The sequence below is a fragment of the Bidens hawaiensis genome, unplaced genomic scaffold (genome assembly GCF_021521415.1).
Source record: "Bidens hawaiensis isolate Kalapana, Puna unplaced genomic scaffold, B.hawaiensis_p1.1 tig00005935_1, whole genome shotgun sequence".
Classification (NCBI taxonomy): Eukaryota; Viridiplantae; Streptophyta; class Magnoliopsida; order Asterales; family Asteraceae; genus Bidens; species Bidens hawaiensis.
The window spans coordinates 941,995-1,014,083 of NW_027491390.1; the positions used below are offsets into that span (position 1 = coordinate 941,995).

The 72,089-nt window shown below is 37.2% G+C and overlaps 3 protein-coding genes and 1 pseudogene across 5 annotated transcripts in view; all 4 read left to right on the forward strand.

The window, feature by feature from the left end:
- LOC143631034 (glycosyltransferase BC10-like) overlaps window positions 1-824 on the forward strand; it is a 2,842-nt gene extending 2,018 nt beyond the window's left edge. Inside the window, exon 2 of the mRNA XM_077099897.1 lies at window positions 120-824. Within this exon, the coding sequence (XP_076956012.1) occupies window positions 120-764 (645 nt within the window). The 3' untranslated portion in view covers window positions 765-824. The remainder of the gene's footprint in view (window positions 1-119) is intronic.
- Window positions 825-3,201: 2,377 nt separating this feature from the next.
- On the forward strand, window positions 3,202-7,777 carry LOC143631084 (nicotinamide adenine dinucleotide transporter 1, chloroplastic-like). Its single transcript, XM_077099934.1, has 9 exons — window positions 3,202-3,605; window positions 4,583-4,676; window positions 4,980-5,082; window positions 5,164-5,212; window positions 5,831-5,943; window positions 6,023-6,117; window positions 6,204-6,292; window positions 6,416-6,510; window positions 7,367-7,777. Exons 1-9 carry the CDS (start codon window positions 3,539-3,541, stop codon window positions 7,685-7,687), a joined length of 1,026 nt encoding a protein of 341 aa, XP_076956049.1. The 5' UTR covers window positions 3,202-3,538; the 3' UTR covers window positions 7,688-7,777.
- An 11,601-nt stretch (window positions 7,778-19,378) lies between these two features.
- On the forward strand, window positions 19,379-29,998 carry LOC143631085 (LEAF RUST 10 DISEASE-RESISTANCE LOCUS RECEPTOR-LIKE PROTEIN KINASE-like 1.2; annotated as a pseudogene). Its single transcript, XR_013153289.1, has 4 exons — window positions 19,379-20,220; window positions 28,418-28,450; window positions 28,583-28,810; window positions 28,905-29,998. The product of XR_013153289.1 is annotated as an LEAF RUST 10 DISEASE-RESISTANCE LOCUS RECEPTOR-LIKE PROTEIN KINASE-like 1.2 (transcript).
- Window positions 29,999-60,362: 30,364 nt separating this feature from the next.
- On the forward strand, window positions 60,363-64,122 carry LOC143631035 (uncharacterized). Of its 2 annotated transcripts, none has more exons than XM_077099898.1 (6): window positions 60,363-60,647; window positions 61,596-61,804; window positions 61,887-62,118; window positions 62,191-62,276; window positions 62,367-62,458; window positions 63,302-64,122. In XM_077099898.1, the coding sequence occupies exons 1-6, from the start codon at window positions 60,453-60,455 to the stop codon at window positions 63,508-63,510; spliced, it is 1,023 nt and encodes a 340-aa protein (XP_076956013.1). In that variant the 5' UTR covers window positions 60,363-60,452; the 3' UTR covers window positions 63,511-64,122. The 2 variants fall into 2 exon arrangements, with proteins under 2 accessions (XP_076956013.1, XP_076956014.1); XM_077099899.1 differs by lacking the exon at window positions 63,302-64,122 and adding an exon at window positions 63,176-63,238 and having other exon boundaries at window positions 60,368-60,647; window positions 62,367-62,504.
- The last annotated feature ends 7,967 nt before the right edge of the window (window positions 64,123-72,089 follow it).

Consider the following 72,089-nt stretch of genomic DNA (forward strand, 5'->3'; position numbering starts at 1 on the left):
AACAAAAGTTAGAAGCAAAGAATATATGTGAATTATTCTTTCCCCATCCTACAAGTAACATAAGCTTGTTGAAAATGAAACTATGTCTTACTATTTTTATTTTATTTTTTTGATTTCAGAATGTCCAATGGGGAAAAGTTAGCATGATCGAAGCCGAACGACGCCTGCTAGCCAACGCGCTTCTTGATTTCTCCAACCAACGTTTTGTTCTTCTTTCCGAGTCTTGCATTCCCCTATTCAACTTCTCGAGCATCTACTCTTACCTAATTAACTCCAACAAAAATTTTGTTGAGTCGTATGATTTAATTGGCCCAGTTGGTCGTGGACGTTATAATCGGAGAATGTACCCCACTATTAAGCTTCAAGAATGGAGAAAAGGGTCACAATGGTTTGAATTGGATCGAAACTTAGCCTTGGAGATAATATCTGACACAGCATACTTTCCAGTTTTTCAAAAGTACTGCAACTGTTCATGTTATGCTGATGAGCACTATTTACCAACACTCGTAACCAAGAAATTTGGATCAAGGAACTCAGGACGAACGTTGACTTTCGTCGACTGGTCGAAAGGGGGACCCCACCCGTCACGGTACACCAAGAATGACATTACAATTCAGTTTTTGGATAAACTAAGGAGCGCCGCTTATTGCGAGTACAATGGGAGAAAAAACCAAACATGTCACTTGTTTGCAAGGAAGTTCACTCCTCATGCCTTGGATAGACTTTTGAGACTTGCACCCAAAGTTATGCACTTCAATCCATAGTTCTAAAAAAAACATTTTTTAAAGGGGATTATTTCCTGCAATTTTTCATTTGATTATATATAATGGTATATGATACGAAACGAGTATATTTTTTAGTACAAAAACAAATTCATTTGTGATATATGAATGTATAGTTAGGGAAATAAAATGACGTTTCAACTTGCAAGCCTCCTTATCCCGGTTTTTCAGTAAGGTTATTTTTGTTATAACGTTATGTACTCGAATCATGTATGTGTTGTGTCTTAACATTACGTATTTTGGTTTCCAACTTCATTACAAGTCACATTGGATGCCATAAGCAACCATCTAACTCAATACGTATCACACAAAGGCGCAAGTCGTCTATAATAGCATGTTTTCTTCATTGACATTCTCTCAACTAATTTAAAATATCTTGTTATGTCATTTAGTTTGTAATATATTGGTCTTGTTTATTCTTTGAGTATGATGACCGGGTCTAGAGTAACAATTAAGATTTACGTATTGATCTTAGAGAGTGTTCTCTGATATCTTTTATTTGTATTTCCGCTACAACCGAGCCTCAAGTTATTAACTAGTTTCAATTTCGAATGATCGAATTTTCGTGATTTTATCATCGAATCGAATTAATTTTTTTTCATAACTTAGGAAGATAGAGTTAATAATTCAACCACGCAGCTTATTTGTTTTCATTTCTCATCAAATTATTATAAGTCAAATCTCTAAAATTCTATGGGGTAACTCAAATTTCATTACATAGTGGAAAGTAGATACACTAATTTAATTTCTACGGGCTCACTTGATCCATCGGGCCATCATGGGTCGCCCTAGATGGAGAGAGCATTTATGAGTGGGCCTTTGCTTGGGGTCCAAAAGTTAAAATTTAAGTTCCATGAAGCATTCTAGATAAACCCCATGGTTTAAAATAGAACAATGAATGACTTGAGGGGTGTTTGGCTAAGCTTTTTGTTTTTGTTTTTTGCTTTTTGGAGGGGTAAAATGTTCAAAATGCCCCTGCAAAAAGCAAAAAAAACTTCAATTTGGTGCTTTTGGAGGGGTATTTTGGACATTTAACCCCTCCAAAAAGCAAAGCAAAAACAAAAAGCTTAGCCAAACACCCCAGGGATCACCTGACACCGGCATTATATTAGAGATCATGATTCTAAGATCATGTGCAGTGGTGAGGTTGGGGGCGACATTCTCTCCCCCCCCCACACACCTTCCTTTTGACGTTAAAACCATCTAATTTAAACGAGTGCCAAACATCAAATATGCCCCTTTAGGCAACCGTGTAGTAATGGAAGAAGGGGCTAAAAGCGTGGGGCCAGCTACAAATCTAATCAATCAAATTAACTCATACATATTTTTATGTAAAAAAGATTAAGAAATAACTGTGTTAATAGTTAAACAATTACATGTTTTTGAGGAAAAAGTTAGTGAAATATCATCGGCCTACGTGACAGTGACATGACAATAATATTTTTTTGCTAGTTAAAGGCTTAAACCTCCTCCACAGCACATAACATAGGATCAAAAACTGTTGTAACTTGTAAGGTCACGATCTTAGAAACTATTCACGTTATTGTTATGATTAGCTTTCTATGTAAGTTTTTTTAAGTACCCGTTAATTTACATAGAAAAAGTGAAAAACCCAAACAATAACTTTTGTTATTACAAGTTACAACCATTCGTATATTTGTTGTTGGCTCCCACTTTTACACTAATATTAAATTATTTTATAATAATCTATTTTAGTTTAATGTAATGCAATAAATTATTTTATGAAATTATATATTATTTATTTTTATTTATAATTAACTTTAATTGAAAATGATACCTATATCATCTTTGTGACAACCTTACCAAAGAACAATGCTTATAATGAATGGATATATGAAAGTATGAAACATCAGTGCTTATAGAGAATAAATGCCATTTTTCCGTATTATACATGCTTAAAAAATATATATAATTTACTCTATATGTAGCATCAACTTCCATGCTCGTGAATTGTGACAAACCATACCATAGTGTTATATCACTACAAGCTTCAATAACAACATAGCTGATCAATTTTAACATCAGTAAAATCGATAGTCACAGGACACACACGCCTATTTCATCTATTCAACCAAATAATTAACGCCTCACGTCTCACTTAAAACAAAAACACACGTAACATATATCACAAAACTATCATTTAAAAAAGCATATATTCATCCATACACATCATACAACATTAATAAAACATTTCTTTTGCCTTTGTAAGTTGTAAGCTACTAGATTCATGTAACAAAATATTCACATGTAATCCATGTTTGTTTTCCAGTAACATTAACTTAACAAGATTCTACACATAAAGTAAGTTCATGTAACATTAAAGATTCTTTTTCCCCATGAAAGCTCCACACAATATAGATCTACCCATTTTGGTATCATAATTAGGGTTAATAATAATAATAATAATAATAAATAACCCCCAATTCCCAAAACAGGCAAACAATTTCTTCAATTCTGCAGCAATCAGACGAATTAATAGTCCACAAAACCCCCAATTTCAGATCCAACGAAACTGAAACCAATCTTGACCCGACCCGACCCGACCCGGAAACAGTCGTTAATTCGCGTACTTCTTCAACCAAAAGTGTCAAACACGCTTCAATTCGTACTCGTATACAGGAATCAGAGGTCTATAAATACCGATTGGTTTGAGATTATTGTTCAATTCAATTCAATTCAATTTGAAAACAAAACCCTAATTGAAGATTTGAAATTTGCTGAGTATTATTATTATTATGACGGTTGGAGAGCCAAGGAATGGTAAGGATATCATGTACGACGCCGTTTCAGGTGCTTCTGCAGGTATAGTTTCTTTCAATTTGTGCTCCATTGTTTGAGCCCTAATTTTATTTTATTTTTTGTTTATTATTATTATTATTATTATTATTATTATTATTTTGTTAATAACAAAATTGAGAGCTTGAATTTCAGTGTTGTTGAATCAATTTTATAAAATTTCATCTTTTTATTTTAATTTTTCATTTCAAATAAAAGGATCCAATTACAATAAAGAGGCAGGTAAGCGGGCAACAAGCTGCGCCGCCACCCCCTTTTGAATGGCAAAACCGATCCTACTGAAAATAAAATTATCGTAGGTTTTGATATTGGAGTTTGAAAATCATGTGCAGAATGATCACATAAGAGTGGAAGTGAATTAATATTACTTAATGGAGAAAAAGTTAGTTTTGCTTGTTTTATTAATTTATTATTATTTTATATATTACTTGCTATAGGTGATATTGCTGCTAGAGTCCTGTATTTTGATTTTCAACCTAAAAATGTTTTGAGTTTTTGAATTTGAAGATCTTGTGTAGATGATCACATAAGAGTGGAAGTGACTGTTTCTTGAATTAATATTACATAATGGGGTTGTTTTTTTAGTAATTAGGGATTAACTTTAGGGGATAAAAAGTTAATTTTGCTTGTATAATTATTATTATTATTATTATTTTATTTAGTTATAGGTGCTATTGCTGCTACAATAATTTATTTTGATTTTCAACCGAAAAGTGTTTTGATTTTTGAATTTGAAGAGTTTATTGAAGATCAAGTGAAGAATAGTCACAGTTTTCAACTTTTTCAGTGTATCTTTGTTGTGCATAATAGTGGAAGTGACTCTTGTTTGAATTAATATAACATAATGGGCTTGTTTCTTTTAGTAATTAGGGATTAACTTTAGGGGAGAAAAACTTAGTTTTGCTTGTATCGTTGTTTTTATTATTATTATTATAACTATTATTATTATTAATTATTATTATTCTAAATATTACTTGGTATAGGTGCTATTGCTGCAACAATCATGAGCCCGTTAGACGTGATCAAGACACGATTGCAAGTTTATGGTTTGCCTAATGTTTCCGGGAATAAAGGCGAGTTCAACTTATTCATGCTAAACATATTACTTGTGTTGTGATCATTGTTAACTTATCTATTGTATCAGTACATTCATTGGTAGTTTGCATCATACTGTTTTGCACATTATTGATGGTTGTCTGATATTTAATAAATGTTACCTCAAACACTAAATGTGCACACACCGACACTACACATTTGGAATTTTGTTTGGGACACGGAAACAAGTTACTTTGTCGGCCTCGTTTATATGCTTCTAGAAGATGCATACGTTATTGGCAAAAAAATGAATTAAGGTTTATATTATTTGCATTGATCAGGTAGTGTGATTGTCACGAGCTTACAACAGATTATAAGAAATGAGGGATTGAGGGGATTATATCGGGGGCTTTCACCAACATTAGCAGCATTACTTCCAAATTGGGCGGTGAGTATTTACTTTTATACAATTTGTATTCCTATTTTGTTAGTTACATCATATCTTTATATAATTATTTTGCTTATATAGGTCTATTTTGCGGTTTATGGGCAACTTAAAGAGCTTCTCGAATCGCATGGTTGGTCACTAGTTACTACTTGTATATTTGTCGGCTGTTTAGTGCAAACCGATTTTAAGTAGAGAACTGTGATAACCTTATAAACACTTGTAGCTATTGCTTTAATTGAGGTACAAAAGACGGTTATATAATCGCATAACCACCTCTTTTTCTGTCTGCCACTACTATATCTGACAATTAAGAAGTGTGCATTGGCAGTTTTGGACACAAAATGACCCAAAACCGAATATTCGGGCCTAAATCTTTTTATTAACTAATGACTAACTGGCTATTGTATATTTATACTCAAATATTTGGGTTACATTGTTTAGTAAGTTCTCATAAATTACTTAATATTCAAATTAAAAAATTTGATTTGGTTATTTCGATTTTAATGACATGCCAAATCGTAACCTAAACGAAAGTTTGGTTTTTACAAAAATACAAAATTAAACTGTCGGTTTTATATTGTTTCTGTTATTTTGGTTCGTTTTTCTTTTGTTTCATGCAAAGTTTCGCGATACTCTACTTAAATTAGTTTTGTATTAAATGCGCGCCTAAAATGTATTAAATAAAAACAAGGAACTAACTATATCATTTTAACTTTTTGTTACGTCTTACTTTTAATAAAATCTGCAGGTGACGGTAAAGGACATCTTACTTTCGGGGCGAACATGGTGGCGGCTTCAGGTGCGGGAGCCGCCACTGCAATCACCACAAATCCATTGTGGGTTGTAAAGACAAGACTTCAAGTAAGTATTTCTTGTAAAAAATTTAACGCTGGAACGCATTTGCTAAAGATTAATAATTTATTATCTTTTTCACTTTCAGACACAAGGGATGAGAGTCGGTGTGGTTCCATATACAAGCATATCTTCAGCATTGGCGCGCATTGTTCGTGAAGAAGGCTATAGAGGGTTGTACAGGTATGCTTTATGAGTTGTACTCTTTCAAGATACCTTCTTTTTCGGCTCGGTTGACCGGTTTGACCATTTTGGTTGCATCATTACAGTGGACTGCTGCCTTCACTTGCTGGTATTAGTCATGTTGCTATTCAATTTCCGGCTTATGAAAAGATCAAGCTTTACTTAGCAGAAAGGGGTAGTACTTTTATCTTATTGACAGTTGTACATCATGCATTGGAAGTTGTACATTGTTATCTATTCTTGTTGAGTTCTTTTAAGTAATGCTGAATTGCTGATCATGTGTCTTTCAAGTTACCAGATCATACAAGTACTAACGGTTTAAGCCCCGGGAAGCTTGCAATCGCGTCTTCAATGTCCAAAATACTTGCTTCCTTGCTAACCTACCCGCACGAGGTATGCTTTGCATTTTCAACTTGGGGTGTAAATGAGTCGAGCCATGCTCGGCTCGATTAACATACGAGTGCTCGAGCTCGGCTCATTTCAACCTTTATGTCTGGAGCTCAAGCTCGGCTCCGGCTTGGTTTCTTTATTTGTTAATTGTTTTATTAAATCTATACTCTCTAATAAAAGGTTACAAGTTTTGCCACTTGTCATTTTTACATTAAACCTCACCCTTTTTAGCAAATTTATAATACAAAAATAATACTTACCATTCTTAAAATTTATGATTCAAAATTTGTTAATTTAATATTTACTTCATGTTTTTCAAGCATTTGATATTTATACTTATCTTTTACTTATAAAATTGTTTTAAAAACTTTTGTACAACGACTGTATTAATAGTGTTTAACGGGTTTATTGTTTCTTGTATACCAATTATTTGTTAAATATTGTATTTTCAAGAACTACTCGTGTAATACACGGGCCTCAAACTAGTTATTTATATACGTTTATTTTTCTGAATATCTATCATTAAAATTTTTATAAATAACTAATATATATTATTTAGTCGTCTACCTGTTTGAATAATTATTTATATATGATAATGATTATCATGTAAATATATAAATTTAATATATTAAAAAAAATAAAAATAATCAATAGGCTCGTTTCAAGTTTTTCAAGCTTGAGTTCGGGGCTCATTTAGTAAATGAGCTAGTTTTTAGACTCGGGCTGCAGCTTGTTTGAGCTCGGCTCTGTTCGAGCTTTTAGCAAGCCGATCTGGAGTAGCTCACAAGCGGTTTGGCTCGTTTACACCCTTATTTTCAACATCTCGGTTAAACTTAACTTTTGAACGTGGGTGCAACAGGTTATTCGTTCAAGGCTTCAAGAACAGGGGCACGTGAGAAACCCGGAAAAACAGTATGCGGGTGTTGTTGACTGCGTGAAGAAAGTTTTTCAAAAAGAAGGCGTGACGGGCTTCTACCGAGGGTGTGGGACCAACCTTTTGAGAACAACGCCATCGGCCGTGATTACTTTTACTAGTTACGAGATGATTAACAGATTCTTGCAGCATGTTCTTCCACCTCATGGTAATACACCTTCTAAGCCGGATGATGGTCAGATGAAACCGAATCGGGAAGTGAAATCGAATGATGTCAATGATTTAAGGACTTCCAAAATGATCTAATCATAATGCTACAAAGAAATGCTCAATGAAATTGATGATGATGAATAATTGTAGGTGACACCATTTTAGTTTATATAATTTTGTTTTTTTTAATAAAGAGGGAATTAGTTTACATTTTGTGGTTCTTGGATTTTATTGTTTGAATTAAGTTAAATGTAGCCTCATTTTCAAATTTTTAGAGGAAAAATGACTGATTCAAGAGTACTGTACAATATAAAATGTTGTTGGCTATTTAAGTCTTAAATCATACTACTCTTTTTATTTATTTAACAAATCCATGAATTTCTGTCCATGGGTATAGAGGTGCACAAACCGGGTGCTTTCATGAATCGGGTGTGGTCAACAAAAGTCAAAACCATGTCGGGTAGGAATCAGTTCTGGGGTTAGTTGGGTATTTGACTGGGTTTTCCGGGTTTTTTTTTGAATTTCGGGTAGGGGCAGGTCAGGTTTTGACCGGACATTTTTGGTTTCGGTTCCGGCGGGTCCCTGGTAGGCTGGTACAGATAAGAACCGGTTTTGGGTCAGGTCAACCGGGTCGGGTTGGGTCAGGTTCGGAACCGGGTATTTTGTGCGCCTCTACATGGATACATTAAGTTTTCTTTAGTAAAGTCAGTATCACGTAAATTGAAAATTTAACATATATCATAACTCATAAGGATTATTTGTGTAATTCTTTACTACTTTTATTACTACTTTTATGATCTAACTTGTATTATCAGTGATAAAAGTTTTTGAACAGCAGTAGTAATAATCATATAGTTCTTTTTCAAATGAACAATGTGATCAAAGTTAATCAAATTGTTTCAACTGACAATAAAATATTAACCTCCCGTTAATGAATGCTAATGAATAATATTATGCTAATATTTTCTATGTATGTAGAGATTATCATTTTAACCTACCATTATGTAAACATATATAAAAGATCTAGATTGTTTGTTTTAATTTTACTTCAGACAACATCATATATAAAATCTCTTATAACTAAGTAGAGAAAATAAATTAGAAAGTTTAGGCACTTGCACCAAGGTATTCTTGTGACGACAACTTGTTCGAACATAAATGATAAATCCCAATACTTTTATAGTTAAAGATACATTCGTACTACATATCTTATGTCTACATCCACCATCTAAAATATAAAATTTATTTTTATCAAAAAAAAGGACACTACACCTTCTTGTGAGTGAAAAACATAACATGCGGCCAGCTTGTTGCACGCTTAATCACATCTCTATTTCTCTATTGTAGTTGAATTATTTTAATTAATATATAAATACAAATGATAAATTTTTTGGAAAAAAAAATCTCATATCTTGACTTGATTAAAGTGTAATTACTCATTTGAATATCAATTTAGAAGAATAGATGTATTATTCACTTGATGGCGTGTTCACAGTAAACAAATACAACTTTTCATCTTAAAATGTTGTCTTTTACAAATACAAATATCAATTTTAGAAGGTTAGACCGAATAAGAAACGTCGTGTTTCGGGAGAGATTAGGGATAGCGAACATAGCAGACAAGATAAGAGAGTGGAGATTGAGATGGTTTGGACATGTGAAAAGAAGACAAACGACGAGTCTTGTTAGATTCATAGAAAACATTACAATAGAGGGGAGAAGGGGTAGAGGACGACCTAAATTGACTTGGGATGAGAGGATTAAGCATGATTTGATAGACCTAAATCTCTCCGAGGACATGGTTGAGGATAGGAATTATTGAAGAAGTAGAATTAAAGTTAAGGATTTTTAGGAAGAAAGGAATACCTTAGGGCTTTTATTTACCTAATTTTAGTCACACACCATAATAATATTTTCTATACATAAATAGTATTAATATTATTATTATTATTATTATTATTGTTATTATTATTATTACTACTACTACTACTACTACTACTACTACTGTTGAATTCTGATTTTCTTTGCATTGCTTCATACATATGTACTTTAGAGCTGAGGGTCTCTCTGGAAGCCACCTCTTTATCCATGTGGATAGAGGTACGGTGTGCCTACATCCCACCCTCCCCAGACCCAACTTATAGCTATGCTATTGGTGGGATTTCACTGGGTATGATTGATTGATTTTTTTCATTCCATATCTTCACTAAAAGCTTCATATTATTATATTTATTTTATTTGATCTTTTAATTTCGTTAAAATGGCTTTTTTAATTTCATTATCTCACGGATGGTGTTAATGTTACAAAAACCATGGATCTAGTATCGGGACTTGAGTAGCATTTAGTAGCTCGACTTCGAAGTCTTTACGGTGACGATGCAACCTATTCTTTTATTAACAAAGTTGTGAACATTTTCTCAACAATGTTTATCACTGGTCCAAACCAATAACATGGTGAATCGATATCTACCACTACAAACCGTTCATAGGAATATCACACACAAACTTATAAACTTCTTTTAAAAGAAATTTATACATAAAATAGTTTTTTATAACTAATAATTTTATGAAAAAAAAATTAAATTAAAAAAAAAAGAGAGAGAAAATAATCCAGAAGGAGGTCAACACTCAACACCGACTTTCATTGAATTTAAGCAACCCGTCGACGAGATGGAACTCGTGATTATGTTGAATTTAAAGCCGCCAATTAATAACCACTTAAAAGGCCTTTTGCAAGATTTTTTTTTTTTTTTCAATTATCAACAACGAAATTTGCATTTATCACTTAATAAATGAAAATGATTGTTCCATTTACTTCCACCATGTTGAACCCATATTCAAAATTGGTGACAACCAAGGCCACATCTTTTTGATTCAAGTGGACCAATTATTTCCCGGTTGACATAACTACAACCATATGCAAAAGAGACATGTGTTCCAAATGCCATTTTCAAGTACAATGTCAAAAAGGAGATTTTAGTGGCTGACTGTAATAGGGGTGAGATCGGGACCGTACCGGTATCGACCGGTCCTGGTCCCGAAATCCCGGTCCCGAAAATCGCGGATTCTTGGTACCGGTATCGGTACTGAAATATTCGGTTCGGTACCAGTACCGGTATGAGACCGGGACGGTACCGGTATTTAAGGTAAAATTTCGGGAAATACCGGTCCCGTACCGTACCGGTACCGGTACCGAAACTCAAAACGTTAGTACCGATTTGGTACCGACGGTACCAAATCGGTACCGGTACCGGTCCCGAATTTGCCCATCCCTAGACTATAAAGACTATAAAGATGGAGTATTAATTTAAAGATATGTAATAACTAATAAGGTTTTAAATTTTATTTTTTGTGTTAAGATGAAATTTTTATCTAGATAGGATTAGTTTCTTCATCTATATCTATATCTATTCTATATTATATATAAAGGAAGAGTGATGGACACAAACGTCTTTTCATAATTGTGTGCGAAGGACAAAACCGATATTTCATAATAGGGCAAGAAAAGTAATTTGTCAATGGATCCATCAATTCCTAAAGCTCTTAGTACAACATCATGAAACTTCAATTTTTAAGACATTACTCTTCAATCCTTTAGAAAACAAAAGGTTATGGTTTACATGTGTTATTATTATAGATTATTATTATCATTATTATGGTGACTATCCACATTCTTAACTCCCATGTGTTATTATGTTTCTATTAACTTTGTTAGCCTATATATAGTGCATTCTTGTGCTTCTATTACATAAACATACATACATACATACCAATGAATAACAACCACTCTTTTCTCCACTTATCATACCCTCAACCTCCCTTTTCTCCATTTATCATATCCTCTATACACTATTTCTCAAGGTTCGAAGGATGTAATAAGGAAAAGTTGAGGCGATTTGGGCTAAGGAAAAAGATGATAGTGTAAAGTTCGGACTAAACTAAGCACAATTTTGGTAGTGTTGGAAATTTGTAAAAACACTTTTGGTAGTGTTGGAAATTTGTAAAATCGATGGATAATACAATATGTATGAAAACAATCCATAAATGGTTTTTTTAAGAAACATTAGTGAGCATGTTACCAATATTGAGATTAATAAAGTCTATGGTTTAAATATGTTATTAAGTGATTATCCACATTCTTTACTCCCATGTTTCATTATGTTTCTATTAACTTTGTTAGCTTATATATAGTAGCTTGTTTTTTTTTAACCAAAGTTGGTTACCTATGTATTATCCCAACAACCATATAGACACGAAAGTGAAATACATACCGCCAAACATTTCAAGGCGTGCAAGTGCACAACCCTGTCATCGTCATCGGCTGTCAACAATAAGGTGGGAGGATATTGACGAGAGCGATCATTAGATTACTCCCATGGTCTCCTAACATTATGCATTGGTGAGTACCTAATTAAACAATAACAATTAAAAACCTCCCAAATTTTAAGTTGTATTAAATATATATTACTCATAAATTGCACGAGGATTGATGGTTTACATTGCTCACTTGATTAATCATCAAACCTCTTCCTCCTTTATAGCTATATAAACATAGCATTAATGGCTTCGCCACCTTACTTAACGCCGACGAGGCGTCTCAACTTACCGGTAAATCACCACCACCAACCACTTTGTACCTCATGTGAAGTAGTACCTAATTTGTCACCACTTGCAAAGTTGGCAGTTTTATACCATAGTAAATTACAAAAGATATAAAGAAAGATATGTAGATTTGCTTTATTTGAAAGTCTACCATGTCTCTTTCTTATGAAACAAAAAAATTACCATGTGAATACTGGTTTCTCGTTACTTACTCATATTTAGTATCCTTTTGATTTCCATGATTTGTTTTTTTATTTTCAAGGGCTTTCCGGTTGAAATATTTTCACTTCACCAAGGTCCCACCCACTGCTCCAGTAGTCCGGTAGTCCCCCTATGTGAATTACCTATACTTAAATCATAATTAATGAAGAATATATCCATTTCACACTCATTCAACCCTACAGTAAGCACACCTTTACCCTCATTCTAAGAAATTATAACCACTATTAAACACATATTAATTACAATAACTCATCAATTTATATTCCTACATACATATTCAAAAAAAAAATGAAACCCACACTCCATTTACTCACAACTTAATATCTATATTGATATATGCATAAAATGACAACTTCATATTCACCAACACCCCCTACATAGTCCCACTCCTCATAACCAAACTTCTCACTCTTGATGTCCATGCATGACCTACGACAAAAGTGTAAATAATTAAGGTAGCATTTAGATGTGAGTTTAGAAAGAAGTTGCGTGAAAATTGGAAATCAAAAGGAACCATACCAAGATAAGAATTAAATGAGTGCAATTATTTTCATACACAATTTAGGTTGTTATTACTCATTATACGTCACCGAAAGTTGTTTATCCCAAAATGAACAAAACTAAAAGCAAACCAGTGATATACAAATCAAATAGCAAAAGCAAGAAAGATGAATTCCTAAACCAACCAACTGCAAAGTTTGAAGACTTCACATCCTGTACACAACTAAATTATACGGTCTGATTAATTTAGACCAAAATTCATAACGATTAACTTCAAGAACGCCATGCAGCAATCCAAATATATGAACTACCGCTCTAAGTTATTAAACTGAAATAATAAACTAACAAATATCATCCCTAACATCATGCATGTAAATATCACATCCTTGAACATAACCTACTATTTATCATTTGAAGTTGTAATAATAAGATGCCCAAATGTTTAAACAAATATAGTTTAATGATTAACGTATTTAATTGCATGTAATACTGTTAGAAGTTTTAGAAGATAGAGAGTCTAAAGTGATTAATGACATTGAAGCTGTATAGTGCTATTTGATTATTGTTCCCACTGCTTAATTGATTCTAACAACAATTAGATTCATTTCCGTCAAGCTATTAAAATCAAACCAGCACATTACTCATTACCGGCTTGGAGTGGGAGAAATGGAGTTGGTTCAATTTTATTAACTTTCCGTCGCAGACAATTCTTGATGTAGTTTGTGTTTGTTGATGCAGTTTGTGTTTATTTCTTTTTATTCCTTGTAACTTTGGACTCTTTAATAGTTCGATTTTGGTTTTTTTCCCCTTTAAAGTTGGCCTTTATTTGTTTACATATATAGAATTTAGGGGTTTTATTACTGTAAAATTGGCTTCAAAGATTTTATCCAAAAAAAGGGTAAAAACTAACAATATTAAATGTTGTTAACTATATTACCTCATAATATTTTTATACATTATATGCACTTTAAAAAATAAGTTTAATAATATAGGTAGAATAACAAACAATCTATAAGTCAGTTTCAAGTTTCAAATTGTCAAGCTATTAAAATCAAACCAGCACATTACCGGCTTGGACCGGGAGAAATGGAGTCGGTTCAGCTTTATTAACTTTCCGTTGCAGACAGTTGTTGATGTAGTTTGTGTTTGTTGCTGCAGTTTGGTTTGTTTCTTTTTATTTCTTGTAACTTTGGGCTCTTTAATAGTCCGATTTTAGTTTTTTTTCTTTAAAGTTGGATTTTATTTGTTTACATGTCTAGATTTTAGGGGTTTTATTACTAAAAAATTGGCTTCAAATATTTTCTCAAAAAAAAAAGTAAAAAGTAACAACGAACAAGCACGAGTTTCTGATCATATGGATCAAACAAAGGATATGCTACAAAAGGTGACATATTTTTAGTATTTAAAATAAATGGATAATAAGATAATACATAATTCACACTTATTTTTAATTTGCTCTTAATGGAGGGCTTACCATTTTTAATTTTCAGTTTCCTATGTATTTAAGTTCATCCCTTAAAGCCATATTAAATAAAATAACTCATCATTTTATATTGATGAAATGAAACTCACACTTCATGAAGTCACCAATTAACACCTATTTATGCATGCATTGAACCTCAACATTTCCTACAATATATAAGTTATTATTACCCTTACTTTCCTCCAACATCTATGAAACTCACACTCCATGAAGTCAACAATTAACACCTATTTATGCATGCATTGAACTTCAACATTTCCTACACTATAAAAGTTATCATTACCCTTACTTTCCTCCAACATCTATGTTCCTTTTTTTCACCACTACATCCCATGAATATGGCCTGCTTACCTCTCGACATCACATACTAATACGCTTGGATGCCATCGAAGTTGTTAAATGTAGGTCTGTGTGTAGGCAATGGCGTGACATGATATCAATACCGGAGTTTGAGGCCGCTCACCACTCTCGTTCGCGTATTGCAGCAAAGCAAACAACTATTTTAATACATGATTTCAACTACTCAACTTATTCGATGAACCTGAAACACAACACTTATGGTCCAGAGACAATAATTTCATTCCCGTTCCAAAACGGCCTCACGGGTGCAGAAATACTAGCACACTTGGATGGTCTATTGTGTGTTTGCTTCAACGAAACTAGTGAGATGGTCCTCCTGTGGATTTGATCTTTCCTTAATTTTGCACACATTAATCTTTCAATCTGCTCAGCTGAGATAATAGTTAAATAACATATACTAGATTGAAGTTTAGGGTGTTGATGTTTATAACATAATTGGCGGACCCAATATGACTTGAATTAGCATAAACCCATTAGGTGTACGACGCCTTTCGCACGCTGGTTGAAAATTATCTCTACAACAATATGTCACATAAGGCAGGCTGGATTATGTAACAAATTGTTTTTTTTATGGTACAATTGCCTCATGCAATGTTTGCCGCTTTGTTGCTTAATTATTTTTAAGTTTTTGTTAAATTTTGTATTTATATGAGTTGAGATAATTTAATAGGTAATATCGGACAACAATGAAAATAGCAGAGGGTCTTTCTTTGTTGTATTTAACTTCTTAAATACCTTCTCAAACTCTAAGTGGCATTTTAAACTAAAATGTGTAATGTTAATATACATTTTAACCGTGCAAAGTAATTAATATAATTTGACTATACATTAGACTTAATATATAATTTACGGGTATTGATAGGAAAATGGTTGTTATCAAACCAAGTAACATTGAAATTCATAATGGAAATAAACCGTTTTATATCACGCTTGTTCAAAATAAAGAAGAGAGAATGACAAAAGTCCAGGTTTTCTGTTGCTTTTTAAGCTTTTGAAAACAATTTTCTTTGGTTTATCATTTGGTTGAAAACTATTGAACCAAAATATTAAATATGCTTAGTCATTTTGTTAAATTATAGTTAATTGATTATTAATTCATGTAACTAAAAATATTTGGGCAAGACGTCCATGCGTCCAACAATGGTACATAATGTTATCAAGTTAGTTCATGAACAAGGAAGTCAAGGATAATACTTAGGCTGAGGGGTGTGGGGGGCGCGAGAGGGGGCGCGAGTGGGGGCGCCAGCCAATAATATTGTGACGTGTGGCAGAGAGAGAAACTTGATAAGATGGGTGTTGGTAGTGGTGCTCGCGCCCCGGGACATGGTGTGGAGGGGCGCGAGAGGGGGCGCGAGCGGTTTTTTTTTTTATTTTTTTATAAATGTATTAAAAAAACGTATTATTAAAAAAACTCATAAATTATTTAAAAAAACACACATTAATTAAAAAAACACATTAATATCTAAAAAAAAATTAAAGTACTAAAAAAAACATTATTCTTATTCTTCGGCTTGGTCTTCTTCGATCAACCTCTTCCGGATACGTTCCTTTTGTTTTTCCATCAGCATTTGGTCGACCGGATTTAGGTTACTGAAGTCTCTTGTAAGGAATTCCAAATCTCTCATTCTTTTTTTTTCCTTTTTGTCATTAGAGACCACCTCCATGGTTTTGTTGAATTTATTGAGGGATTCAACAAGATCGTTGATGTTTACGGCTTCCCCCTCAGCCGGTTTTTTGCCCCTGGCGTCCCTTCCCAATGGCCGCCTCCTCGGCGGTGAAGACGTTTCCTCCCCCGCAACGTTTAGGTCGAATCCAACCCGGCAATCCGACCCGGCGGAAGTGCTATACGCTCCAGACGAACTAGTTTTAGTCCGTTTCGGCCCTACTTCCGCATCAAGGTCCGGCGCCACCAGCTCAACCCACTTGGAACACCTTCTCAACCTCTCCCACACCTTTACACCGTCCCACGTCTTCACCGTCCCATACCTCCGCAGGCACTCCTGCTTCCACTCTTCGACAGTGAAATTATAAACCGCCAAATCATCACTGCCACTTGGTCTCATACGACCGGCGTTCCTGTTGAACAGATTAGTAAACAAGCCGACAAATTTTCTGATTTCGGTCCACCGACCCGAAATCATATCGGCGTTCCGCTCTGTACTCCCAACGAGCGAATAGAACGTCTCCCTAACCTTTGTCCAAAAGACCTTGCTCTTTTGGTAGTCCGCTGTAAAATGCATAAATAAATTTGTAAGTCATTTAACTTTTTTATTTAACTTTTTTATTAAAAATCATTTTTAAAAACGTTAAAACAATTACCGCAACGCCGATCCTCAGAAATGACTATCCAAGCCCGACACAGGGCTTCCTTCTCATCCGATGACCACGGAGTGGTTTTCCGTTTCGTCCTTCCAGTCGAAGCCGAACCCGACCCGTCCGTTGCAACTTGTTTTTTCCGGTGGACGCGTCTTCTTTGTCCCGCAGCTTCACCTTCTGGTTCTTGTGTCTCCGGAACTACAAAGTTAGGAGATGGTTGTATGTTGGATGGTTGAAAGCCGGATGGTTGTTGCGACCCCGAATAAAACATCGCTTGGTCCGGTGCCGACCATAAATCGTCGTAACTGTAATCTGAATCTAGGTTTGGGTACCAATTTCCAGCCATGTTTTTAAAAAAAGGTTTGGAAGATGGGGTGATTTTGGGCTTTGGGTATGGTATGTGATATTGGTATGTGATATTGGTGTTGGTTTGGGTTTGATATAGGTTTAATAGAGAGAAAAGATTGTATGTTACTGTTGTGGGTTTGTGTTGGATATAGGTTATTATATAGAGAAAAATTGTATGAAAAAATTTTTTTTTTTTTAATAAAAAACGAGCCCAAACGGCTCTATTCACGCAACCCAAGAAACCTTCACGCCATTCTCAGCCGCTAGCCCATCCGCGCCTGCCTCTTTTTCCGCGCTCGCGCCCCTCTCGCGCCTCGGTGGTGTGGCGGGGCGCGAGCGGCTGTCCTCTTGCGCCCTTTCTCACGCTCCACACCCCTCAGCCTTAAGTTAGTTTTACTCTAAACAAAGTTTATGTTATTATTCAATTTAACGGTTCATCAATATTAATTTATATAAAAATATATATACTTATCCGGTTCTTGACTTTGGTTCAACTAATCCAATTGGTCCTACGGATATACCAACAAACACGTCATCGACAACACCTTAATACGACCCCGCCGCAACGCATGGGCACTTATGCTAGTTTTTATAATATAAATGGTTCTCACAACATTTTCAATAACATTTATATAAAACATTTATGTAATAGTCCTTCACCTATAAACATAACACAAAAATAGGGTTTCATGCTTGTAATTGTAACAACATAATTATCTAATCTTATCTTGTTCAAAGCTTGTTTTTTAGTATTTGATTTTAAGGTAACACCGACAAAAATGTACTAGTAGTTTCATAATAGACCATTAAGCCATAAATTCCTCGAATTTTATAAGTTGCTGTCGAAAAACATATGTGTTTACTAATGTTCTATACAAAATTCTTCAAGTTGTGGTTGTTCTAGCATTCTTACAAGTTACAACTAAGGTAACACCTTCGATAAATAGTTGACCAAAAAACACATGTTAAATCATGTTAAATGTATTTAATACCATTTAACTCGTTTGACGTTTTCGTTTTAACTAAGTTGGTAAACGTCTTTAAAACCTTGGTTAACCAAGTTCCAACTTGATGTTGATGTTGGAAACCTAGCAATGCGAATGATGCACCATAATTATTTATGCTTCGTAATCCAAGCTTTATAAACTTAAAGGTGGATGTGATCAAATGGCAATGTGAAGTGCTAATTACGCTATCAAAAAGTTGCATTACACGCATCGCTTGTGTACTCTCACTAATATACCACCCAAAGTTTCTTTCTTCTCATTCTGTTCATCCGCCTTCCATTCCACATAACTTCAAACATAGATATCTCATTTATTTCTACTCATTTAAAACATGGTAGGTTTTATTAAAAACTCTCACAGTCTCACATGGTAAAATACAAAACGATTAATTAATAATAAATATATTATTAATAATTGCACACAATTATTTATCCTTCATTTGTGGTCTAGTAGAGACTCAAATCCAATCCCCACTTGTGTCACACTAGGTGGACTACGACAATGAAAAACTTGAGCTAAGTCTTGTGAGATTGTCAGTTTGAATCCCGAGCTCACCCAGGTTTTCGTCCTATCGTGTGTAATGTCAAAGAGTTGTCTTCCCTCGTAGTGGCACAATGACTGTTAAGTGGTGGCCGACGATATGCTATCCCACGTGAACGCCTAAGCCAAACTCTGAAGCTAGTTTGAGCCCGATTAAAAAAACATAATCTGACCATAGTATGACAACATAACTCACTAAAATTGAAGAGCGTAGTAGTTTAACACATAAGATAGTCGACGTTCCATAATAATAATAATAATAAATTATTTATCTCAATGTAGTAAGTTATGTATCCTATATTTGTAAAACCTATTATCCTACTATTCTTATATAGATTATTAGTACCAATATTGCTTTTTATAGTATTCAACACCTAAAAATATGTTATTTGTCCCATTCAGCCAATTCCAAAAATCAAATCAAAGCACACACCTTCATATCTCATCATCTTCTATCTATTATTCTTTCCACTACATCATCTACATTCAGACTTCAGATCTCATAACAACCAGAATATTATTATTATGAAAAAGCTCAACACACTTATAATCTCCTTATTCTTCTTATTCAAATACTCATCCTGTATAGATCCATGGTTCAACACCTGCATCTCCAAACACTGTGGAGATGGAGTCAACATCACCTATCCATTCTTCATCAAAGACTTACACAACTCCTCGTGCGGATACCCTGGGTTTCGTGTAACCTGCAGTAACAAGTCGTCTTCTACACTTCAAATTTCAGAAAATAACTTCATCGTTAAACAAATCGACGCCAAAACACAAAGAATCAAACTCCAATACGCAGCTATTTCGTCTAATTCGACTCAGTTCTGCCAATCGAAGCTCCGGAATCTCACGCTTGATCCATTACGCTTTGAAGTTGATCAATCCACCACTACGAAGCTCGTGTTTGTATCCAATTGTACTGATCAAGTGTCTAGGGTTTTGGATAAGTATAGAATTCGGTCATGTAATAATAATAATAATCGTACGGAGTTTGTTATGAGTGAGAGTGAATGGAATATGAGTGGTGGTGGTTGTGGAGGCGCTGGTGGAATTGGCTGACGGAGAGGTGGTGGACGGCCGGAATTATACGACGGTGGTGGAGTTAGGGTTTTGGATGAAGTGGCTTGCGCCGGAATGTGGTGAGTGTGAGCAGAGTGGTGGGCAGTGTGGGTTTAATACGACGTCGCTTAAGTTTCTTTGTTTTTGTGAGGACCGGCCGCATAAAGGGAGTTGCAAACCCGGTAAGAAGTTATGTGTATTACTAACTTGTACATTAATTTGCTTTTTAAATTGTTAAAACAAGTCCGGGGCGGTGTGTTCGGTCGTTTCAAGACGTTTCATGGTTCAGTTTACGCGGTTTAGTGATTTGGTAGACGGTTTCAAACTTTTAACTGGTCGTGTAAACTGAAATGATTTTTAACTTTTTTTATTTTTTAGATTTCTTTTTTTTATTTTAGAGTATGTAGTTATGTATATGCTTTAAATAAATAATTAATAATTGCCTCTTTTTAATATAAAGTAAAGATTTTTAAAATATTCGGTAAAATTATAGGTTTGTTGGTTTTTAAAATGTAGTTAACAGTTCGACCGAGCATGGGCGTAGCTTTACTTGGGCCAGGGGTGGCCCCGGCCTCCTCCGTTTTTACGCTCGGTAGTGTTTAGTTATCCTTTTTCGGCCGAATTTTTTTATAAATATTGTAAATTTACCCGTTTTCGACCTAAATTCATCCACTTTTTGCCTGAAAATTTTTATACATAGTGTAAATTTATCCATTTCCGATCGAAATTTTGAGCCCGACTTCCTTTTTTCCGCTTGGCAGTGTAACTATATCCTTTTTCAGCCGAAAATTTTAATACATGATATAAATTTACCCGTTTCCGACCTAAATTTTAAGCCCGCCTAGAGCTGCACAAATCGGGTACACCTTGAAAACCCGAACCGGTTCGGAACCGGTTTTTTTCAACCCGGGTAGAGAATGACACCGGTTCCAGTCAGGAACCGGTTCGGTTCCCGACCCGAACCGGTGCCCAGATATGCGAACTTTTAAGAACCGGTAGGGTATGAACCGGAACCGGTTTTTACGTAAAAACCGGTTCCGCCGGTTTTTTTTGAAATTTAAAAATTAGAGCCGTTAGGAACCGGTTCCAACGGCTATATAGCCGTTTTTGACCGTTGGAACCGGTTTTTTAACTATAAATAGGGTATTTTCTTACTAATAATAGCAAGTTTCAAAACTATCAAACACACTCCAATTCCAAAACCATAAAACACACTACAAACCAAAATTAACCTTAAACCGACCACAAATGGCATCCAATGATGACGTTGTTATGGTGATCGAAACAACAAGATGCCCCGATGTTTGGGTCCATTACGATTTGTGTCTCATGACCGACTCACATGAGTTGGCACGTTGCAAATATTGCTCGAAGTTTCTTAAAGCAGGGTCCAACTCGACATTACGAAAACATACGAATAAGTATTGTCGAGAGAAAAAAAGATTGGAAGATAAAAAAAAGGAAGTGGGAGAGTCGTCCGGCTCTACAACCCAAAAATAAGTATTCCCGGATTAAAACGACGGACTTTGTTTTTTATGTTTTAGTTGTTATGTTTAGTATCGTTTATGTGTTAATAATGTTTGTAATAGTTAGTTTTTAAATAAATAAAATGTTCGTCGTTATTAAAAAAGTAACAAAAATTAATCGAACAAATTATAATAAAACATATAGTACAATTCTTCTTCGTCGAAACAAATAATTTTACCAAAACAAATAATTAGTCGAACAAGTTACAAATAATTTTACCAAAACAAATAATTACAAGTAATGGAAACAAGTAATGGTGAAACAAGTAATGGAAACAAGTTATATATAGGTTTGGCCCAAAAACCGGTTCCAACGGCTATATTACCGTTGGAACCGGTTCCAACGGATATATTGCCTCAAAAACCGGTTCCAAAGGCTATATTACCGTTGGAACCGGTTCCAACGGCTATTTGGTGTCTAAAAACCGGTTCCAACGGCTATATTACCGTTGGAACCGGTTCCAACGGCTAGTTTGACTTTTTGTTTGACCCTTGAAAAAAAACCCGTCGGAACCGGTTTTTCCGGGTACGACCCGAACCGGTTCCAAATAATAACCGGGTAGGAACCGGGTTGGAACCGGTACTGAAATATATATAGTAGAACCGGTCCCGATTTTCGGGTACAAAAATACCCAAACCTGGTATTGTTCCAACCGGGTTGGAACTGGAACCGGTTCCGGTTCGGTTCCACCGGTTAGGTTCCGGAACCGGTTTTTTTGTGCACGTCTAAGCCCGCCCCCTCTAGTCTAGGAATTTTTTTATACATATTGAGTCCGGCCCCCTCGACATACATGTCCAAGCTTCGCCACTATGACCGAGAACTCTTGTCAGAATTAGTTAAAAGAGGCCGTGAAAATGAAAACCAGACCTTGAGTAAATACTAAATAACTAAGTATCACATAAGGGTTGGTTGACTATTAGACGGGTCAACTTTTTACACCCGAACTCAATTTACCAAAAGACAAATTCTTTTTAAAGTAGGCTATTTGTCTTGTTAGGAATTATCAATTGAGATATTAATATAAGATATAAGGAAAGTATTAACGAGTGGTGAGTGATGTCGTCATCATCATCATCATCATACTCAGTATATCCCACCAATAGCAAAGCTATGGTAGGGTCTAAGGAGGGTAAGATGTAGACAGCCTTACCTCTACCCCATGGGGATAGAGAGGCTGCTTCCAGTGAGACCCCCGGCTCGATAGTAGTTTTGCATCAAGCCTTGGACATATTACATAAGGCACATAGCACTCAATCACCGGGACGCCGGCTGATTGGTGCATGTACCCTTGTCTTTTGGCTATCAACGCCACCATATGATGCCTGATTAACCTTCCATCACTTTTAACGTTATTTTCACAAAATTAGTAAAATAACGTCAAAATTAGTGCAATTTTACTTTTGCCCACCCGAAGGTTCACACATATATACATTATATGCGCGCATCGAGTGGTGAGTGATGTGATGGGTTATATTATATATGGGTACTCTTATGTGAAGTAGTTTTATTTTAATAAAATACATTCTAAATATCTTAATCAAAGCAATGCGTTGGATTTATTTTAGGGTTAGACTAAATGTATTCCTGTTTATCTCAATTGATCATATTGAGATGTTGACACTTTAGATGTATTTTTTTTATTAAAATTTTTGACCATTTAAAAACCAAATGATCTTTAGCAAGTTATTGCCTAACGAGCGGAGTCAAGGCAAGATCTACTCGAGGTTGAACTCATAACAATATTTGTATTATTCAACTCGAGTTGGCGTTTTGGAATTTGACTTGAATCATGTGAACACCAAGTGGTTCAAGAGTAGATGTAGGTTGTACAATGAATGGCTGCTTTCTTTGGTCCATTTTGGTACAAGAATATTGCAGCTTATGGTTAAATAAACACATGATGGAGTTTTCTATTTTGACTTTGACTTAGTTGCATCTAAAGTTCCAAACTAGTGAATTGGCATAGAGATCTTCATTCTTTTAAAATCTATTTTGTTTGAAAAGTAGTTTGTGTTATGGGCTTATTGGTGCTTCTCGTAATCCATTTTAGTGAGTTTATTTTTTGGGCTCTGGACCTGGCCCATGTCTTCGTTTGAGTCTATTAGTGTGTCAGTTTGTTTTCTTAGTTATCTATTTTCAGTTATGTATTTGTACGAGTCTTTGTGTTGACCTAGTTTATAGGAGAACATGGAAATTGGTGGTAGAAGTTATGAGTTAGTGGAGTCAGTTAACTTTTGTATTGCTATTTAATAGCTTTGATGTTGAATTAATGAAGTACCAGAAATTGTGAGTCTAGTGGTATCAGAGCGCAAACACTGGGAGAGAGAGAGAGATAGAGAGAGAGAGAGAGAGATCAAAGTGAAAGACAAGAGAACTCGCTTCCATGGCTGAAGAGAAGACAGGTTTTCAAGCCCCAACGGTTCCAAAATTTGATGGTGCCTATGACCATTGGAGCATGGTGATGAAAACGTTGCTGAAATCAAAAGAGTATTGGACGGTGATTGAACCAGGGTTTAGGGAACCCGAAGAAGGAGAACAAGTCAATGCCGCTCAGCGCACACAACTAGAGTCGATGAGATTGAAAGATTTGAAGGCCAAGAATTACTTGTTTCAATCAATTGACAAGCAAATTCTAAAGATAATGACAAAAAAGGAGACTGCAAAACAGATTTGGGATGCCATGAAGAGCAAATATCAAGGGAACGCTAGGGTTAAACGGGCTCAACTGCAGAGACTACGTAAGGTGTTCGAAACACTTGAGATGAGGGAAGGAGAAGGTATCACCGAATACCTTGGTCGTGTGATGCCCAACCAACGAAATGAAGAATTTTGGAGAAGATATGACGGACGTGAAGATAGTGGAGAAGGTATTGAGGTCGCTCACTGAAAGCTATAACTTCGTTGTTTGTTCAATAGAAGAATCAAGAGACATTGACGATCTTTCGGTAGACGAATTACAAAGCTCCCTCCTCGTCCATGAACAAAAACTGTCACGAAAAACTCCCGATGATCAAGTGCAGAAAACAGAACTTGATTCATTCGGTGGACGTGGAAGAGGGAGGGGCTACTTCAACAGAGGACGGGGACGTGGCCGTGGTAGATCAAGACCGGAGTATGATAAGGCATCGGTGGAGTGTTATCGTTGCCATCAATTAGGACACTTCGCCTACGAATGTACCAAAGATGAGAAAGCAGCAAATTATGCTGAGTTTGACGAAGGAGAAGATTTATTATTAATGACACATGCTGTTGCACGTGAAGAGCAGAGATCCGGAATTTGGTTTCTCGACTCGGCATGCTCCAATCATATGACTGGAGCCCGTGAATGGTTTGTGAGGCTGGATGAGAACTTCTCTCACACCGTGAAGTTAGGAAATGACTTACGTCTTAATGTGAAAGGAATTGGTGATGTAAAGTTGGAAGTTGATGGAATGACCCAAGTTATCACTAAGGTATACTATGTTCCAGAAGTCACTGCAAGTCTTATCAGCCTTGGTCAACTACAAGAGAAGGATGTTACTATGGTCATAAAACGAGGTGAATGCAAACTCTACCATCCTCAAAAGGGTACGATTATTACTTCAAAAATGACGAAAAATAGAATGTTTCTTATGAAAGCAACCATGAAGCTAGATGTGGAGAGATGTTACAAAACAGAAAAGGAGAATCTAGAGCAACTTTGGCACAGGAGGTTGGGCCATGTGAATAACAAGAGTTTGAGGATGATGCAATTCAATCATATGGTAGACGGAATGCCCTCGATCGCCGAATCAAGCAAAGTTTGTGAAGTATAGCCTGGGAAAACATAAAAGAGAAGACATGCCAAAGAAAAGCTCATGGAGGGCCTCTCAAAGACTTGAACTTATTCACACTGATTTGTGTGGACCCATTCATCCAATCTCTCCAAGTGGGAAAAGGTATGTTATGGTTCTTATAGATGATTTTTCAAGAAAGGGTTGGGTGTACTTTCTTGAAAAGAAAAATGAAAGTTTGGAACATTTTAAGAAATTCAAGCTAATGGTTGAAAATGAAACTGAACAAAAGATAAAGTGTTTGAGGAGTGACCGTGGGGGAGAATTCACCTTGAAACAATTTCATGATTTTTGTGAGTCTCATGGGATAAAAAGGCAACTCACATCTGCATACACACCCCAACAAAATGGGGTGGCGGAACGTCGTAACCGAACCTTGATGGATATGGTTAGGTGTTTATTAATTGAGAAGAGTATGCCTAGCTATTTTTGGACTGAGGCCACTAGTTGGGCATGCCACATCTTAAATAGATGTGCTACTACTTCTCTGATTAACATTGTTTCTGAAGAGAGGTGGTCTGGGAGAAAACCCAATGTTAATTATTTAAAAAAATTTGGGTGCATTGGTTATGTAAAAATTCCCTCTCAATTAAGAACCAAGTTGGATAATAAGAGCAAAAAGTGTGTTTTCTTGGGAATTAGCAAAGAATCAAAATCTTTTCGTATGTATGATCCAAGAGACAAGAAAATCATAGTGAGCAAGGATGTTCTTTTTGAAGAAAGTGAAAGTTGGAATTGGGGGGTTGAGGTGACTGGTCAACATGACTTTATTGTCCCTAATGGTGATAGGTCAGATAATGAAGAAAGTGTGCATGAAGAGGTACAAAGTGATGGGACTAATCATACTTTACAAAATAGTCCCATCTCTCAAAATAATAATACAAGTGGCAACACAAATGAAGAGACTGAAGAAGTTGGCTGTGATATAGCCCAACCAAATACTCCACAACCCTTTGATTATCAATATAACACTACAATTCAAGGTGAAAGGGCAGAAACTTCAAGAAGAAATACCAAAGTGCCTGGGTGGATGAATGATTACGTGAGTGGGGAAGGAATGTTTGAAGATGAAGTGGACCTTGCCATGTTCAGTTCACTCGAAGACCCATCTGTGTTCGAAGAAGCTGTGAAAGAAAGAAAATGGGTGGTTGCCATGGAAACTGAAATGAAATCTATAATGGAAAATGAAACGTGGGAGCTTGTGGATCCTCCCGAAGGAGTGAAGCCTATCGGGGTAAAGTGGGTGTATAAAACCAAGTTCAATGAGAAAGGTGAAGTGGATAAACACAAGGCTAGGTTGGTGGTGAAGGGATATTCTCAAAAGAAAGGCGTTGATTACGACGAAATCTATGCTCCGGTGGCTCGTTGGGATACCGTAAGAAGTATCTTAGCATTGGCAGCACAAAAAGGTTGGGTGATCTATCAGTTAGATGTTAAATGTGCCTTTCTAAATGGTGAATTGAAGGAAACTGTTTACGTACAACAGCCACAAGGTTTCGTGAAGAAAGGGGAAGAACACAAGGTGTGCAAACTGAAAAGAGCTCTATATGGTTTGAAACAAGCACCCCGGGCTTGGTTCAATCGCATAGAAAGTTATTTTTTGAAGGCCGGATTCACTAAAAGTCAGTATGACCACACACTTTTCATCAAGAAGATGGAAAAAGGGGTGGTAATTGTTAGTCTATACGTTGATGACTTGATTTATACGGGAAATAATGAAGCGTTGTGTGAAGAATTCAAGAATTCCATGATGAATGAGTTTGAAATGACAAACTTGGGAAAGATGAAATATTTTCTCGGGGTTGAAGTACATCAGAATAAGAATTGGATTAGTGTATGTCAACAGAAGTATGCAAAAGACATACTGAACAGGTTCAATATGTGGAACATTAACGGAGTGAAAAACCCCATTGTTCCCGGAACTAATGTGACCAAAGAAGGAGTAGGAAGGAAGGTAGATGGGTCTGAGCACAAGAGTTTGGTAGGGAGTTTAATGTATCTCACCGTCACAAGGCCTGATTTGATGTACTCAGTGAGCTTTATATCCCGGTTTATGTGTGAACCTCATGAAGAACATCTCTTGCTAGCAAAAAGGATATTAAGGTATGTGAAGGAGACTTTCAGTTTTGGTTTGTTTTATAAAGGTTCAAAGGGAGGAGGATTGCAGGTATTCACTGATAGTGACTATGCTAGAGATATTGAAGATAGAAAGAGTACATCGGGTTATGCATGCATGTTAAGTAATGCGGCAATATGTTGGAGTTCCAAGAAGCAAGACATTGTCACTCTTTCATCAACGGAGGCTGAGTATATGGCTGCAACAATCTGTGCTTGTCACTGTTTATGGTTGAAAGGTCTACTAGAAGAAATCAGTGAAGAACCAATGGGAACTATCGACATTCTGTGTGACAACAGCTCAACCATTAAACTTATAAAAAATCCTGTGATGCTTAGGAGAACTAAACACATTGACGTTCGTTATCATTATTTGAGAAATCTGGTGAATGAAGGTAAAATTCAATTGAAGTTTTGTTCCACTGTGAATCAAGTGGCAGACTTGATGACCAAACCTGTTAAGCTGGAAGTGTTTGAAAAGATGCGCAGGCTGCTGGGAGTTCAAGAAATTGAAGATTAAACTGAAGTGGGAGCCCAACTTCAGTTTAGGGAAGGATATGTTATGGGCTTATTGGTGCTTCTCGTAATCCATTTTAGTGAGTTTATTTTTTGGGCTCTGGACCTGGCCCATGTCTTCGTTTGAGTCCATTAGTGTGTCAGTTTGTTTTCTTAGTTATCTATTTTCAGTTATGTATTTGTACGAGTCTTTGTGTTGACCTAGTTTATAGGAGAACATGGAGATTGGTGGTAGAAGTTATGAGTTAGTGGAGTCAGTTAACTTTTGTATTGCTATTTAATAGCTTTGATGTTGAATTAATGAAGTACCAGAAATTGTGAGTCTATTGTATGATACCTCTTTACAGTTTGTTTGACCTTCAAAACTCAAAATCATCAAAAATCAATCGTTTGTTGTTTCGTTTTGCAGAAAAATCAAACCGTGTACTGAAAATTGTCTCAGGTAATACTGTTGCATGAAAACAATCTATCTGTCGTGTAAAGGGTGAGAAAGATTTCGCACCCTTTACACATTATTTATTCACGTGTGAATCGTTTTTCTTTCAACTGATTTTCTTTTGGAACATTCTTGTAGTTGCGGTAGGATCCGTGGTCATCATTGCACTCGCAGTCGCCATTTTCTTTATCATCCGTGCCTGCAGACGACAAGACGTTACATATGCCGATAAATCACGAGAGCTTGAAGACACGAGTGTCTACTTTGGTGTGTCAGTGTTCTCATACGCTGAACTTCAAGACGCCACTAATCATTTTGATTCTTCCAGGGAATTAGGAGATGGAGGCTTCGGGACCGTTTATTATGGTAACTATATCGTGTTTAAACTTAGTACTTAACAAATGTAGAACACTAGAAGTCTAGAACTAATTCATGTCCTGTTTAATGTTTTTTTCACTAGGTAAACTTCGTGACGGTCGAGAAGTTGCAGTTAAACGCCTTTACGAGCACAACTACAAACGCGTCCAACAATTCATGAACGAGGTAGAAATCCTCACTCGGTTACGCCATAAAAACCTCGTGTCGCTTTACGGCTGCACCTCAAGCCGTAGCCGTGAGCTGCTTCTGGTCTATGAGTACATCCCAAATGGCACGGTGGCAGACCACCTCCATGGTAACCTGGCAAAAGATAGCCCGCTGACATGGCAAACACGTATGAAAATCGCCATTGAAACCGCCAATGCGTTAGTATACCTTCACGCCTCAGAAATCATACACCGAGATGTGAAAACTAATAATATTCTTCTTGATAAAAAATTTTGTGTCAAAGTAGCGGATTTCGGTTTATCAAGGTTGTTACCAAATGATGTGACACATGTCTCGACCGCACCTCAAGGCACCCCGGGTTATGTGGACCCGGAGTATTATCAGTGTTATCAGTTAACAGATAAAAGTGATGTCTACAGTTTTGGAGTTGTTTTAATCGAGTTGATTTCATCAAAACAGGCTCTCGACATTAGTAGGTCTAGGGACGAGATTGTTCTTGCTAACATGGCTATAAGCATGATACAAAGATGTGCTCTTGATGAGCTCATCGACCCGTTTCTGGCATCTGACCAGGATACCGAGAAAATGATCCAACAGGTAGCAGAATTGGCGTTTCGGTGTTTGCAGTTCGACTCAGAAACGAGGCCTGCAATGAATGAGGTGTTAGACGTCTTAAAGGCGGTTCGAGTGGAGGAGAGTGATGATGATGTTGGAGAATTGACTGTTAGAGAGTCGAAGCTGCCTCTGCCTACGCCAGAAAACGAAGGTGCAGAGTTGTTGAAAGGACGGATTACAGCGTCGCCGGTCTCGGTGGCGGCTAAATGGTATAGTACTAGCAGTGGATCAATCACACCAAATGCCAGTGTAAGTAATTGAAGGATAAATGATGACAATATAATTTTGAAAATGTAAATTATTCATTGTGTATTAATTTTTATAAGCAAATTCACATACTTTAGAACAAAAAAAATCTCATAAGCTCTTTGCAGCAATTTAACAATTTATGTTACTGATCCAATGATATGAATGTTTCCTTGGATGTAACAAAGCTTTTGAATAAAAAGGGAAAGTGATTATATCACATAAAAATTTGATGTTTTGATCTGTTAGTGTTAACAGTTCTGGTCTCCTGAGTCCTGAGAGCGAGTGAGCTAAAGGTCTAAACTCGATAACGTTGCTACTGTTTTAATGTGGCTTGTAATTGCTGATAGTGTTGCTATGTTTCATGTGAATGAGTGAATCTATAAGTCTACATAGAGGTGGGCAAACCTAACCAGAGCCGGCTTAGCCGGGTGGTTTGGTCAACAAAAGTCAAGAACCGGGCCGGGTAGGAACAGGTTCCGGGTATGGTCGGGTTTTGATGAGTTCTTATCAGGTTTTGTTCGGGTCAAGTCCGGGTTTTGACCGGGTAGAGACGGAACCAGTTCTAGCATCGGAACTTGGTATTTTGCCCACCTCCAAGTCCGCATATAACAATATTAATAACAAAATAATCAGATTATCAATGTTACCAACTACTCATAGCATTAAAGTCTAAAAACAAAAATGAACATACTATTTTTAGTTTATCTTGATGCGAAAACAATCGATGAGATGGAGCTAAGTCATACAATCGAGTTCCTTGTAAAATTTATGTATTTGTGTATATTGATGAAGATTTCAGGTTTTGCTTCCTTCAACAGCTGATAAGGATGTGTTTGCAAAGTAGTAAAATACAATTTGGGTAAAATGAAAGAACTATGCAAGTACTTGGCTATCCCAATATCAAATGTTTCATGATATAATAGTGTTTAATTGTTCATAAGAAATGCTTTATAAATTAAAAATCCAAAAATATGACATTGGGCTTTGCCTTTTGCTTGTTTCATTCTGAGTTTTTGGCCCATTTGATGAACAAAATTCGAACTATATCCCACTTTAATTTGTTACCTATAAGTCTAAGTCATAACCAAATACTTTAATTTGTTACCTATAAGTCATAACCAAATCGAGTCCATGCCAAAAACTGATTAATCAAAACTGATCGACTAACATTTTCTTATTAATGGAAATTTTGTTTATGGTTTGGTTAAAACAAAGCGAAATTTGACTTTTAGTATGCACATCAGAACATTAGGTTGACATGAACGTTGTTAGAATTTTATACCTATTTCGGTTATGAAGAAAGTTGCGGGTCAAGGTGATTCGACTCTTTGTTCCTAACAAGAATTCTAACCACATTTCGATTTAAGACAAAATTTAAGGTCTTCTATATATGTTACAGTTGTTACTATACCATTAAAAACATAAATATAAGTCTCTTTTGGATGGATTTTGAAGTTTCCATGTTTTAGGTAAATGGGACCTAATCCTTGAGCCATGCTACATTAGCATTCACTAATGCTTGATTTTACATGATTATGGTGCCAACAAAGGTTCAATTGAAAAGAACAAAACTGAAGATGCTAACTTAGTACGTAAAGCATGCGCGAGAAACATGTTTTTACATCCGCTCATCGATCAACATATAAACAATCCCAAATCAGCAATTGACTCATCATCCGAACTTAGAACATTAACACATAAATAAATACACATTTAAGAAGAGCTAAACACCCAATAAACAGTTGATAGTAAATTCACAATATATCATACTAACAAATGATACGAAAATTAAACAGATATGTTAAAACCTATTCAGGGTTATGTTTAACTACTGTGTCATACATTCATACTAGTTAAACTAAACACAATATCTATGCAGTTATCACAAAAAAAAACATCGTCTACCGATTCAAGTCATCAATACTAAACTCACATTCTCGTTTTTTCTTCTATTCCCAACAGTACCTTGGCTTTTTGCTCCTTTGCGGCTCGTAATTTCTTCGTGCTCCTGCCTCAACAACATAATCAGAGTTTTGAGGGTCGGTTTTGATAACTATCTCCGCGCAACAGTTGTTACACTTGAAATAAAACCTAAAAACCTGTATCATACCAAGATACTTCTCACCAGTGACGTTTTCTTTTCGAGAATTGAATTTTGTACCTTTGTAAATATAGCCGCCGCAAGTGCCACACCTGATGCTCATAGGGAGCATCATTCGAACCTTAACCTGTTTTTGTTGTTGGCTCTTCTTAAACCTTCGAGGAACTTTAGCGGGATCAAAATCGGGTGGGTAGTACTTATTCACCACCTTTCTCTCCGACATTACTAAAACCTTAATTCGATACCCTAATACGATGATGATATGAAGCCTATATAGATTATGGAAATCGTGTGTAGTTTTTGTGGATAATGATATGGAATTATGGATCACTAATGTAGGTATTTATATATAGAATAACAAGCTTGTTCAACAAGTAAATACTACTAAGTCTATACTCTATAACCGACTTGGTTTTAAACTTTAATAGCATGGGACTATTTTTAGGTTACACTAATTACATTTTCTTTCAAAATGAATAATCATGTACTCTTTAAACAAAACGTGAAAAAAGATTGGGGTCATACGAACCCGACACCATAAGGATAGACGTAGTGACGGACCCAGGAAACTTTTTCATGGGGTGCGAAAAGCTTTTAAGAATCAATTATTACAACATAATATTTTTTTAATCAAATTAAGGCCGGGTCATGTTAAAAAAATAATAATAAACAAAGCACCACGTATAATATTTATAAAATCGCATTCCGTAACACGGTGCATCAATTAATATGTACTACTACTATAAATTGTTAAAGCAAATAAAGTTGTTGAGTAAAATGGAAAATATTTATATGAATAACAAAAATAACAAACCAAGCCGTAAGAACATTCTCAATCCACTCTCCATTCTTCATCTCTATAATTACACTAAAACATCATTTTTTCTATTTCATTTTCAATTAAATAATATTCTCCCCGTCTCATTATAAGTGTCTATAATTTCTTTTTTATTTGTCTCATTACAAGTGTCTACTTTTAAAATTTATTAGCTAATTTTCAAGTTTATCTTTAAACACACACAACTAACATTAATAAATAATATTGATGGACCCACTTATCAATGTCATTATTGACATTTGGTAAGAGAAAAAAAAGTAATCATTCAGTTCACCTTAAGCTTTGTGTTTTTCAAACCTAGACACTTATAATGAGACGGAGGTAGGGGGTACTTTTTTTTATACTTTTATCATTAAATTTTCTTTCTACTTCAATCATAATCACTCAAAAATATTAAAAAATTATAGAGGTGAACAGTCTGTTTTTCTAAATTTAACCATGAACAATAATATTTTTTTCTCTCTTCCTCTTACAACCACTTTTAACCATCTCTAAAAAATAGAGAACCTCTCACGTAGTTTGGAGAACGGGACATTTTCACTTAGATTGAATAAACTTATGTAAAATAAACATAATTAAACAAACTTAAATTTCCTTATATATTTGATAATTAAATAAGTGTAGATGAGTAGGTGACTAGGTATTATAATTGAAAGACGCAATAAAATGTTGCTTTGTAGACTAGTCTAAGGAAGCCACAAAGTAACAATAAAATATTATATATTAAACGTATACTTCTTCAATCTTCATCTTTTTCATAGTAGAGGTTGTTATCTTCATCCTCTGCTGCTTCTGGCCGGAAGAGTGGTCAAACTCTTATAAGCTTTTTTTCCTTTTTTTTCAATTGTTTCAAATGTTTAAGAGGGGCAATTGCAAAATTTTACGTGGGCGCTCGAGATTTTTACGTATGAATAACACTAAACCGTAGTAGACGCCTATTAGCATACACCGTACACCATTCTTCTTCACGGAGTTACCTTAAGAACCATATAACAAAGTTGATGACAATGAAATCCAGCATTATTGGACCCTCTATTCACATTACATAAATCCAAAATCTAAGTTATGTTATCTTCTTTATGTTATTATGATTTTACTATTTTCTGTAATTTAAAATACATAACTTATGACTACATAAATTGAAATAAAGCAACCACGATCACATCCGTCAATGTATGCCCCTTGTATGACGTCACCAACATCTTTAGCAATTAAATGACAAGAAAATAAAGACAACTGTCACACTCAATGTTAGGAATAATATCACGTGTTTATGAGCTGTCTCTCTCGTGTGTCATAGGCGTGCCCTGAATTATTTTATTTATAGGTCTGCCATGACAGCTGTCATTCCTTCTAGAAAACCCTAATCAATGATACATAATCATAAAATCATATTACAATAGATTCTAAGCGTAAAACAGGTCTTCGGGTAAGCTTATTAATAACCGATAATTAGATACGAGCCAATTGGTCCGTAACAAAACAAATTAACTTGACTCGACCCCACCAATTTTGCCATCAATTTTTTCAAGAAAGGATGCTAGGGTGTAATGTATCAAACCGATACGAGCTACTTTAGATCGACTTATTAAACATTATATTACGTGCCCTTACCGAATATGACACCAACTTTGTTGAAAAAGAACATGGGGTGTAAATAAACCAAAGCACTTGCTTAAAATTGGCTTGTTAAAAACTTGAAAGTTGAACTTAAACAAGATTGAGTCCGAGCTAATGAATTTGAGATTATTTGGACCTCCTTCAATAAACAAGCTTGAGTTTGAGTTTGAGTACGAAATTATAGCGCAACTCGCTAAATAAATGAGCTCATCTTGAGTTTGACATGTCAAACTTGACCAGTCTCACAAGCTTAAAGGAGTATATTACTATTTATATACATTTTTACCTATTGTATTAAATACATCCACGTATATAACAATCATAACGAGTTGACAGTACTACCCGACATACCTCAATTAAAACTAATAACACTGTATCCGTATTTCTATTTACGTCTGGTTTTGGTTCCGCGATTCATGGCATTAATCCCATAAAATGATGACATAGTTTGACATAAAAACCTATTTTTTACCTGTTAAAAGTTTACTTTTGTAATTCTATTTAACTCTACTTCCAGATCCACAATTCATCAAAACCTATTTGTTGGTTTGATAAATACACAATAATAATGGATAAATAGCATAAAGGGAAAGTTAACGTAAAAATTAAATTAACGTGTTAACCGTGAAAATCAAGTAGTGTAATTATACGATGTTGTAATTACATTATACTATAATTACACTATGTTGTATAAAATATGTATAATTAAACTACTCGCTTCTCACAATTAACACGTTAATTGAATTTATATTTGATCCAAACCCATAAGATAAAATAGTCTTCTTTCTTTCTTTCTTTATTCGATGCCCGAATAAACTCAAAATAAAAGTTTGACAAAATATAAATAAGCCAATAAGTCACAACATATAAATATAAATTTTTAACACCTTCGGAGTTGGGTTTAATATCCGTCTACAAATCAAAATCGTGCTATTCGTTGAAAGCGGGTTCTTCTTCGTTAAAAGGATTGTCATTCCTTGGTTAACAACCTCTTCAATCTTCATGTATTGCCTTTCAACTTCACGAATGTCTTCAAATTGATATAAATAACTTAAATAATGTATGTTTTTCGCTACGTATGATTACAAAAGTAGATCGTTACAAATTCATACTTGTTTGTTTGTTTGTGTTTATATGTTTTGAGGTTCATGTTTGAATAGCATGTTTGTCATACATAAACACTTAAATTGAAATTACCAAATTATTGGAGGAAAATTACTAAAATAGACAACTTTGAACATTATTTTTCATAACTAGACGTAAGGATTTTGCCTACAACATTCTAGTAGTAGGCTAATAAAAGATGGCAGGCTCTGAGAAGATGGCTAATAGCAAGCAAACCAGCGAATTAAGACGACGCTTTTTTAGCCTACTTGAAGAAGACAACTAAAATTTGAATTTGTAGGTTAAACTTAGACTACTTGGGATATGTGTCATTTCTTAATTTGGTATGACTTAACTTTTTGTGTTTTTTAATGATAAAAAATACCTGGTAGGACTTAGCCGCTTTAGCACGTTTTAACGTTAGAAGCGGATTATATCTAGAAAAGATGTATATCTCTATGTTTGATCTTTTAAAAAGATGGTTGGAATTGTCTTTAAACTAGCATGGTTATATTGGTAACACAAAAAAATGTTATCGCAACATAACTGGTTTCCAAAACTTTAAAGTACATAGATAACTTTCAATGTTTGTTTTAAACGAGTGTTTTACCCAGCGTGTTGCGCCGGGCATGTCGGTAAAAACCCAATGATGATAAACCTTAACGTTGTGAGTCACAGGCGTTAAGGCGGCAAATCGACGCAATGTCATTGGTTTCGGTTACAAGTTTCTATGCATGATGTGCAAGAGTGTTTAGGTGTTGTTTTATTGTTTGTTTATGGCACGGAAATCTAATTGGGTAAAGTTTGGAACACACCTTTATCTTTTTTTTTATTATTTTGTTAAAACTTTTTAGTGAGTGGTCAACATCAAACTATTAAAAATAAAAAGAGTACTTGAGGCCTAGTAATAAACAAATAAGGATATAAAAATAAGTATGTATGAATACATGTGTTTGCATGGGGAATATAAACTTCGATTTTACATATATTACAAAGCTTCTGCATTAAAGTAAACTTTGCATAGCGAAACCTCATGCTAACTATTATTTTGGAAATCTATAGATGCCATAACGTTTTCAGTCACGAGCGTTGAGGCGGCAAATCGACACATCATTGGTTTCGATTACTTGAATTCGACGCGAATTCGAACATTATCGGTGACGCTCATTACAATATAGACACCGCAGGTAAAGCCTGAACAATAAAACCCAAAAAACTTAATTCGTCAAATTAACATATAAATCAATTAAATTATTCAACATTTATCTAGTCGATAAACTCGTGCGGTGGTAAAAGCCAAGTGTCGTCGATCCTAGACATTGAGACGGTAACTCGACATGAGTTCGGACGTCGTTTTCGGTTACTATTTTGGTTACAGTTCCGGATCTATAAACGAGATTAAAGGTATAAATATTTGAGGCGGAACAATGGGGTGATGTTGGTTGCTAAAACCGAGCGTTGATAAAACTCGGGTGTTATAAGTTGCGGACTTTGAGATTGTGAGTCTACGCACATTCAATTGGTTTACGTTATGTTCCTTGCGGTGCCAAAAAAAGACTATAATGCCAAGAATCAATTTGGTGCCGCCAAGTGGCCCAATTGGCACTTAACGGCACCAAACTTGTTAAATGTTATATATGATAATAAGGTAGTTCCCGAGCTCATTTGGGAAGAGAAATGAGAAAAAAAACAAATTCCTTTCCTCTTCATTCTTTTCTACATCATTTTTTACAATTTCATTTCTGAAGAGGTATGTACCCGCCTCAACACCGAGCAAGGCGGGTCAACCCACAAGATAAAGACATTATGAAAGCACAAAGCCAAAACCTATGCGCATGGCGCATACAAAACATGCTCAGGCATCATATGCCCAGGCGCACATATGCTCGCGCATCACATATGCGCGCGGCGCATCAGCGCGCGGCGCATATCACATGCCCGTGTATATCGCATCTGCCCAGGCACACATATGCTCGCGCATCACATATGCGCGCAGCGCATCAGCGCGCGGCGCATATCACATGCTCGTGCATATCACATCTGCGCATGAAATATCTGCGCGTGAGAATAAAGAGAAGACCCCGCGCATCCTCAGGGTGAGCGCATATCATACGTGCACATCATCAACCTCGTCCTTATCCAAATCAGGATTAGGGCAACCTTGATTGTGCACATCAGACAACCTTCCAGAAGGCATCTTTTTAAGGAGAAAGAATATGCTGATGTTGATAGCTGCCAAATGAAAGGTCGACAACTCAGCATGACACATGTGTTACCACGTGATTACAACCAACGAGAAAGCGCCAGGTGTCCCAAAGGACACGTGGCGCAGTGCGATTGGAGGAAGCCAACGAGGTTGAGCCCAACCGGTGGTAACCCTAGCACTATAAATACAGCATCAACTCCACTTTGATGACACATTCATACTCAATCATTGACAGTTACAAGCAGTGATCACACATTCAATCATATTGAATCACATTCATTCACAGTCAGTTACATACAATCACACAGTCTCACAACCAAAGGGTATTGAGCAATTAAGCAAATACTCTTGAGATTCTCTTACACACATTATTATCTTCTCCACAAATATACTGATTCTCACGCCGGAGGGTTACCCCAAAGAGGACCCCTTTGTCCCTTTCTGAGGGGTAAGTAACGGCGCTGTTCATTTTGTAGGTGGAAGAACACTGATCCAGAAGAACCATCGGTGAAATAGTATAATCACACCCGAGGAAAGTAGATCTGCTACCAGTGAGTAGATCCACGTTTCTTCATTGGCGCCATCCGTGGGACAAACGGCAATCAGATCTCATCAGATCTATAAAAAAAAAAAAATCAATCACCATGGTTTCTGGAGTTCGTAACGTTGATCAAGCTCTGGAGGATATTGAACGTGAGGGTGTTAACGACGGACAGCAGGTTCTGAGGGTTCCGCGTGATTCTACGCGTACCACCAGCAACCGTCCCTTCGTCACAACCCCTCACGGCCAGACTGAAACTCCTCCAGACGATCTCACGTTACAAAATAAGGCCGGCGCGAAGCTGAAAGGACCAATGGGTCCAGAAGATGAAGCAAATGATCCGAATGAATGGCTCATAAACGAGCAGCGGCGTCTGATTGAAAAGTACAACGAAATGGTCAAGCAGAAGAAGCTAGCCGACCAAACACAAAGGCAAGCTTTTGATAAGCAGACTACAAAGAGGCCGCGCGCGCCGGAAGAAGGACATTCTGTTCACACTGCACACACTGAGTTCAGTGATGAAGAAGTGCATAGCATGAGGAAGACACGGGATACTCATGCAGGAGGCTCACAGCTCCGCGCGCCTGTGAACATGGCGCCTGGAGCCAGAGCAGATCTGGATCTGCACATGCCGTACAGCCCACCGGTCAGAGGGCAAGTGGACGTAACCACGCCCTACAGACCAGCCATCCTGGTAAAACACTCAAAGTTTACTGCGCGCATCGCGCAGGCTCCCATCCAGCACAAGACAAAGATGCCAAGTGGTCTGGGCAAATATGATGGCACAACAGATCCAGATGACTTTTTGCAAGGTTTCTATAACACGGGAAACCTAGAGAGCTGGACGATGCCAACATGGTGTCATATGTTTGCTCGCTGCCTCACGGGCGCAGCGCGGGTATGGTTCGAGAGCTTGCCGACAGGGCAAATTGATGGGTTCGAGGAACTATTAGAAAAGTTCCAAGCCCACTTCGTACAGCAGCGCAGGCACACGCGCGATCCTGATGACATCATGCACTGCATACGCAGGAATGATGAAACGATTGAGGATTACATCACTCGTTTCAATCAGGAATCCCTGGCAATCGGGGGTATAACTGAGCAGCTCCTGCGCGTGGCCTTTATACAAGGCGCGCGCAGTGATCAACTCCGCCGGGCTCTCGTAAGCAAAGATGGTATGCCCACCACGTGGGCCAAGTTAATGGAGGCATCGCGAGTTTTCGCGAGAAATGAGAAACAGATTGCCCAAGATAGGGCAAGAGAAAGAGCGCATCAGGCAGAATCACCGCGCAGCAAAGAGAAGAGGGCCAAACAGAACTCTGTATGGTCCAGGTTGCAGCCAACAAGTTTTTCTTCCGCGGAAAAACAAGCGCAACCAACCTCACCACAGCCCCAAAAAGAAGTTCGTAATCGCGGGGAGGGTGACAAGAGGGAGGGCGGCAGAGATCCTAGCAGACCTCTGCCAAGAATATGGACGCCCCTCACTAAAACACCTTCACAGGTGTTAAGTACTGAGAATGTCCAATTCAAGCCCCCCAAGCAACTACACTACAAGGGACCGCAAAACAGTGGCAAATATTGTGAATTTCACAGGTCCCCGGGCCACAACACCGACGCATGCCATCATTTAAAGGATGCGATCGAGAAGGATGTAAAGTCAGGCAGGCTGGCTCACTTGGTAAAAAACCAAAGAATAGAAGATGAGCAACCGGAAGGAGCCTCTGCCAGCAAGAAATACAAAAGAATCTGTGTGGCTGAGGGGGGACGACAAGGGCAGACGTCAAAAAAGAGAAGCGCGCAAATCCACGGAGATTGGCGCGAGCAGCAAGTCATCTTCCCAAGAATCAGGGGAGGCCCTTCAATAAGCAGTCCTCTCGTCATCACCACACACATTGCTCATTACGAAGTGTCAAAGGTCCTGGTGGACACTGGAAGCGAATCTGACATTATGTATGAGCAGTGTTTCAGAAAGTTAGACCCGGCAGACCAAGCGCGGCTCGAAATTGTGAACGCACCAATCTGTGGTGTCTCAAATGAAATCATACATCCCCTAGGCCAGATTCAGTTTGAACTAACTATGGGGGATGATGAGCACAAGCGAGCCGAAGTTGTCAACTTCTTGGTCTTGCCCACCACGTCATGCCACAATATGATCCTGGGTAGGGGAACGATTGCTCAATTTAATGCTGTACCGTCGCCAGCGCACGGCGCATTGGGGTTCCCTACACCAACAGGCGTAACATTTGTTTACCGCGATCATTTGTGCGCAGTGACAAGCACGCCGCGGGAAGGGAGAATGAAACTTCCAATGGCTGACAATGCGCCAGAGAAGTGGATTTTAAACCCAAAATTCCCAGAGCAAACGGTCACAATTGGCGCTACCATTTCAGACGAAACGAGATTGAGAATGAAAAAGTTGCTCACAAAATACACGTCGGTTTTCGCGTGGCAACACTCCGATATGACGGGGGTCCCGCGAGACTTGGCGCAACATTCTCTTAACACGTTCAAGTCGGTGGAGCCAATTGCTCAGAAAAAGAGAATCATGGGGGATGAAAAGGCGAAGGCCATGAATGAGCAAGTGGAGGACCTGTTGCGCGCAAACATCATCCGCCCGATCCGATACCAGACATGGGTAGCCAATCCTGTGATGGTAAAGAAAAGCAACGGGTCATGGAGAATGTGTATTGACTTCAAGGACCTCAACAAAGCATGTCCGAAAGACTGTTACCCCCTCCCAAACATCGACGCAAAGGTGGACTCCGTGGCGCCATTCAAGCTCAAATGTTTCCTGGATGCCTACAAAGGCTATCACCAGATTCAAATGGCACCACAGGATGAAGACAAGACTGCCTTCAGAACCGACAAGGGTGTTTTTTGTTACATAAAAATGCCCTTTGGTTTAAAGAATGCGGGCGCAACCTATCAGAGACTTATGGATTCGGTTTTCAGTGAACAAATCGGAAGAAATCTAGAAGTCTACGTTGATGATTTGGTGATCAAGAGCAGGGAGGAGAGACTAATGCTCAAAGACATCGAGGAAACTCTTCAGCGCCTAACGGAAGTTAACATGAAGCTCAACCCGAGCAAATGTACTTTCGGTGCAGAAGAGGGGAAATTTCTTGGTGTAATGGTCACTAAGGATGGTTTCAAGGTGAACCCTGAAAAGGTGGAAGCCATCCTTGACATGCCTTCACCATCCACCATGAAAGAGGTTCAGAAGCTGAATGGTAGATTGGTGTCAATCAACAGGTTCCTAGCGAACCACGCCAGCAAATCTACTCCATTCGTTAACACCTTGAGGAACTGTTTGAAGAAGAGCCAATTCAAGTGGACGCCTGAGGCTGAGCAAGCTTTCACTGAGATAAAAGAATGTCTCATAAAGTTGCCAGCGCTCACAGCTCCACTTCCTGGCGAAACCCTTACATTGTACCTGTCAGCTGGAGACCGCGCGATCGGCGCAGTATTATTGGTGGATCGCAAGGGGATCCAAACGCCAATATACTATGTGAGTCGGGTGCTCACAGACCCTGAGACGCGCTATTCCATCATGGAAAAGTTAGTTTTGTCACTAACACACGCGTCGCGCAAGCTCCATAGATACTTCAATGGTCATCCTATTGAAGTTCTGACTGGTTACAACATCCAGCAAGTCTTGCGACGCCCCGCGCTCTCCGGAAGGCTGACAAAGTGGGCGATGGAATTAGGTGAACACACGATCACTTATAAGCCCCGTCCAGCGATAAAGGGTCAAGTTTTGGCGGATTTCATCACGGAAATCCCAGAGGGAAAGATTGAAGAAGCTCAGCGCGAGGTAGACCCTCCGCGAGCAAATGATGAAGAAGATGTTTGGAGGCTATTCACTGATGGAGCCTCCAACAGCGAAGGGTCCGGCGCAGGCCTCAAACTGGTGGACCCTGATAATCATGAATATACTTATGCTATTAGGTTGGACTTCAAGAGTACCAACAATGAGGCTGAGTATGAAGCCCTGCTGGCTGGTCTGCGCATTGCGCGCAAGTTTGGAGTTAAAAGGCTAGAGGCCCATGTTGATTCTTACTTGGTAGCTGCTCAGGTCAACGGCCTATATGACGCCAAGGAGAACACAATGCCTCTATATCTAGAGCAGGCAAAAAAGTTCGTTGAGCAGTTTGACTTCTTCAGAATCATACACATCTCGCGCAGCGAAAACAAGTCCGCTGACGCGTTGAGTAAGATGGCATCAACTAATTTTGATCACTTTGGCAAAGATGTCAGGGTGGAAGTGATGAGCAACCCGTCAGTACAAACGCAATCGGTCCTTGTAATTCATACAACCCCTTCATCCTGGATAACTCCGATAATGGAATTCCTGAAGGAGGGGACGTTACCGGATGATTGCGCACAGGCGAGAAAGATAAGACACAAGGCGCAGAACTATGAACTACTTGATGGTACATTATATCGGCGCTCTTATCTTGGACCGCTCATGAAATGCCTGGATGCTGAAGAAGCAAGCTATGTGATTAGGGAGATTCATGAAGGAATCTGTGGAATACACGCTGGTCCGCGCATGGTGGTTGCCAAGGCAATGAGCTCAGGCTACTATTGGCCAGGCATGTACTTGGATGCGCTAAAAGAAATCCAAAAATGCAAGGCATGTCAGAGCTACGCGCCAAACACCATGCGTCCAAAGAACAACTTGATTCCAGTGACCTCCGCATGGCCTTTCCACAAATGGGCCATTGATATTGTGGGGCCCCTGCCGCAAGCGCAAGGGCGAGTGAAATTTTTGGTAGTGGCGATAGACTATTTCACAAAATGGGTTGAGGCCAAGCCACTAGCAAAAATCACAGCTGAGGCGATGAAGCAATTTATCTGGAGCCACATCATTTGCCGTTTTGGCCTTCCTATGGAAATTGTGAGCGACAATGGCAAACAATTCACTGACAGGAAGATATCAAGCTGGCTCAAAGAATTGCACATCAACCAAATCTTCACGTCCGTCTACCACCCTCAGGGGAATGGCCAAGTGGAGCGCGCGAATCAAAGTTTGCTAAATGGGCTGAAGAAAAGGTTAGAGGGAGAATCCCATTCTTGGGTCGAAGAGTTACCTAATGTCCTGTGGGCGCACAGGACATTAAGTAAAACTAGCAATGGCGAATCCCCGTTCAGCCTAACCTATGGGACAGAGGCTATGATCCCAGCAGAAATTGGATGCCCATCCCATAGGGTACTCATGATGAGCAAAACTGATAACGAGCGCGAAAGAAGATTGGACCTTAACTTGCTTGAAGGGCGCAGAGAAGCGGCTATCATCAATGAAGCCAGATACAAGAAAAAGCTGGAAAAATATTATAATCAGCGCGTTAAAGAGTGCCACTTCAAGAAAAATGATTTTGTCCTTCGAAACAATGAAGCTAGTCGCGCAATACCCCCAGGAAAAATGTCCCCCAATTGGGAGGGACCTTATCAAATTTCAGAAGATTTGGGGAAAGGCGCGTACACTTTAAAAGATTTGAATGGAAAAAAGATACCGCGCGCGTGGAACGCGGCACAACTTAGAAAATGCTTCATGTAAAAAGTTCAAATATGTAACCAAGGCTTTTAAGCCATCATGAATGATGATTCGCGCTATCTTTCAATATTTGTCGCGCTATCTTTCAATATTTGTTCTATTACCTTTGCATACATGTTTCACACTTCCTTTATTAATTTGGAACAATATGACAACACTATATTGACTTCAAAGCAAAATAAAGCGAAGTAAAACATACATGCGCGAGCCTTAGCTCAAACGCGTTAACGAGTCTTAACTCTAAAACGCCAGGGCCTTAGCCCAAACTTACGAGCCTTAGCTCAAACACGTTAATGAGTCTTAACTCTAAAAACGTCAGGGCCTTAGCCCAAAACAAAGAGCCTTAGCTCAAAACACTCACAAACATCCATCTTACATCCCGCGCAGCCTGATCATAAAAATCCTTAAACACAACTAAGGCAAAGTACATGCCATATCATGTTAAGGTCTCAGGTCGAGGTCGCGCGCGGAATCATAGTGGATATCTGAGTAACACACGCTGACATGTAATGGCTAAACTCATACTTCCATATAAATACCGCGCGACAACGACGCGCAAAAAAGAAATAATGAAAAGTTAGCGCGCATGTCAGCATGAGCAAGATACTGCGAAACCACAAACAAAATAGAACAGAGGTTAAGTGAATAATTTCCTTACAACCTTGTTCTTATTTTAACGTGCAAGCATATCTTATATCTATACAAGCAAACATGAAGAGATGAATGGAAATGCGCAAGATGTGAAAAAGAGAAAACAAGTTTCATTCCATTGGATTGAAATTTACAAGTATGATGAGTTACAAATTACAAGTATAAAAAATTAAATATGTAAAATTTGATGAAGGGCTTCTCAAGTCTCCACGTCGACGTCAGCCACTTCATCACCTTCATCATCTCCCGCAGCATCTGACGCGGCCTGCTCCTCATCTCCGAACTGACCATAGTCAAGTTCTTCCTCCTCATTGGAGTCTTCTATCACGACGGTGGCAGGAGCAGATTTATTCGCAGCGCCAGAGCCGCTGGCAGGGGCAACATCCCCCGCGCCACCATCATCGCCACCAGCCCTCTCGCATTCATCGAGCAACTTCTTTAGCGCGCCGAGGTCGGGCTGGTCAGCAAGCGCAGCTATCTGCAAAATCATTAGAAAAATATTGAGTACAAAACACTTGGAAAAATTAGTCAACTAAAACTCATTAAGGTCAAGGTACCTGCATAAGGATGGGGATGGGAGTATTCATATACTTTTCCCCCACCGCGGCCATGTCCGCGCAGGCCGCGTCGCTCTTGTAAGGGTACTCGGATGGGTTCTTCTTCAACATGCCATAGTCATACCCATCCGTAAACCCTTCAGCTCGGCCCACCAAGCGCGCGGCGGCATTGCAGTCCATCACAAGGGCCTGAAACTCGGCGGAATATTTCATCGCCAAAGCGCAGCGAGTTATGCCCTGTGACACCAGCCATTGGCGATCCTGCGCTAGGCCAGCAACAGACGTCTCGAGGACAGGAACCTGGGAGTTTAATAACTCAACAGTTTCCTTAGTCTTTTGTAGCTCCTCCTTATCAGACGCTGCTGCCGCCAAGATTTTTTCTTTCTCCGCCTGCGCAGCACCAAGTGCTTCCTGGCTGGACGCCGCCGTCGCCAAGGCCTCATCTCTATCGGCCTGCGCGGCCACCAACTCCCTCTTCAGGCGCGCAACCTCGCTCTCCAGTGATGATTTTTCAGTGATACTCTGGACGATAGCTTGGTCACGCGCCTCAGCCTGCTGTTCCAAGACACGCACTCTACGCGCGTACTTGGCAACTTCGGCCTCCGCCAACTGCTGCTTCTCCCGCGCAGCTTGGAGCTCATGCCCGCGCTTAATATAGGCGGTGTTGGCACTTGCTCTATTTTCGCTGAGCTCCGCCTGGAGTTTCTCAGCTCGTGCGCGAGCATCAGAAAGGTTCCAGGCAGCCACCTTAGCCTCTTGCTGGGCTGCCACAAGAGCATCGCGTACTTTAATATAATCGCGATGAAGCTCTTGGGAGGCAGCAAAGAAAGCTGACCCAGCGAAAATGTGATCGTTGAGCAAGTCAGCGCGAGTGCGCTCCTCCTGATACCTCCTTTCAGTAGGAGGCACGGCATGAGCCCAGAAGTCCTCGCATACGCCCATGGATTGGAAGGAACTTTCTTCATTAATATTCCATCTCGGGCGATAAACGTGGTCACCTTCCTACAAAACACAAGAAATGTTCTAAGTCATAAAACATACTTATATGGAGGTACGCGCAGCGGAGCAACAAATTAAAACATACCTGCGGGGATGAAGCAGAAAAGTCAGCGCCAGCCCCACCAGAAGTACGCGCTGCGAAGACTTGTGGCATCGCAGGGCTGGCGCGGTCTCCCAAGGAGCCCTCAGCTTGAGCCCCCTCATCCTCCTCATCTTCTTGAATAGGCCTCTTCTCCTGCGACCTGGGGGGCTCCAAACCAGCCTCGCGGAGAGGGCTGCGCGTAGGAGGAGGCGAGGGAGGTCTCGACGCCGCCAGTTCGGCGCGCAATACGGCTTCCTGCTCTTTTGTAACCCCAATAAGGGGAGAATCAGCACTAGCAGGAGCAGGACCAGAACCAGCGGCGCCGCCAACGGCGCCAGGAGTGTCGCCAGCAACTTGTACGCCAGCTACAACTCCTATGAACAAATCAACAAGGAAAAATGGTTTATGACTGAATCCAAAAGAAAAATAAAGAAGACAAGTGTGCAAAACATACCTTGGCGCAATTCTGTTCGCGCGGCGAACATCGCCATAAAATTCATTCTACCCTTTTCAGAGGGTAGAACAGGGGACTCCGAAGCAGCCCCCGGCGCAGCCTCAGCACCTTGTGGCGCCTGTGGCTCATCTCCTACCGTCGCCGGTTCTGCAAACATTCAAAGGAGGAAAGGTTTAATAACAATTCAGCCAGATGAAGATAAATAAAGTATACCTGTTGCAGGCGCGGCACTGCTTCTCTCTTCAGCCGCGCGAAAGGAGGAGGCGACGCCACCATACCTCAAGTGGACAGGAGGTCTGCCCACTCTCACAGGCAGAGAAGCTAAAGAAACCTTTGTGGTAAACACCTGGGTTTCCTTAGGTCCCTTCGTTTGAGCATGGGGATGAGCGACAGGGGTGTCACCTTTCTTCTGTTTCTTACTGGCCCCTGCGCCAGATTTCCCCTTAGCTTTGCGCTTTAGTAGGGGCGCCTCCTCTTCCCCTCCTCCTCTTCCGCGAGCTCTAGCTCGTAGTTTTCAAGCGCATCTACAAAAACAACCAACAGAACTGTTAATAAACTTGGATATTCTAAAGGAATGAGCATAAGTGCGAAGGCTTACCAAGCGCGTCACTGTCAAAGTCAAATTCCAGATCCACTGGGATGAACATGTCATCGAAGCGATCTGGGAAACCAACTTCCCCAGCGCCAAGCGCGACGGAGCCACCCTCCACTTGTTCATCATAAGCGGCAAGGACATAATCCTTGGTGACTGCGCAAAAACAAATCAAGTGATATCAGCAAAAGAATTATGTTCGCGCAGAAAAAATAAATAAACCAATGAAATAAACTTACACAACCCGTCGACTTGGATAACGGGCTCAAGCGCGCTATCGGCCCAAAGCTTACTCATGCCAACCCCAACCAGCGCCTCCTCGCAAATTTTCTTCGCGGGGGATGGTTCGGCGGTCAGTTTCTTAACCCAGGCGCCAGTTGGGTTCTTGAGGACACCCTCATCCGCAGGCGCAGAAGAGATAGAGCGCATGGTCATACGGATGGGGATCACACCAGCCCTTATGTAAAAGAACCTCTCAGACCAGTCATGAAGGCTCTTGAATGAAACAGTGGAGCACTTCACCTTCTGACTGCGAGGAATGAAAGAGATCCAATTGTCCTGGATCTTGGGCTTGTAAAAATATTGAAAGCGCCGAGGAGTGGGTTCCTCGCGCTGGGATTTGCACATGAACTCAAAGTGAGTCACGCGCACGAGTCCAAACGGATGGACTTGGGATATATGAATCCCATAGAACTTCAGCAGTGCACCCACAAACCTTGTCATCGGGAGACGAAGGTTGCAGTGGGTGAAAAAGTGGCTATATAGGGATATATAGCCGGCAGGCGGGTCCGCCGCCGTTTGCCCGGACCTAGGCAACATGCAGCCAAACAGGGTGGGAAAGCCCTGAGAGGCGATGAGGTTGTCGAGATCGGCCTGCTTCAATTTGCAGAGGATTTCATTCCACCTTTTGGTGGCCTTGGTCGAGATCGGCCTGCTTCAACTTGATAATCGGAAGAGAGCTATGAGAGTGATAAATGGTAAAAATGGGTAGTTATTTATTAGAATAGATAGATATTTAATATAGTTTGTTTGGAGTAAATAAATTTTTGTGATTACCTGACATGAATATAGATTTTTGGAGAAATCTCATAAATATATCAGAAACAGTGAGCAACGAGCATCAGACGCAGAAATTAAGGAAAAAAGTAAATGTTCTTGATAAATAAACAAAAGTTGCAGCAGGTTAGACATTGTGAAACAGCAAGATGATTTGAAACCATGGGGGACAACATACACAACTCAAGGTTTGACTTTGTACTATGTTCTCTATATTTATTAACGGTTTTGTGTGTGTGTTCATTTGTTGTTGTGCTGTCCTATATGTATTTGATATTTTCTTAAGATTTATTTGTTAATTGCTTGAGCTATAGGCTAATAATTGAATAAATAGTTAACGTGTCTCCGTTTTCAAAGGTGCATTTATGTATGTTTTTACATGATGTTTACAACTGTTGGGTTTCAACGGTGGTTTGGAACGAAAACGGTCAAGTTATTTTAACCCGTTTTAGTTAATTATTTTCGTTTCAATAAATATTAGTCAATATTAATATATATAATTAAACGAACTATAAAACGCAGCGGAATATAAACGATTTAAACGAACCAAAACCGAAACCCAAAACCGGATCCGATTACAACGTAACACGAGCACGACTAAACATAATAAATAATAGATTAAAGTTTAAGCTTTTATACCTCGGTTATCGAAACTGGGTGAGGCACCGAGAGCTTAACGATTTATGCTAGATGGTGACACAATCTGGATCCTAATAACAGATCCAACAGCAACAGTGTTTTACGGCAGCGGCAGACTGCTCCGGCGACGGCGAGGCAGGGCGGCGGTGGGCTGGTTCCGGCTGAAAGAAGCAAAACAACAGCATCTATGTAAATGAACAGTAGCTGGTGGTGTTGAGGTCGGCTGGAGGCAGCAGTGGATGTGGGTGATGTCCAGTGGCCGGAAAACTGCTCGCCGGAAAAACGGGCCGCCGGAAAAACGTCCGGCAGTGGTTGGAGGCAGATGGACAGCACCGGGAAGCAGCACCAATGACCAATAATAGGTTGTGATGACGGTAAGCGGTGTCCTATAACTGCGGTGGCTGGAAATGACCTCGCCGGAAAACGTCGCCGGAATTGCGGCTGATGGCTAAGGTGGTGGTTTAGGGTTTTTTTCTCTCTTTAAAATTAGGTTAGATATTATGTATATATAGATAATTAAACCCCATTGGGCTAGAGCCCAAATACCATAACAAAGCCTAATCCATCTTTGATTGTGTCGGGCCCAGTCAACATGTAAGTGGGTTAATATATCGTTACCCTCGGTGTAACTCATACCGGGTCGTATTCGAGTCGGTCTGCGTTGACTTAACCCGAACCGACCATTAAATCCAACATACAACACACACATTGAGAGTTTTTTCCCAAACTAGTGTTTGTGGAAAAAATATTTACTATTTTAGTGTTCCTTGATTTACTAAAATAGTGTTTTTCATTTCTTTTGTATTTCTTTTACTTTTTAATTAATGTATAGTCTCGTTAATTTTTCTACTTAGTTCATCAATTACCTATTTTTATATCACACTTCTTATATATTTTTATCCAAACAATCCAATATCATCTTTATTTTAATCAATCAACCCCCTATATTTTACTAGCATGAATCTTTTCTTTTTATTTCTTTTTTTTACTTGGTTTCTTTTTCTATTTTTTTCTTTTTTGTTTTAAAATATATTTATTTATTGTTTAAATATATCCATTTTACAAATTTGTTCTTTAAGTTTTGTTCCGATTTCTTAACGAACCAAAGATACCAAATGAATTTGCGTAGAATAGTAATCGCAACACTTGGGGTTCTACCAACGCCGTGTTTTACCAAAATTTATTTTTGTTTTAAGTATGTTCCTTTTACGAATTCGGTTGGTATCTATTACGTTCGCTACAGCTAAACCCAAAAAAAAATTGTAAAATGAACTTATTTAAAGCAAAAAAAATCGGTAAAACACAAGTGTCGCTGTGAATATTCGACATGAATTTGGTTGGTATTTGTTTGGCTCGTTATGGTAGAGGAACAAAACCCAGACAATCAATTCGTAAAATGAACATATTTAAAACAACAAAAGTCGGTAAACGTTGGGTGTTAATGAAATCTTAACTTTGTGGCGACTATTCGACATGAATTCGATTGGTATCAGTTAGGCTTATTACGGTACCAAAACTATATAAAAAACAAATTTGTAAAATAATATATCTAAACAAAATAAAGTGAATAAATCTGAAAACAAAAATATAATATAAGAAATGAAAAGAAAAGATAGTAGCTGAGTTAGTAAAAAAATAACGTTGAATGACAAAAAAAACTTAAATAAAAAATAGGTAATTGATGGACTAAATAGAAAAACAAAAGAGACTATACATTAATTGAAAAGTAAAAGAAATACAAAAAAATGGAAAACACTAGTTTGGTAAATAGTTTTCTAGAGACACCAAAATGATAAATAGTTTTTCCACCAACACTAGTTTGAGAAAAAAACTCCACAAACTGACACATTTTTGTTCATTAACCACTCATTATTCTTTAATTTATACAAGTGTCTTTGAATTTTGTACCATATTTACTTTTCTCGTGTTTTTCTTCAAATAAATGTGACTCATTTACTCAAACTTTTACAATGAAATGCCATTTTGCACTTTTAAATTACCAGCTTTGATCTCTAGAGTCAAGACCCTTTTCACTTGGCATTCAACGAATTCATTTGTGCATTTATCATATTGTGTTTATGATAGTCTGAAATAGGAGAGTGTGGAAATTAGTGATTATTAAACTTGCTTATTTGATAAATTTAGATAAGAAAACCTTCACATAAGAAACTAAGGAGAGCGGAGAGAATTGTGAAGGATCGCTAAAGACATTCATGTTGTCAAATGATGTAGAAGGGAAAGATGAAACTAAGTTGATCATAGAGAGCGGATACAATAAAAAGGTTTGTTAGTCCTCGATCATTTATCCATTTTGTCAGTTTAAATTCTTACGCCCCTGCCGCAACGCGCAGGGTCTAAATATCATAACCAATCAATATAATTATAACTACCATGGCCTAAAAATCTCAACCATTCAAATTCAATGTAACCGCCAATAACCACATGATCATGCAATCCTAGCCGTTTAAACCCAAAAAAACCGCTAAAAATCGATGGTATGTTTTCTACATCATCAGTTGTCGTGATATGAAGCCATTAGAATGAAAGGGCGAGATACGAACCAAAACGGTGAAAAGTCAAAGTTGGTCAACATTGGTCGTAAGCCTACAAATTGGGGATCTTATAAGAATATATGCCTCAGTTTACCTAGAGAAGTCTGGTTCAATACACATGCAATTTGGAGCTTAGATTGTAAGTGTATCAATTTGTTTCAAAGTAGACTGTATCAATTTGTTTCAAAGTATATTGTACGAATGTAGAAAGTGATTTGGCTATCCAAAACATACATACCTGGTTACCGGACCATGCTCGTTTACCGGACCATGCCCGTAAGCATTTTTTGTTACTTTTAATTCTTAGCAATTGATTAATATATAATTTCAACATTCTAATTGTAATTGAAAACTTAAAAAAAAGGCTATGCCGAATAAAACTTTATGAATGTACTTGTTGGTATGATGAAGCATTTCTAAAACTAATTAGAAATTATAGTATATGTTTGTAGCACATTATTTGTTATATTGTTACATTTAAACACATACTAGATTATCTAGGTAACAGTGTAAGGATTTTCATACCTAATAATAATATATGAACTAAAATAGTAAGAACTGTATTTGAAAATTTTAACTGATGCTTTTTAACAAATTAACGGGCATACCCGATATCCGTGAATATGCCAATCACCCGACATGTATAGGACCAGATACGGAACAATTAGGCTTGGAATTGGAATTACCAATATTAGTCTCTTTGTCATTCTACATATGATAATTATCATTTATGTAATTCGGAACAAGTGTAGAAAATGGGCCATATATAAGCCCACTTTCAAAATCTCGAAGCAAAACACTCAAGAGTGGGACATGACAAATAGGGTTATAGGCATGTATAATTAGAGATGGTTCGGGTATGAAACTAGGTTCGGGTATGATCGTGTATTGAAAAGTCGGGTATTAACAATACCCGGGTCGGGTTCGAGTTCGAGTATTGTCTCTAAAACCATACCCTATGTATAAGGTTCGGGTTGGGCATAGAACCGGATATTTGAATACCCTATTTTCGGGTATTGAAAAAACCATGTTTTCGAGTTTTTTTCCAGTTATTTTTCGGGTATAGATTGGAAGTTTTTAGTGTTGAACTTTTTTGGGGTATTTTTCTGGTATTTTCCAATTATTTTTCGGGTAATTTCGGATATAAATCGGGTATTTGGAAAACCCAGTTTTGGGTATTGGAAAAACCCGGTTCTGGATATAGAAACGGTTCGGGTTTTCGGGTATTACCGGGTATAAATCGAGTCCAGTTCGGGTAGGGGATTTGGTACTAAAATGCATACCCTATCCGTACCCTACGGGTAGGGTCGGGTTCGGGTATTAAAAACCCGAGTATAAAAAAACCAATTCCGGGTTTTTTTTGGTCTGGTTTCGGGTTCAGGTTTTTTATGCACCGCTATGTACAATAATACTAGTCAGTTGTCCGCACGATGCAACGGTGTATGTGCAAACGCAACCGGTGGTAGTGCGTTTATAACCTCGCAACGGTATGTGCGTAACCCGAAGGTGATATGCATTTATCGTGGCTTCGAATGTGTAACCAGTGCCAGTAAGCGCGCCACATAATGCCTATACGCGGGCAACCCGGTATGTATAAACAATATCATCCACGTAACTGATGTCTGAACACGCGTAATTGGTGGCGACAAGCAAGAAGCAAAAATGAAATATACAGTAATTTCAAAACCCAGTCCGTTTTGACAGACATGTTCCGACCCGAAAATGTTTTAACCCGAAGCCCGATTTGACATTAACCCTTTTGATCTAAAGTCTAAACTCATCCTGACATGAACTAAGTAACCCTTTTTGTATTAACATGTTCCAATCTTAACCCGTTCCAACACTATTAGCCGAACATGCTCGACCCGTTGTCGGTAACATGTTAGTTTTTTTAAAAATTAATAAACTATAGCAATACTATACTCAAATTAAAGAGAACAAAATGCTCATTTTTATTATGTAATTTTTTAGAAAAAATATTAACGTGTGAAAAAGTTACGGTTATTAAAAACCATGGGGTAGGTGGTTTATAATTAGGGGGGAAATGTGTAACTATATAATATATTAACAAAATTTTATTGAAGTTGAATGACCATTATTGTATATTACTTTTAGAATAAAGAAAGACTATTTTACCCCTAAATTTTTAAAATTATATGCATTACCACTTGTACTATATGTAACAAGAGTTGTACCTCTTAAAATTTAAGAGATCCCTTACTCTTATATTATATATAGTATAGATATAGATTAATTGGATTTCTATAAACAAGTTGAGGTATAAACTAATAAAAGTATATTTAGTATTAATTAGTATTAAGGTGGGCTACTGCTTAAAAGTGGGCTAATTTGAATTTGTGGGGTATCATGCTGAGCCTCAAGCATGTTAAAACTTATTAGTGGCTGAAAGTGATTAAACATACATGGAGAGGGTTGTCTTGTTCTTGCTAAATATATGAAGTTTCTACTCAACTAAGTTCATCTCTTAAGAATTATTAAAAACTTTTTGATTAAAGACCAAAACATTTTTAACTAAGTTCATCTCTAAGAATTGTTAAAAACTTTTTGATTAAAGACCAAAACATTTTTGGGCCTTACTGCCTTAATTAAAATAATTTTTATTGTTAAATTTAAACAGTTAAACTTTTTAATAGGTTTATTTGATTATGATTTCGGTTGTGCAAAAAGTTTTTGCTTATAAAAATAGGCTTAAAAGAGTAGAGTAATTGAATTAAATATTAAAAGTACATATATTTTTAAAAATTTCGGGCCTATTGGGTAGTCGGGCCTAGGTCCGTCGACCACTCTGCCTTGGATCATGGTTGGCGTTGTACTCAACTCAAGGAGCATTCCACAAAATAACTTTTTCTTAACCAGCAAAAACGAACTATCATAAAACCAAACCAGTTGCTAAGCAAAACAAAGCATTCATTAAACATTCAACATCTAAGATGTTACCGGTTATGGGGTGTTTGACCTTAAACCCATACCGTTTAAAATGGATAGGGTTTGGATTAATCTAGTAATGATTAATCGGGTTCTAAGTGTGATTTGGGTCATGTCGAGTTTCTGGTTACTGTTAAAAAAAAACCCTCCCCTACCACACTTGCCCTTCAAAATTTGATGAAAAATGGACTTGTCTAGAAAAACAACACTCGTCCAATGGTGCCATGATTCCATGATGGTGAGTAGGATGATGCTTTTTGGATATGCCTTAGTACAATAAGTTGGTTTAGTGGTCACAATCATGTATGAACAAAGGCCAAATGAATGAATACCAACCACACATCAAACCAATGGGTCCATTCAACAAAGATGTCACAAATATGTGCCATCGTCCACTCTAGCTCACAGCCAACCATAATTTGAAAATAGAAAATACCAATTTGGTTTTACCAACAAACAAACTTGTGTGGCGTATACTTGGTCCCGAGTTTAGATAGTCGTATATTAAAAATCGACAACAACGTTAAAAACCCTAATCGTAGTCTATTTGTACCATATGATGTAATTGTAATCTACTATGTCTAAGCTAATAAAGGGAATCCCTAGCTGTAGCCCGGAGATGTAGATCACATTGAACGAATCACGTAAACTAGCGTGATGTTTATCATTTCTGTTGAGTGAGTAATCATTTGTGTGTGATGTTTCTGATGTGTTGCTTTGTTCCCAACGATCAATCCATATTTCGATTGACACAAATATTTAAGGTATTCTATGGATGTTGCTCTACTGTTAAAATAATAAGCAAATGTTATGTGTGATATGATTTTGAGATATTACCATTTCAATGCATATGCTAGCGGTGGCTATATGATACTACAAGTCCACAACACTAATTTAATATAGCTACAAATGATATATATACGATGCTAGTAAGTTAAGCATCATTGGTCATGCACGATGCTAGTAAGTTTTAGGAAACAATCCTAAAATATTAAAGAGTAAACTGCGGTTTTCGTTTTTGTGTTTTGTTCAAATATGCAGTTTTAGTCAAATAGTTTCAAATTTGTGATTTTCGTCCCTGTGGTTGCATTTCACTTGCAATTAAACCAACCACACTAACTTCGTTAAGTCTAACCATTAAACTCATCAGTGTGTCCCTCACGTTAGGGGAAGTTTTGTCTTGTTTTCCCCAAATACACCCCAACCCTCTCGTGAGGGGGCTTGCGGACTACAGTTAGGGTTTATTTGGGGAGAAAATGACAAAAATGCCCATCACGTGAAAGACACGCTGATGAGTTTAACGACCAGACTTAATGCGATTAGTGGGGTCAGATTTAATTGCAACTGAAATGAAACCACATTGACGAAAATCACAAATTTGAAACTATTTGACTAAAACCACAAATTTAGACAAACCACATGAACGAAAACTACAGTTTAATCAAGGGAATATCTCATAGAACAGTAACCAACTTTCAAAAGTGTTCCAATTAGGTCACTCATGCATATTTTTCTCAAATCGGGTCACTAAATCTTCAAATTGAGTCTCACCGATTTTTTTGTTTGTTAAGAAAGAAATGGAGGATAATATGTGGTGGTCGGAATTTACAATATATGTAGTTAGATTTTTAAAAAACTAAAAAACGTTAATTATATTAAAATTCAAAAATAAAAAATAAAATCCACATCGCCACTCAACGTCAACATAAAAAAAATATTAAAAGATTTCCTATGTGAAACAAAAAATAAAAACGTTAAAAAACATGTTAAAACCTTTAAATTAATAAAAGGGATTACTCCTTAAAATAGTAACCAACTTTGAAAGTTATTCCAATCAAGTCACTAATACAAACTTTTGTTCCAATCAGGTCACTGAAATTTCATTTTTATTCCAATACTAGATATTTTACCTGGATAGCAGGTAATCTATTTTTTTTTTAATTTTTCAATGTTTTTACTTTGCATAATAACTTTTAAAGGTTGCGAAAATTATTAAAAATGCGAAATATAATTTTAAAATTTCGAAAATTTGCAAAAAAATTCGGAAATTTGAGGTTCGGGTTAGAACAGGTCAAAAAGGGTTTCGGGTCAGTTTTTTTTTAACAAACGAATCAGCGTGTTTTCAACACGCTACAACTCGTTTTAACAGTAAAAGCTCGTTTAAGTGATTTTTCAGTTCGTTTCAGCACCTAACAGCTCGTTTAAGTGATTTTTCAGTTCGTTTCAGCACCTAACAGCTCGTTTAAGCGATTTTTCAGTTCGTTTCAGCACCTAACAGCTCGTTTAAGAGATTTTTAAGTTCGTTTCAGCACGTAACAGGTCGTTTAAGCTATTTTTCAGTTCGTTTCAGCACCTAACAGCTCATTTAAGCGATTTTTAAGTTCGTTTCAGCACGTAACAGCTCGTTTAAGCGATTTTTAAGTTCGTTTCAGCACGTAACAGCTTGTTTAAGCGATTTTTAAGTTCGTTTCAGCACGTAACAGCTCGTTTAAGGGATTTTTAAGTTCGTTTCAGGACCTAACAGCTCGTTTAAGCGATTTTTAAGTTCGTTTCAGGACCTAACAGCTCGTTTAAGCGATTTTTAAGTTCGTTTCAGCACCTAACAGCTCGTTTAAGCGATTTTTAAGTTCGTCTCAGCACCTAACAGCTCGTTTAAGCGATTTTTAAGTTCGTCTCAGCACCTAACAGCTCGTTTAAGCGATTTTTAAGTTCGTCTCAGCACTTAACAGCTTGTTTAAGCGATTTTTTAGTTAGTTTCAGCACTTAACAGCTCGTTTAAGCGATTTTTAGTTCGTTTCACCACTTAACAGCTTGTTTAAGCGGTTTTTCAGTTCGTTTCAGCACCTAATAGCTCGTTTAAAACGATTTTTAAGTTCGTTTCAGCACTTAATAGCTCGTTTAAGCGATTTTAAGTTCGTTTCAGCACTTAACAGCTCGTTTAAGCAATTTTTCAGTTCGTTTCAGCACATAATAGCTCGTTTAAGCGATTTTTAAGTTCGTTTCAGCACTTAACATCTCATTTAAGCGATTTTTCAGTTCGTTTCAATGTTAGGTGCTGAAACGAACTTAAAAATCGCTTAAAACGAGTTGTAACGTGTTGAAAACACGCTGATTCGTTGGTTCAAAAAAAAACTGAAACGAACTTAAAAACCGCTTAAACGAGGTGGTGAAACGAACTTAAAAATCGCTTAAACGAGCTGTTAGGTGCTGAGACGAACTTAAAAATTGCTTAAACGAGCTGTTAGGTGCTGAAACGAACTGAAACGTCGCCTCAACGAGCTGTTACGTGATGAAACTAACTGAAAAATTGCTTAAACGAGCTGTTACGTGCTGAAACGAACTTAAAAATTTCTTAAACGAGCTGTTAGGTGCTGAAACGAACTGAAAAATCTCTTAAACGAGCTTTTAGGTGCTGAAACGAACTGAAAAATCACTTAAACGAGCTGTTAGGTGCTAAAACGAACTTAAAAACCGCTTAAACGAGCTGTTAGTTGCTTAAACGAACTTAAAAATCGCTTTAAACGAGCTGTTAGGTGCTGAAACGAACTCAAAAATCGCTTAAACGAGCTGTTAGATGCTTAAACGAGCTGTTAGGTGCTTAAACGAACTTAAAAATCGCTTAAACGAGATGTTAGGTGCTGAAACGAACTTAAAAATCGCTTAAACGAGCTGTTAGATGCTGAAACGAACTTAAAAATCGCTTAAACGAGCTGTTAGGTGCTGAGACAAACTGAAACATCGCTTAAACGAGCTGTTACGTGCTGAAACGAACTAAAAAATCGCTTAAACGAGCTGTTACGTGCTGAAACAAACTTAAAAATCTCTTAAACGAGCTGTTAGGTGCTGAAACGAACTGAAAAATCACTTAAACGAACTTTTGCTGTTAAAACGAGTTGTAACGTGATTCGTTGGTTAAAAAAAATGACCCGAAACCCGTTTTGACCCGTTCTAACCCGAACCTCAAATTTCCGAACTTTTTTTTGCAAATTTTCAAAATTTTAAAATTATATTTTGAATTTTTACTAATTTTCGCAACCTTTAAAAGTTATTATGCAAAGTAAAAACATTGAAAAATTAAAAAAAAAATTGATTACCTGCTATCCAGGTAAAATATCTTGGATTAGAACAAAAATGAAAGTTCGGGACTTGATTGGAACAAAATTTTGTATCAGTGATTTGATTGGAACAACTTTCAAAGTTGGTTACTATTCTATGGAGTAATCCCTAAATAAAATACGAATGTTGAGTGATCTAATTGAAACGTTTTTTAAAGTTGAGTGACCTAATTGGAATACTTTTGAAACTTTTTTACTACCCCTTTAATCAATATTAAAATCTAAGATAAAGAATAAAAAATTAAAAACTTAAATATTGTTTTTATTGTTATGTCTTTTATTAATCATGTAAATACATATTTGACACATAACCATAGTGCAATAATGGGATGGTTCGTGGGTCATGTATGTTGGTAGGTGAAACGGAGAAACGTCGTCGTGTGATCGCGTACGTGCACGTGACACTCAATTTAGTCACTCCAAATGGACCAATCAAAAACAAAGCTAACTTTTTTTACATGATCCGTACACGTGTACAAACGGATGACCCATCTCCATGTGTTCTTCATTTGACTTAAGGTGCAATTATCAGTTCTTTTGGTCAAGCTTTTAGTGACATTTGCCAGGTTATCAGTGTTTTAAGTATATGTATGATTAATGATCATATCGTATGACTCGAAAATGCTTAATGTTTATATTTTACAATCGAAACCATTTATTTTTTTGGTTCTATGATAATCGTTTTGATTGCTAGTCGAATTCATCAACCGAACACGGTCAATATATATCATATCGTATTAAGTATTAACATTTGAGTCTTAACATGTTTAATTTTCTATTATGAATATGTGTAACTTGATCACATTACCAACATGCTAACCATACAAAGTTACATTAGTTAATAATCATATAAAATAAAATGGCAAGGGATCCTTCCACACCACCCTGGATCTTCATACACCATTTTTTGTCCTATACGGCTCGTATAGGGCTATACGGTCGTATAGGACCTGAATCGTGTCAGAGGTTGTCTGCAATCGTTTATTGTGCCTCGTATAGGCCGATACGGGTTGTATAGGCCTATACGGCCGTATAGACATTTTTTTTTAAAATGATGACCATATATACAATATATGTGATTTATACAAGTCGTATTTGGCTTGTTTATATGATTTTTTTTTTGTAAAAATGATGACCATATATACAATATATGTGATTTATACGGGTCGTATTTAGTTCATTTATCTTAACGGGTTTAAATGTTGAGCTCAAGTTTAGCTCGTCAAAAGCTCAAGACTGTCTAGGTATATTTGTTGCTTACATATAATAAAAATTTGAGGTTTTTTTAACATCTAGTCAACATACATTAAAATAAAAATGCACCCCCTGAATTCGAGGTTTTTTCTTTAAATCGTTTTCCGGCAGCGATTAAGACAGTCTGAATGTTTCCTGCAAATGTTTTCTACACGCTCATATAGAGCCCTATACGACCGTATAGCTTTTATTTTCTATACGGTCTTATAGCCCTATACAACCGTATAGCTTTTATTTTCTATACGGTCGTATAGCTCTATACGACCGTATAACTTTTATGGTTTTGTCTGAATGCAATACGAGACATTTAATGTCTATACGGTCGTATAGGCTGCAAAAAGCTGTTTTTTTATCCCATTGTCAGGCATGTGTACCCTATACGGCCGTATAGACCTATACGAGCCGTATAGGCATGTGGGGGTGGTGTGGGAGGATCACATCCTAATAAAATATACTTACCCTATAAAACATGAATCACTTCTCTCAAGTACCATTCATTTTTGTCTAATCACAAAAGACAAAGGACTCCCAACAAAACACTTTAAAATAATAATAATAATAATAATAATAATAATAATAATAATATTTCAGACACTGGTTTTCTTTCTTTCTTTCATCTCTTCTCTTGTTTTCCATCCTCCTTCCATTTCCCCTAAATAATTTATATATTTCTTTCAAAATCAAATCAATACGTCACCGTTTCATTTCATTCATTTGTTAGGGTTTTACGGAACATGTTAGGAGCTGGATTGCAGGTTGGACGGAGTCGTGACGGAGATGACAGGTTTTATATTCCGTCAAAAGCCACAACAATAAACCGTCAAATTCAAAGTGACGTCACTTCCAAACTAATTCCGGTTGAACCGCCGGTCTGTAACCTGGAACGGTTTTTGGAATCGGTTACACCTTCTGTTCCTTCTCAGTACAAGGTTTATTATTACTACTACTACTACTACTACTACTACTACTACTACTACTACTATTATTATTTGATGCAGATTTATATGTTTGTGGTTATATAGTTATTATAGTTTGATTATGATGCTTACACATAACTTGTATGGTGATTATCATGACTGACTTTTAAGCATTGCATACTTGAATCTGGTTTCAACTAAGGGTGTAAGCGTGCTGAACCGAGTCTCGTTTTGACTTACAATAGATTACGAGCTCTTTTTTTAAAGCTCGGGCTCGGTTCGTGTGTCATTTTTTCAAGCAAGGGCTCCGCCCGGGCTCGGCGTGTTTATTATTTTTTAATTAATTTATATATGTTTTTTTTATATATTTTGAGAAAAATCTTAAACGAGCCTAAGCTCGAGTCGAGCTCTTGTAGCACCTTAAACAAGCCAAAGATCAGCTTGAGCTTGGCTGTGCAGTGTGAAATTTAGACATAGAAGTCCAAAAGAGGTAAAACTTAAAAACATAGTTGGCTCGTTAAGGCTTGACAACCTTATACAAGTTTCTCGCACAAGGCTCGGGCTCGATAACTAAACAAACTTTATTTTAGGCTTGGTATCGGCTCGTTTTGAGCTTTATCGATCCCATTTTGAGTGGCTCTTATAGTTTGCACCCCTAGTTTCAACATGTGCAAGTTATAATAAGTATTTAACAAGATACTAAAAGGTTACTTATAGATAGTTATATTAACTTTTAATCACTTAATTATGAAATGTAAGGTATTTTCCTCATCTAGTAGATTGTTCATTTGATCATGGTTTGTGGTTTTGTTTAATCAACTTTATAAAAACTTGTAATGACACGTTGCAATCGATGGTCTAATTTGTTCAAATACTGGTCAACAGCTAAAGGCGTTGTATCACACCGCATGATTAGATGCACAATTGTTAATTGTGTATTTGGTTGTTTTTTCTGTCTAGAGGCCTACGGGCGGGTGGAGGACTTGTGATGAATATCAACCATACTTCGTGCTTGGCGATTTGTGGGAGTCTTTTAAAGAGCGGAGTGCTTACGGTGCCGGAGTTCCTTTATTATTAAATGATACCGATAGTGTTGTTCAATATTATGTCCCTTATTTGTCTGGAATCCAATTATACATTGACCCTTTGAAGTCCTCATCAAAATCAAGGTATTAAAATGCACCGTTTTATTTTGATCATACTTACGATTTTGTCTTTTGTTAGATATTAATTAACTTTTTTATTTGATAGGCAGGACAGCGATGACAGTGATGTCGACTCGTTCAGGGACTCAAGTAGTGATGTAAGCAGTGATTTTGATCAACTTTCTCAGCGGTTAGATCAATTGTCGTTAAATTACCAACATGCCCTTCAAGAAGGTTTCTCGAGCGACGATGGTGAATCTATGAAACCTCAAAGTTGTCTCTCGTTTGAGTATCTGGAGCGCAGCCAACCTTGGGGTCGGGAGCCTTTGACTGATAAGGTTTTGTTTCAAAAGTTTAAGATGTTATGCCATTTGTCTGGTTTTAAAGTAACATTTTCTTTTGTGGTGTAGATACTTGATCTCGCCTGTTACTACCCCGAGTTGAAAAGTATGAGAAGTTGCGACTTGTTACCTTCTAGTTGGCTATCTGTTGCCTGGTACAACATTCGTGATACTCGTTTATTTATTTATTTATTTTTTTTGTGGAAGTATTTTTAACTTGGTGGTTTTGTTTGGTGATGTAACAGGTATCCAATTTACCGGATTCCAATGGGACCAACATTGAAAGATCTTGATGCTTGTTTTCTAACCTTTCATTCTCTTCATACACCGATCACAGGTTTGTAATTTTCTATACAGTTGTGTTTGGATTTTGATTTCAATCAGTTTCTAATGTTTGGATGTTAGATGTAACACCCTCGTTTTTAGATACCTTTTAAATCAGAGTTTTATAGCGAATGTTTCACGCCCTAAAAATATTAAAAAAATATTTAAAGTCATCTCGTTTATTTGTAAAATTATTTTACATTATCCCAAGCAAGACTCATATTCGATCTTTCTCTCATGTTTAGCTTTCGATCTTTCTCTTAGTTAGCTTTCAGTCTTTCTCTCAGTTAGCTTTCTCTAACTGAGTGTAGATTGAATCACATGTGTCACTTAACCCCATTAGTGACAACTGACAAACAACACGCTAGACCTATAATCCCATGTGGTTCAAAACTATCAAACTTTCATGTGATTCTACATTGAAACGGTTAGTTTTAGACGCTCCTTCACACATGTCACTTAACCTCGTGTTTAAGCAAGTTACTTGAAATGATTTCAAACTCTATGTGTTCAGACAGTCCAAAGTCTCAGAAGTTAGCTCTAGTTGAAGGAGCGGTTAAAACCAAGATATCACTCACAAGTCAGGATTTTCTCAAAATTTGGCGCATAGTTGTTGTCCAGACACCTATACTGTCATATAACTGACTGACCTAGCCATATGGTCGTATTGACCCATACAGGGGCGTATTGTTATCGATCCTTAGCCGCATGGGCCATATATCTCCAGCAGCTCGTTTAATCACAGCTGTTTGTCTTATTATATTCGTTCAATGCCATTATAAGTTTCACACATCCAAACTCCCTCATAATAACATCAAGATAGAATGATTTATTATGAATAATTGTTCTTTTGTAGGCAATCAATGTGAGCAAGCAACTGGTGAAACTGATGGTATCTCGAAAATCTCTTTACCGGCATTTGGTCTTGCTTCATACAAGCTAAAAGCACCAATGTGGGTCAACAATGAACACCTGTTGTTGACTGATCTTTTGCAGGCGGCTGACAACTGGCTCACAAATCTTCAGGTCAATCACCCAGATTTTCTTTTCTTTTCTCGTAGATGATGTGTACAAATCGAAATATAAAGAGAGAAGTGTAGTAAAATGTAAAATTCCATGTATGTTTTTAAGAACTTGGTGTATAATAGTTTGAGTGTGAGTGATAGATAAGTAACAGCAGGCTGTATTTTTTGGGTCCTGATGATGTTTGTAGCGGTAATGGATTAGTGGCGCAGGTGTAGAGAGTGATGAGGTATTTTGTATATGTATGGATATGGAAACTTAACTTTTACACATTCGTGTGACGACCATGGCAGAGGTTGTGTCTTACATTTCCTTGCCCATTTAACTCCACTTTTAAGTTGCTAAATGTTTTAGAAAATGACTAATTCTAACCCGTCGTTTAATTTGTGTACGTGGACCAAAGTTGACCCGTTCTATGGTTTCGTGAAAGCCATCGTAATGCTTATGTGGACACCCTTAACGCCGGCGTAGCCGATGTTATGGAGTGGCCGCTAACAAAGTAACAAACTTGATAACAGGAAAATGGTGGGCCCACCCCCGTATAACCCAATCACGTTTTTTTTATTTAAAGTCTACCTAAGCTGTCACATGCGAGCTAATGAGTTAGTTAAAGCTCTACTATTGATATGACAATGAAATGACGTGATGTTCTAACCAACCTAACCACAACATATAGCCTAGCGGTGCATAAACCGGTTTAAAACTCAAAAACCGGTTTATGGTCGGTTTCGGTTCGGGTTGAAACCGGTTTCTTGACCTGTGTTATGGTCGGTTTCGGTTCGGTTAACAAGTTTGGAACCGGTTTGGTGGAGAAAATAACAAACCGGTTCCAAACTAGCTTCTACATAATCGGTACATAATCGGTTTCAAACTGGTTTGTTTTTTATTCAATTTTCATATCATTTGGGTTAAAATGTTTATTTGCCAACCTCTAAGCCAACCTTATAATTGCCACGGGTGTTTGGCCTAGCTTTTTTTAACAAAACTCATAGCTTTTTTTTTTTTTACAAAATAAGCTTAACTTGATGTTTGGTTTAGCTTTTTAAGCTTATGCTTATTAGTTTATGTAAGCTTATTTGAAGAAGATTTTTTTAGCTTATTTGTGTAAGGTTATTAGTTAATTATTTGTCCATGGTGGATTAATAGTTGTTACACTTGAAATAAAGCCTAAAAATCTGTATCATTCCAAGATACTTCTCACCAGTGACGTTTTCTTTTCGAGAATTGAATTTTGTACCTTTGTAAATATAGTCGCCACAAGTGCCACACCTGATGCTCATAGGATGCATCATTCAAACCTTAATATGTTGGCTCTTCTTAGACCTTCGAGGAACTTTAGCGGGATCGAAATCGGGTGGGTAGTACTTATTCACCACCTTTCTTTCCGACATTACTGAAACCTTAATTCGATACCCTAATACGATGATGATAGGAAACCTATTTAGATTATGGAAATCGTGCGTAGTGTTTGTGATATGGATCACTAGTGTAGGTATTTATATATAGAATAACAAGCTTGTTCAACAAGTAAATTCTCTACAACTGACTTGGCTAACCGACTTGGTTTTAAACTTTAATTGCATGGGTCTATTTTGGGTTAAAATAGTTACATTTTCTTTCAAACAATATTGATGAACAATGATCATATACTCTGTAAACAAAACACGAAAAAAGATTGGCGTCATGCGAACCCGACACCATAAGGTAGACGCCAATGCTATTTGCATACACCTTACACCATTAACAAAGTTGATGATAATGAAACCCCACATTAATGGACCCTCTATCCTTATTACATAAATCCGAAATTTAGGTTATAGTATCTTCTTCATTTTATAACTTTCTATAATTTAAAATACATAACTTATGACTACATAAATTGAAATAAAGCAACCACGATCTCATTAGACAATGTAAGTCCCTTGTATGGCGTCACCAACATCTTTAGCAATTAAATGACTAAAAAGTGTGTGTGTGTATATATATACCCGATAATTAGATACGAGCCAATTGGTCCATAACAAAAAAAATTAACTTGATCCGAACCTACCAATTTTGCCATCCATTTGTTCAAAAAAGGATGCTAGGGGGTGTTTGTATGAATCAAACCGCTACGAGCTACTTAAGATCGACTTATTAAACATTATATTACCTGTCCTTAATTAACGAATATGTCACCAACTTTGTTGGAAAAGAACATGGGATGTAAATGAACCATAGCACTTACTTAAGATTGGCCTGTTAAAAATTTGAAAGTTGAACTTAAACAAGATTATGAATTTGAGCTTATTTGGACCTCCTTTAATAAACAAGCTTAAATTTGAGTCCGAAATTATAGCGCAACTCACTAAATAAATGAGCTCAACCTGAGTTTGACATGTCAAACTTGACGAGTCTCACAAGCTTAAAGGACCTGAGTTTGACATGTCAAACTTGACGAGTCTCACAAGCTTATAGGAGTATGTTACTATTTATATACACTTTTACCTATTGTGTTATATACATCCCACATATATATAACAATCATAACGAGCCAACCAAGTACTACTCGACATACCTCAATTAAAACTGATAACATTGTACCCGTATTTCTATTCATAAAGGCACTCAAAGTTATTAGAAGACATCCTTAAACCTTCTATTCATCATACATGTTAACAGTAAGCATAATAAATGGTCATTTGAGATAACATAATAAATGGCCATTTGAGATGACCATCTTTCCTTTATTTATTTATATTTATTTATTACCATCAAGACAAGCATCCATTCAAAAATGGTTAAAAAGTTGGGAGCGATGATAAAAATGTTGTAAGTCAATGTTATATTGGTCAACAGATGAAAGTTTGAATTATTTAAGTTTAATTTTTCGGTTGAAAAGATTGTAAATAAAGCAAAATTAAAGTCTTTCAGAAAACTTTAACATCACCCATTTGTTCTTATTTATAAATGCCTTACAATATCAATAAGATTTCACTTTTTTTTATTTAATATATGGTCTTGGCATTCTTTAACTAACATATATCAATCAAAATATTGATAAAATTGATTTTGTTAACAAGGGAAGACATTCATTTACCAAAACAAATATAGGGGTAGTGATATTTGAGCAATGGTTTTGATTAACTTGTTTATATAATGTATTTTCCTTTTTATGTTGGTTTTGAATTGGTTAATTTCGCATGCGGATAGTATTAGATATGGTGTCATTTTTCCCGCAATGTCTATTTTGCACCGGCAACGGCCATTTTTGCATTTTGCTAATTTCAAGTTTGTTGATAGTTTGTTTTTGCCAATGTATTTTAAACATAATTGGTGCTGTTAAGTTAAGTTTTTTTTGTACCTAATCTCGTGTATCATACGGGTTTATAACCTAGTAATAATATATAATAATATTGAGCCGGGGGTCTCACCGGAAGCAGCCTCTCGTATTTCTGTACTGTTAGGGTTTTAAACCAGCTTGTAATTCAATTTCAGGAACTTGATAACATGACGAACAAATCCTCAGGTATCCTCTCTCTATATAAGTGGTTTGATTTTGTTTTTTAGGTTTGGAATAATAATATATGACCGTGTTCAAATTTAATCAATAATAATATGATAATAAATGACAATTAAAGGAGGAATTGAGATCGATACATACATCCATAGGTTAACTAAATCCAAATGAAGTGTATATATATTACGTTATCAACAAATTAAAAATCCCTCAAATTACAATGTTACAGAGATGGACCTTTTAAATAAACAAATAACATGAACAAAACGAGTACCTGCAATTGATTACGATCTGCACCCGAGAAGCTGCGGTTGATTTGCAGTCGTTGTTGCGATTTGATTGATTTTGGTGATGGTAGGAAGAACGCAAGGTATTGAATAATGCGTCGGTTAGGTATTGATGTTGCATAACTGAAAGAGGAGTAATGTCGCCGGAGGATTGAACGTAACAGAAGTGAACAAATAATTAATATTAAGGCGTCTTATGGAGAGAAGATAGGAGATGAAAGGTTTTGCCTATATGTATTATAATGTAATAAGATAGATATAGATATAGATAACAATCATAAAATATAATAACTATTAAAAACAAACTCCAATAATGCTTTAAACAATTTGTCATTATAAGCTAAGAACCGTTTATCGAATCTTTTAACTGGGCTCAAATGACAGCGGACAGAAAATCGGGTTTTGTTATTAGGTTTGAAATTTTGATTTTTGAAATACCGGAAGAAACACATCCTTGAAACCCTAGATAATATCATAAGCTTTCAAAGAAAGATTTCTAATAAAGCTTTTAAAGGTAGAGGAAGATATCAAAAACTATCAAATATAAGACATAAGGTTTGAATGATAAAACAGGAGCACTGTACCACGCTGCACACTGCTTAACAATTTTTCAATGAATGGTTATTTTTAACTAAAGCACAAGAGGACAAGGGTGCTATCATGTCAAGCTAAACTAAGTACAAACAGTAAATGTTTTGATATAAGTGTGGCAAATCCATAATGCCATCATCAGTGTTGCAACTGCTGATGATCAATATATCTATATAATGTTCATAAATTTCAAGAAATAACCCTACAATAAAAACCAATTAAAGGCATACCTAGCATCTTTGTCAAAGGATAACCATGACTCCTCTTGACTTATCTGAGTCAAACAAAAATAAGAACAACAATAGTAATAGTAATAGTAATAGTAATAGTAATAGTAATAGTAATAATAATAATAATAATAATAATAAAACAACTTAATATACCTTTGGAGCTAAAGTAGCTTTTGTGTCATCATGTGGTTGGGCCTTTGAGTCATCTTTTACTTCATTCTGTAAAATTTTGCATTTGACACAGTTTAAAAAATAATAAATAAAAATAAAGCTTATAATGACATGAAAGTTCTAATCACTTATTAAACATATGAACATATAATGAACCTATAAAGCTCTTTGAACAACTACAGATCCATGGTGTCGTAATAGGCAGCGGGCTTTGATATATACTAAGTTCGTAAGAGTAACATGGTTATAGATCTTGATGTTGACTTTTTTATTAATAAAAAGGTTTTGTGCAATGAATTGTTTCGGTTAATTTGGTTATAAATATATCGTTAACCAAACCTGAACCGAAAACATCTGTTTTGCAAAAAAAAAAAAAACACTAAAAAATGTTGTCGGTTGTTGGTTGTGTTCGGTTTTTTCAGCTCGGTTAGTTTGGCTTCGGTTGCTTATATTGGTTTTATGTACACCCCTATACTGGGCTTGCATTCGACATATATTTTTTAAAAACTCAATGGACTACTTTATTGCAGCTTGAAGAACTTTAAAAATGGCTGTTTAGTACTTGAATTCACAATAAAAAGAATTGAAACCAAACATAGTGATATATTATATAATCTTTTAAAGAATACAGTAAATAGCATGTTATAGTTTTTAGAAACTTCAACCTGGGTGAATATCCACATTTCCACCAACATGAACGAAATTGTAATATAATTGGAAAATGCAGCCATTGATTTTGCTTCAATTATGGCTAATAAGGCGGAACTTGGGCGTAAATCGCTGTATCTAAGAAATCAATAATTAGAAACAGTACGTCTATTGACAAAGATCTTTCATGAGTTTCTCCTACCCTAATCACACTGAAATAAACTACAAGCTAATTATTTTGATAGTTAATAAATAAGTAACAATGAACCAAAAAACAGAAATCATAACCAACACCTGGACTTGATAAGGAGAGGATCATCCATCATTTCCCTTATAATACTTCATTTGTGAGAAATTTGATCTTTGTAAAGTCCTGAATTCATAACATTATAATATAATTAATTTTACCTTTTTTAATAGTTTATACATGTTAAAATTATTTGAACATCAAATTAAGTCTTACTGGATTTGTCACATCTTCACAGCAAATAGTATAACCAACTTGTTTCCCAAGTTTTACTCTCATTTCTTCTGCTGCCCAACACTCTGAAAACATATTAAGTATTAATACATTTAAAGATTATCTAAAAAATATTAGAAAAGTAATGATGGATAATGGATTATAGTGGCATTAACAAATAAGAACATATGATGGTGAGTGCATGCACGGCTAAACGTTTTGCCTGAGTATAAGCAATAATGCGTCCATCGTTAATGCACTTCGTCGCCGGAATACTGGTTCCACGGCCGGAACCCTAACAGCCGCTGTCACTGTCGATTTTCAGCGGCTCCACCACCACCATTGTGTGTTCTATCTGAGCCGCTAACAGAAAGATGTTTGCAGCCAGAACGTTTTTTCGGTAATTCGGTGGTATGTCGTTAACAATACATACATGCATACTAAAAGTTAGCTACATGCTGAATGAGTTATAACGTTTCCTTCTTTTTGATAAATGATCGATATTAAACATTTGACACGTGACTCTTTTGTGTCTGAATAAACATTTAAACATCGATATTAAATAAGATTATTCCCATTGGCAAGGAGTACTCTTTTGTGTCCAAATAACTCGCTTATTATAAAGTTTGTGACTTTAGCGAGCGTTTCATCCTGTTCTAGGGGTATACTAAATTTCTTTATAATTGACTTCATTTACCCATCCTTTACGAACATAACTTTACTTGTTTAACACGAACCAAACTAACTAACTCGTTAATCGTGACCCGATCTATCATCCTTCCAACTTTCTAGACAATCCGATATCAAATGAATCAGGGCCGGCCCTAAGGGGGTTGGGTGGTCGACGTCCCCTGGGCCAACATCTCGCTAGGACGAATTTTTTTATTTTTTTATTTTTATAAAAAAACTATATGTATTTTTATAAAAAACAGTATGTGTATATTTAATTTTTAAACTCAATTACATAACAACTAGCTTGGTGGAGTGGCAAAGGGATATGGCTCCCAACCGAAAGGTTGTGGATGTTATGTTGTGGTCTCCGATCCATCATGGGTCGGGTCCGGTTTAGACGAATAGACAGAATTAGGAGATTAAGCTGTTTGAGTTTTGGCCAAGCCCAAAAAGCTCTAATCAGGCCCATTTTAGTTAAAGGGTTAAACCTTAATTGTCTAGTCTATATATTCTCTCCTGTACTTGTAAGTTGGTATCACTCAATAATAAGAAAACCCTAGTTATCGACAGTGGACGTAGGTCATACACCGTGACCGAACCACTTAAATCCTTGTGTCTTTTTCGTTTATTCTTTCGGTTTTACTTTTGTATTCGTGTTTGTGTGTGACTCCGATCCAAACAATTGGCATCAGAGCCTGGTTCTCGATTATACACACAGTTCCGCCGCCGCTGCTCCGCTGCTACAGTACCGCTGCCGCTGCTACAGTTCCGCCGCCGCTGATTAGGGTTCCGCAGCTGCTGGTTCATTTTTTCTGATCAGTTTCCAGTCCTTTTATTCCTTGGGTAGTTTGGTTGTTTGCTGTAATCAAAACTCAGTTTGGATAATGGCTGAGGACGGAAAGATCAAGATTGAGAAGTTTGATGGTCAGGATTTTGGATGGTGGAAAATGTAAATTGAGGATTTGCTATGTCAGAAAGACTTAATGGAAGCACTAGAAGAGAGGAAACCGGAAAGTATGAAAGATGATGAGTGGAAGGTACTTGACAGAAAAGCCATAGCTGTTATTAGACTCTCACTAGCTAAGAATGTGGCATTCAATATTGTAAATGAAACTACCACGTATGGTCTTATGAAAGCCTTGTCAAATATGTATGAAAAGCCTTCTGCATCAAACAAGGTATTTCTGATTAGACAGCTAGTTAACACCAGAATGAAGGAAGGGGCATCTGTTACCTCTCATGTTAATGACTTCAACACTATTATTTCTCGTTTGTCTTCTGTTGATATCAAGTTTGATGATGAAGTTCAAGCGTTACTCTTGTTATCCTCGTTACCCGAAAGTTGGTCAGGGACTGTTACTGCAGTTAGTAGTTCTTCTGGGAATACTAAGCTTACTTTTGAAGGAGTCCGGGATTTGATTTTAGGGGAGGACATAAGAAGAAGGAATTCTGGTGAGACATCTAGTTCTATATTGAGCACCGAAGGGAGAGGTAGGAGAAGAAAGAAAGGTAATGGCAGGGGTAGGTCAAAGTCTAGAAGAAGAAGTCGGTCAAAGCCCAGAAAAGACATTGAGTGTTGGAATTGCAAAGAAATTGGGCATTTCAGAAACCAATGCCCTAACCCCTCAATTTCAAAAGAAAAGAAAGAATCTAAGAAGGAAGTTAATCTGGCCACCGGTTCAGATGATTCAGAAGGTTCAGAAGAGACTCTTATCTGCTGTGTTGAAGAATCAACAGATTCATGGATTATGGATTATGGTGCATCTTTTCATGCCACTTATAGCACGAAGAAGATGAAGAATCTCCGAACAGGTAATTTTGGTAAAGTTCGTTTGGCTAATAATCATGCTGTTGATATCACGGGGATGGGGGATATTGAACTAAAAACTTCATTTGGCACCTCATGGACTCTAAAGGATGTTCGGGTCGTTCCTAGCCTTAGAAGAAAGCTAATTTCTGTTGGGCAGTTAGATGACCAATGATATGATGTTATGTTTGGTGGGGGTAAATGGAAAGTTGTGAAAGGGAATCTTGTGATCGCCAGAGGTAAAAAGAAGGGCACT

What these genes read in the sequence shown, in the direction of transcription:
- LOC143631084 (XM_077099934.1), top strand. Translation starts at nt 3,539, where the DNA reads ATGACGGTTGGAGAGCCAAGGAATGGTAAGGATATCATGTACGACGCC. An exon ending in CGTTTCAGGTGCTTCTGCAG is followed by an intron (nt 3,606 to 4,582) that starts GTATAGTTTCTT and finishes TACTTGGTATAG; the next exon opens with GTGCTATTGCTGCAACAATC. An exon ending in TTGTAAAGACAAGACTTCAA is followed by an intron (nt 5,944 to 6,022) that starts GTAAGTATTTCT and finishes TTTCACTTTCAG; the next exon opens with ACACAAGGGATGAGAGTCGG.
- LOC143631035 (XM_077099898.1), top strand. Translation starts at nt 60,453, where the DNA reads ATGTTAGGAGCTGGATTGCAGGTTGGACGGAGTCGTGACGGAGATGAC. An exon ending in AAGTCCTCATCAAAATCAAG is followed by an intron (nt 61,805 to 61,886) that starts GTATTAAAATGC and finishes TTTATTTGATAG; the next exon opens with GCAGGACAGCGATGACAGTG. An exon ending in AGTTGGCTATCTGTTGCCTG is followed by an intron (nt 62,277 to 62,366) that starts GTACAACATTCG and finishes GTGATGTAACAG; the next exon opens with GTATCCAATTTACCGGATTC.